This window comes from Lynx rufus, unplaced genomic scaffold, assembly GCF_022079265.1.
Source record: "Lynx rufus isolate CCGP_SWC_20201006 ecotype Redwood Valley unplaced genomic scaffold, mLynRuf1.p SCAF_7, whole genome shotgun sequence".
Taxonomy (NCBI): domain Eukaryota; kingdom Metazoa; phylum Chordata; class Mammalia; order Carnivora; family Felidae; genus Lynx; species Lynx rufus.
In genome coordinates, this window is record NW_025814889.1 from 141,211,777 (window position 1) to 141,280,481 (window position 68,705).

At 57.7% G+C, this 68,705-nt stretch overlaps 3 protein-coding genes across 8 annotated transcripts; 2 read left to right on the forward strand and 1 right to left on the reverse strand.

The window, feature by feature from the left end:
• The first annotated feature begins 4,739 nt into the window (after window positions 1-4,739).
• ZBED4 (zinc finger BED-type containing 4) lies at window positions 4,740-34,436 on the forward strand. 2 transcript variants are annotated; one of them, XM_047065288.1, is made up of 3 exons: window positions 4,740-4,883; window positions 14,154-14,252; window positions 29,277-34,436. In XM_047065288.1, exon 3 carries the CDS (start codon window positions 29,624-29,626, stop codon window positions 33,125-33,127), a length of 3,504 nt encoding a protein of 1,167 aa, XP_046921244.1. In that variant the 5' UTR covers window positions 4,740-4,883; window positions 14,154-14,252; window positions 29,277-29,623; the 3' UTR covers window positions 33,128-34,436. The 2 variants fall into 2 exon arrangements, with proteins under 2 accessions (XP_046921244.1, XP_046921246.1); XM_047065290.1 differs by lacking the exon at window positions 14,154-14,252.
• A 12,235-nt stretch (window positions 34,437-46,671) lies between these two features.
• Window positions 46,672-53,626, reverse strand: ALG12 (ALG12 alpha-1,6-mannosyltransferase). The gene is given in 11 exon segments (XM_047066152.1): window positions 46,672-47,239; window positions 47,365-47,440; window positions 47,539-47,708; window positions 48,695-48,771; window positions 48,773-48,889; window positions 48,891-48,920; window positions 49,448-49,551; window positions 49,881-50,075; window positions 50,736-50,909; window positions 52,172-52,304; window positions 52,375-53,626. Coding segments are annotated over 11 exon segments (1,482 nt in total). The 5' UTR covers window positions 52,543-53,626; the 3' UTR covers window positions 46,672-47,001.
• A 2,755-nt stretch (window positions 53,627-56,381) lies between these two features.
• On the forward strand, window positions 56,382-65,441 carry CRELD2 (cysteine rich with EGF like domains 2). 5 transcript variants are annotated; one of them, XM_047066468.1, is made up of 10 exons: window positions 56,382-56,615; window positions 57,132-57,214; window positions 57,752-57,862; window positions 58,405-58,496; window positions 59,402-59,578; window positions 60,398-60,493; window positions 61,919-62,002; window positions 63,323-63,418; window positions 64,003-64,149; window positions 64,679-65,441. In XM_047066468.1, the coding sequence occupies exons 1-10, from the start codon at window positions 56,484-56,486 to the stop codon at window positions 64,702-64,704; spliced, it is 1,044 nt and encodes a 347-aa protein (XP_046922424.1). In that variant the 5' UTR covers window positions 56,382-56,483; the 3' UTR covers window positions 64,705-65,441. The 5 variants fall into 5 exon arrangements, with proteins under 5 accessions (XP_046922424.1, XP_046922423.1, XP_046922420.1 ...); XM_047066467.1 differs by having other exon boundaries at window positions 65,166-65,441; XM_047066464.1 differs by having other exon boundaries at window positions 64,003-65,441.
• Window positions 65,442-68,705: the final 3,264 nt, after the last annotated feature.

The window sequence follows — 68,705 nt, forward strand, 5'->3', positions numbered from 1 at the left end:
GACACAGCTGGGCTGATTTCACATGGAAATAGGTGTTTCGTTAAGTGAAATCAGATTAGAGAAGAATACATAGAGCAAAATCTTTTTTGTTCTTTTGATCTGCAAGCTTGTATGAAAACCCTGGGCAAGGGGCACCTGGGGGGCTCAGTTAGTTAAGTGCCTGCCTTCGGCTCAGGTCCCGATCTCGCGGTTTGTGGGCTCGGGCCCCGCGTCGGGCTCTGTGCTGACAGCTCGGAGCCTGGAGCCTGCTTCGGATTCTGTCTCCCTCTCTCTTTCTGCCCCTCCCCTGCTCATGCCCTGTCTCTCTCTCTCTCTCAAAAATAAACATTAAAAAAAAAAAAAAAAAAAAAAACCTGGGCAAGATACACATCGAATTGCTTTCGAGATTACCCTTTTGGGGTGGGATTGTAGACAGTTCTCACTTTTTATTTTCGTGTTAGCTGGATTATTTATACCTGTTATGGTTACATTTGCTAGAGGAAATACGGTATACCCAGATAAACTTCAAATTTCAAATAAGTAACTTTTTAGTGTGAAGATGTCCCACACAACATGTGTACTTTTATTTGCTACATCCGGCAACCCTAGAAATGGCCATAAACTGCAAAGCCATTTCCACCTCGGAAGATAAAACGGAGCCAGCTGCCGCAGGCTGGTGTCCTCCTGAGCGAAGGCCGGGGCCAGCGCGGGCGTCCGCCCGAGTCCCTGCACCACTCGGGGTCTGCCCCCACCGGCGCATCCCTTCCGAATTCTTCTCTAGGACGCCTCTTGGGTTCCCTCGGCTCCCTCCAGCAGCAGCCACAGCTGCTCCCCCGGGGTTATGTCACCATCCAGTCTGGCTTTACCGCCTCTCCTCCTCCCTGGACCCTTGCCCACTCCAACCTTGGAAGACCCTCAAGCCCCTTCCTGATCTGGCCTCTTCCTGCTCGGCTTACTGGTTCCTGTAAGGAACCACAGGAGCGGGTTCCTGGCCCAGGGCCCTGGTGCTTGATGCCCTGTGTGCTCCCTAGGACCCCATCCCAGCCACAAGGCCCCTCCAGGTAGGCGCTGCTGTAAGCTTCCGGCTTTCACTCCATTTCCCCTGAGCTCATCACTGCTGCTGGTGCCCCATCTGCAGCTCCTGTCTGCCTGGGTCCCTTGCCAATTCTGGCATTTCTCTCCTTAGGCCCCTGCGGGGTCTGCTGGAGATGCCACGGTTCACCCCCTGGACCATCACCTCAGCACCTCCCCGCACCATGGGCGACCTGACACGGTCATCCCCAGTTCTCCTCCACTCCCCTCTTCTACACCTCAGGAAGGGGCCAAACCCCAATGGAGCCTCCCAGGGCTTATTCCCAGCTGCTTCCTCGTCCTCACTTTCCCAGCCAGCCCGGTGCCTCCCCCTTTGGGCCCCTACCTGAACAGGACCCGTCCACCCTCGGAGCAGAGGGGCAGGTCCGGAGGCGTGGGGGTTCCAGCGGGCACAACTCCTACCCTCCTGCTTCACACCGTCCTCATGCCCCTCACTACATCACCTGAGAGGTGGGGAAAGGGAAACCCCGAGGTCTCAGCGGCAGGGCTGTGGCTGGGGGCTGGGGGCCGGGCGGTGGCCCCGGGCACACTGGGTCGCCTGTCCTGATGTCAGCTATAGGCAGGCAGTGTTCACGGCACACCTACTCTGTGCCAGGGGCCTCTGCACCTTCCTGTTTCTGGCCGCATCACGACATCAACGTCACCAAGGCAAGAGCCATCTGGCACAGCTCCGAGGTTTCAGGGCTGCACGGCAGGCTTTCCGGAAGCTCATCTACCCCCAAAAAGGAAGGTCACTCCAGGCCAAGAGTCCCCGGAGGCAAACTGTGGGGACACCCTCACACATCTACATCAGTAGTCTGGAGTTCTCTTGCCTCTGACAGCGAAGGGAAGATGAAAACACTTCACAGGTGGTGGCCGCAGGGGCGCTTCCTCTTGCTGGTCCCAGGGGCCCTGCAGCCTCCGTTCCAGCCCCCACCCCAGGAGGCCTGAGAGGTCCCGGGGAGAGCAGCAATGGAGACACCCGGATGCGGGTATCGCGGTATCCAGACGGGGAGTACTGAGAGCACGTCGACTCCGGAGTACAGAGCTTTGGGGTTCAGCTGCTGTCACTGTCCAACTGCACCCCGGCGGCCGCAGCTCCCCCTCCCAGGCCAGGCTTGGCGTCCACCTGCCGCCACCGCTCACCTCTCGACCCTGCCCCGGCCTTGCACAGGGTGGAAAGTGCTCATCAGAGATTTACTAAATGGATGGACACGGCCGTTCAATGCAGTCACCGTGCATCCCGACGCACTGGGACAGTTCCAGTTTGTGCTGGTGCCGGCTTCGCCACTAGAAGTAGCACTCCACTTCGTGCCCAGAGTGTCCCGTTCAGGCATTAAGTTACACGGCCGCCATGTGGACTCAATCATTCCTACGAAGGGTCAGCGCGGGCCACACCTGGTTGACCTGTAGGAGGGAGGACGAGTCGCTGCCGTTCTGCTAGCGAACCTTTCACGTCCCCACCTAGCTTGGTTCCTGGCAGTCGTGGGGACTCAGTCCACATCTTCTGCCACGACTTAGGACGTGCTTGGTCTCCTCGTGCTGGGTGGCACACGTCAGTGCACACGGCAAACAAGGCCCTCCGCTCTCGGAGCATTGATTGTAGTCAGGGAGGCCGGCCACGAAGCTGGGAGAGGGGGTGAGGGGAGGGACGTGCCTCACAGAGTGGTCAGAGAGAGCTTCCCCGGTACAGTGACATGTGGGCAAAGACCTGAAGAGGTGAGGGGTGAGGCAGCCACAATTGAGGAAAAGCTTTCCGGTTGGAGGGAACAGCCAGAGCCAAGGCCCTGAGGTGGGGCACAGAGGACAGGGTGGCTGGAGTCGGGTCAGCGAGGGAGGGCAGTGCGGGCCTGGTCACCTCGACTGTAAGAACTCTGGCTTTGGGGGAAACAGAGAGCCCCCTGAGGGTGTCAGTAGACAGGTGAGCACAGCAGGGATGAGGCAGGAGGCTGTTCATTCCTCCAGAGCAGGAGTCCACAACTTCTGCAAAGGGCTAGATAGCAGGTATTCATAGCTGTTGCGGTCACGTGTCTCTTTCGACTCCTGAACTTGGCCTGTGCCTTGGGAAAGCTGCTGTAGGCAGGACGTGAGTGGGCGGGCTTGGTCCCGTTCCAGTACAACTCCATCAGGACACTGACGTTTGAATCTCCTGTAGTTTTCACGTCATGAAATATCACTCTTATTTTGATTTTCCCCCAGCCATTGAAAAGTGAGAAAATATTCTTAGCTCCGAGGCCATAAAAACAAAACAAAACAAACAAACCAGACGGCTGGCTGGATTTGGACGGTGGCCATAATACGTATGCTGCCCCCTGAGCTGCATGACAAGGGTCCACCAGGACTCTGTGCCAGGCAGCATTCTAGAAAGTGGGACCCATCAGCGAGAACAGAAGAAAACAGTCGCTGCCATTGGGATTTGGTAGCAGACAAGCGCGTTACAGCGGGTCTGTGAAGGTCCCAGGGCCAGTCGGCCTCGCTCAGTCACGGAAGTCAAGCCCCCACCCGCCGAGGCTGGAGAGGAAGGAACGGCCCAAGAGGGCGCAGCCCGGGAGGAGAGGGTCGTGGAGGCGTGCCGGGCGCTGGGCGGGAGCGGGCACAGCCTACTCACCTAATCGTTCAGACTTTGTAAAGTGCACGCTTGTCTCACGTTCGCACAACACAAGGTAAATTCAGTGTGCACCATCTGTGTGGCCCGCACACAAGTCTGTATTCGGCAACTGCACATTACACGTCCAGAGGCGTACACACCCCGAAGCCCGCCCGCGTTCCCGCGCGCTCAGCACCTGCTGGCGCCGGGCCTTCCCCCGAGGGGCTGCTCAGGACGAGGTCGCCGGGGCGCCGGGCGCTGCACAGAGGGTCTTTCCCCGGCCCCCCGCAGGGCTTAAGTTTTAATCCCCGTGCTGCAGTGAGCGAGGCCGCGCATGGAAGCACCTTATCGTCTTAGAATTAAGGGCTTAGACGCACGGCGCACGAAGCCGCGGCAGCCCTCGCAGCACCGTGCACGAAGGAGGACACTCGGCGCGGCTTCAGGGTAAGCCGGGCTCCCGGCGCGGCCGTCCCGCGACCGTGGGCCCCGCGGGAAGGTCGGCCCCGCGTCCGCCGCAGGTGGGAGGGAGGGGTCCCCGCCCCGAGGCTCCGCGGCTCCGCTGCAGGACGGGCTAGGCGCGGGGCCACCGCGAGCGGGCCGCCGCCAACAGGCGACCCAGGAATGCGGCGCAGGCCGCCAGACCCGCCACCGCCCGCAGACGTTCCAGCCGCCCACCCGCCAGCCGACCCGGGGGCGGGGCCGGGACGCCCAAACTGCGCCTGCGCCGTCGCCCAGTCGGGCCCGGGGACCGGGCCGGCGCGACAGGACTGCGCCTGCGCCGTTGGCTCAGCCGGGCCCGGGCACAAGGCCGGCGTGCGGAATCGGCGCCTCAGAGGCCGGTCCGCAGCAGCCCGGGGGCGGGGCCGGCGCGCGGGGACTGCGCCTGCGTGGCAGGCCCGCTCCGGCCTGGGGGCGGGGCCGCGCCTGCGTGGTCGTTCCGGCCGGGCGCGGGGGCGGAGACCGCGCCTGCGCGGTCGGCTCGGGCTCGCCCCGACAGTCGCGCCTGGGTTCCCTGGTGCCGCCCGCCCGCCCGGCCCCGCCCCCGGCCCCGCCCCGCGCCGCGCGGGGCTCTGGGAGGGGCGCAGCGTCCGGCGGCGTCGCGGGCGGCGGGCGGGCGGCGGCGGCGGCGGCGGGAGGGGCCGGCGGGGGCAGACAAAGCCGCGGCTAATGAATGGGAGCGTCCGCCCGCGCCGGCCGTCGTCCGCAGCCGGGCGGGAGCCGCGCCGCCCCGAGCCCAGCGCCCGCGGTGAGTGCGCGGCGGGCGGCCGAAGCGGGCTGTGCCTCGGCCGCGAGCTCGCGCCCCGGGCCCGGCCGTCCCGGTGCGCCGTCGGAGGTCGGGGTCCGGGACGGGGACGGGGGCAGGGGGCGAGGGTCGAAGTGGGGTCGGGGTCGGGCTGCGGGGCTGGGGGGCCGGGGGCGCCGCGACATTGTCTGCGCCGGGCCGGGGGCGGCTTTGGGGGCGCGGCCTGCGGTGGCCTGGACCCCGCCCGCGCCCCCGACTCGGCCGCGGTGCCCGGAGGGCTGGGGTCGACGCCGACCCCGCCCCCCGCCCCCGGGACCCCCGGCCCCGGCCCCGCGATCCCGGCCCGCGCCCTGCGCCCCCCGGCCCCCCGGCTGACAGCTGGCTTGTGGCGGGCCGCGCCGGTTGCGCCCGAGACGCGTCTTCCGGACGGCAGGATTTTGTTGACAAAATATCTCAAGTGGTAGAAAGTTGGTGCGGCCGGGACGGGGTGCGGAGCCCCGAGGTGCGGGGCCGGGGGCCGGGGGTCCTGGGCGCGTCTTCTCCCAGCGCTTGGCCCCCATCACCACAGCGAGTTGCCCTACAAATCGCATTTGGGTTTTTTTCTCGGTGTGGCTCGTCTTCAGGGGTATTTCCAGGAAGAGACGGCCCGTCGTCCTAGTGTCTTAGGAGGCGCATGCTTGCGGGGCCCTCGGTCGTCGTGCCTCTGGGCACCGCCGCTCAGATTTAATCAGTAAGGTAGGAATCAAATGGCAAAGCGTAATTTCACACGGGTTTCAATTGTGGTTGTCGGTCTGGACCCGGACCCGGGCATTTGTGTCTCTGTCCCGCAGCGCCTGCAGCGCGGGGGCTCCCCCAGCCCAGCCCTGGCGACCCCCTGGCGCCCTCCGCGGGTTTGGGGTGACATTCGGGGACCCCGCGCGCCTCTCTGGAAGAGGTCTCCGCCAGGCATCAGGACCAGCTTCTGTTGGCATTCTTCTTTTTGTAAAAAAGGGAAGTTATTTGTTTTGAAGTTAACTCTGACTAAATCGAGTGCATGGTTTAAAAAAAAAAATGCTTTTCAGGCTTTAACGAGGCCAGTTCGTTAGGGCAAGGGCATCCTGGTGGCTTTTTATTAGAAATATTAATGTTTTGTCTGTATTGTGGTGATAAAATTGGGAGGCTTGGAAGGAGTTGGTCGGAGTTTTTAAAAAAGTGCTTCGACTAAGTCAGATTTCACTTAGGAATTAATTTTGGTCACTCACCAGTTTCCTTTTGAAGGAAAGTGCTCACAGGAGCTGAACTCTATCTCCTCGGAGGGCTTCCTGTGGGCTGTTGGCGCCCATCCCTGTGCTCACCTCCCTGACCCTTGCTCGGGGCATATCTGCTTAATGTTTTCTCGCTGAAAGACCTAGCACGGGGTAAGAGAAATTCTGGGCGTCCTCAGAAGTTCCACGGGACCCGGCCAGCCTCCTGTGTCAGAAGGGAGCTTGGACTCAGTCTACCTGACACGTAGTCTCCTTGACAGCTACCCCTTCCTGATACCGTTCTGGCTGTTCCTGGTATTTTGGGTGTGAAGACATTGTTCTCTAATGTCCCTACATGCAAGTAAGGAGGTTTGTGCAAAACACAGGCTGCGGAAAGGACGTCCTAACAGCTCGGAGGGAGATTTAAAGTAAGTTATTGGAGCAGTTGATTGAATCCCATTCCGCTGTGGTGCAGCGGCACGCAGGGTTCGCGGAGCAGAGGCAGCGCGAGGACCTGCCATCCAGACCCTGTCCCCATGGCGCAGAGTCTGGAGACGGAGCGGCAGGGGAGGGGGGGTCCGGGAGCGGGGGTGGCCAGGGCAGGCCTCTCTGCACCTCGTGTCGCGGTTTTCCTCGCCTGGCGCCAGCTCCTGTGGTCTCCAGACTGCGGTCTGACTCCCTCGCGGCGATGATCGCGTGGTGAGGGGAGGGAAGCAGGTGCGTGACGCCGGGCGTGGCGCGGACCTGGTGCCGGGGGCCTCGGACCGGTGGCGAGCGGCCCCTTGGACTCCTCCTCACCAGCATTCTCTGCACACAACACACCGTTTCGAGGCTGGACTGCCTTTCTTCTAATTACTGTTTGGTGTTGAAGACACTATTTGAATCTCAGGGCTTGAGGACAGAAGCAGTCGGAGCCCGTGGCTCTCACTTACCTTCTGTGTTTTACTGAGTTTAGCTGCGCGGAAATGTCACAGTGCGCCGCCGGCCCGACCGTCCTGCGGCCTCGGGGTCTGGACTCCACAGGGTTCCGGTCCTCTCCCCTTCCAGGGGCTCCCCCTTGGTACAGCCCTGTCTTTCCTGCCCTTCTCCCTCACCCCACTTTCCGTCGCCCGGATTTTTCTTCATTCTGAGATAGCTCACATCACTTCCTTGCCGGTTATTTGACAACGAGCTGTGGGCAGTTCAAATTCTGGAAGCGTTGCTGGGAGAAAAATAAAGCCTTTCCTTCTCGTGCTCCGTGTTTCTGAGGCAGGGGTTCCTGAGAGAGACAGGTGCTTGACTAGGAGGTATGCTGGCCTCTCACGCTGTACCTAGCAGGGTTCTACCTGCGGGGGGCAGTAGTGGTTTTGAAAAGGAGACCTGAGCGGTGACGCTGGGCATAGACTTACACCAGAGAAGGAGGCCCGGCCAGGAAAATACAGGCAGGTGCAGGCAGAGGTGAGGGCAGTTTCTGCTTGAGAAGTACGTTCCAGGAAGACCCCTTCTTGGACGGAGTCCGAACCCAGGGGTCTGGGGGCTACAGACGGAGACCCCAAGGAAGAAGGGGCGGTGTGGTGGAGAGGCTGACCCGTCTGCTTGAGCCCAAGTCCCGCGGGTCCCGCCCGGTGTGCGGCAGGCTGCGCCCCTCGTGGGCACCTGCTGTGTGAAGGCCTGTCCGCAGCCGCACGCGGCCCTTCCCCAGCGGTCCGAGTGCCCTGGAAACCGCTGCTCCTGGGCTGGGGAGCAGGGTGAGGGGGCTGTGCCCTGCTGGCCCACCCGAGTGCCCTCCATGCGATGGCTCCTCCGTCTGGGTGGCCGCGCACGCGCTCTGTCCTGCTTCAGCGCCCCCACAGAGGTGAAGCGTGAGGGGCTGCGTTTTATCCACGGCCACCGCAAACTGACCGTCGCCTCGGGGTCTGCTCGCTTGCTCTCCGCTCGGGGGAGCGGCGTCGGGAGCAGGGAGCTCTTCCCGGATGCCTCCGGTCTCCCTGTCACAGAGGCCGTGTTCCACATCCTGTAGGTAAAAGGACGCTTTCAGGACTCTTAGCAGCTTCCAGCCACAGTAGCAGCTTCAGCCTATCCCTCGCGGGACCGCCCTGGACCCCACGGGAAGGGGGAGGCAGCGAGCGAGGGTGCTGGTGTTGGGTAAAGGGGTCCCACGAGACGAGTGAGCGGAACCGACCAAGGAGCCCTGGTCTGCGACCCAGAACGTTTCAGGGACAGCACGGGGACCGGCTGACCTTAGCACAGTCTGTTTGCTTGCTTTGGAATGTGCTTTGTTTCCAAGGTAGCCTTATCGCCGTGTCTGACCGCGTCTCACGGGAAGGGCTCTGGTTCTGGGTTTCTGATGTTAACCCTTAGCAGCTGTCCGTGCTCTCGGATCTGTCCCCCAGATCCGTGGAGCTGGTACTGGATTATCCTTTTCCTTTGTGTGAGCACAGCGGCCCTGGTGGCACTTCCGGCTTTGAGGCGCGTGGTGCTGTGTCCAGCCCTAGAAGGCGTCGGTTACGGTTACTCCCGCTCGGGGTGTGTAAAGTGACTCGCCCACGTACACCTGGTCCCGGTTTATGACCTTGTGGGAAGACGGTCGTGTCCAGTGTGAACCGGGCGGGCTGTCGCTGTGGCTCATTGATTCCCTGGGCGCTGGACGGCTCACGGAGAGCTGGGTGCAAATATGCTTCAGTGTTTTCAAGGTTACGTGTGGAGTTTCTGACAGCGCTTGGCGGCGTGTCGCCATCACCGCCACCTTCGGCCCGTCTGGCGCTGGCCGCACTCCTGCAAAGGAAATTGCGTGTTTTCCAGCGCTTCACCCCTAAATGCCCTTTTCTCCAAAGAAGAGGCAAAAGGAGACTCTTCTGTGTGACCAGCAGCACCATCGCTGATCACGTCTAGAACGTGGAATAGTGGTCTCTTCGCACCCGTGGGCCGGCCGCTCTGAAACCAGTAGCTGATTTCTCCAAACCAGAGTCTACTCTGTGTCATTGCATTGGCTGTCACATCTCTTTAGTGTCTATTCTTCTGGAATAATACCCCCCACACCCCAGTTGTTTTCCTTGACATTGACTCTTTGAAGAGACTAGGACGGTCGTCTTGTGAGTGCCTCGTGTTCAGGATCTGTTTTGCACTGTGTCATTTAACTTGGCTCCCCGTGTGCTGTGATCTGGCGGGAAGAGGGTGGGAGTCGGGCGGCACGTTCTCCCAAGGGGGATGCCGCCTGCCGCGCCGTTCTCGGAGGCCGTCCTGACACCGAGGCCGGCTTCCTTATGTTGTGTATTTTATCCGTGTCCCTCTCACCCGGGCATCCTGGGAAGAGGGGACAGACGCCGGGCCCTCTCCCTTTATCACCGCTCGTCAGGGGGGCAGACGGTCATACCTTCACCGTGGCAAACGCTTTTGTTTTTCCTTTTTCTGTTTTGAGTATCAGTGCAGACTGATGGATTTTTATTTACTCATTGCATCAGAGGCTATTAACGTCTTCTGTGTTCGGTGTTCACGCGGTGATAGCTGAGCAGCTGTGAGCCCCCGCGATGTGGCGCCTGCCCCTCACTCGGCATCTTTGTGAGAGCACCTCTCTGGCCCTTTCCTTCCCTCTCCCGACCTGCCATCAGCCACTGCTCCAAAGTGCTTTGCTCCTTGTTAGTGCAGAAAAGTGTTTAGAAGCCGAGACCTGGGTGTTGGATGTGTTCACTGTGTTTGTGCATGATTGCTGCTCTAAGCACCTGTCTCGTGGACAGAACTATGAAACGTTTTTTAAAACATTGTAAGATCATCCTGAGTTTTTCAGTACAGATTTGAAATTATTTTAAAGTTTTACTTAATTTCTTTGATTTATATACATACATTTTTTTTTTTTAATTAGAGCGTGCGTGCACAGGCTTGTGGGGTGGGGAGGGGCAGATGGAGAGAGAGAGAGAGAGAGAGAGAGAGAATGAGAATCCCAAGCAGACTCCATGCGCAGCCTGGGGCCCAGTGCGAGGCTCAGTCCCACAACCTGGGATCGTGACCTGAGGCGAAATTAAGAGTTGGACACTCGGGGCGCCTGGGTGGCGCAGTCGGTTAAGCGTCCGACTTCAGCCAGGTCACGATCTCGCGGTCCGTGAGTTCGAGCCCCGCGTCGGGCTCTGGGCTGACGGCTCAGAGCCTGGAGCCTGTTTCCAATTCTGTGTCTCCCTCTCTCTCTGCCCCTCCCCCGTTCATGCTCTGTCTCTCTCTGTCCCAAAAATAAATAAACGTTGAAAAAAAAAAATTTTTTTAAAAAAAGAGTTGGACACTCAACCGACTGAGCTACCCAGGCGCCACAAAAATCTTGATTCTTAATATCATTGGCATAATTACTTGTTTTATGGACAAGTATACATAAAATAGGGTGTGATGTTACGATACTGGGTTACTACTGACACTACTTAGCCGAGTTTAAGGTGCTTTCGCGTTTGTTTAAGATTTTAGTTTTAAGTAATCTCTATACCCAATGTGGGGCTAGAACTCACAACCCTGAGATCAAGAGTCCCGTGTTCTTCCAGCTGAGCCAGCCAGGCGCCCATAAGGTGCTTTTGTTTTTGAGGGTTTTCCTTTTGTTCTTAGTACGTATTAGTAATAAAACAGTGCGTTTTAAAACAAGCCTTCTTTTGTCTGTCATTATGTTGCTCGTTTGATACAAAAAATTCGGTTTGTTTGTTTCAGATGAGGAATTTTCAGATTTTATTTTTACGTTCAAAATAATTACACGGCTCAAAAGTCAAAATCCTGTGGAAGATATCAGAAATTTCACCCCGTCCCTGTTTCCTCTACTGTTTACAGGCAGTCATCTTTGTGTCTGCTTTATCCCGCAAAGCCAAGCATGTACACGTCTGTGTATAGCTCCCGGCTGGTCTTTCATAAAAGGTAGCAGGTACTCTTACACTGTGTGTGTGCCTCGCCGTTGTATTCAGCACCTGTGAATGTGTCCGTCCTCCCCGACGGGTGTTTGAGTGGTGGTCCGGCCTCGGTAGGACGCTACAGTCACCAGCCTTGGCAGATGTTATTTGGTATTGGATGAGGGCCGTCTTTGGGGTCTGGTCCTGGCGGTGGGATTGCTGTGTCCAAGGATGTCACTGTAGCAGCGGTTCCCAGATTCCCCTCCAAGCGTGTGGTCCCCTGAAGGCTTGCCACAGCCTCGCAGACGGAGGGTGTGTCCGGCACCCAGTCTTTGCCGGTCCGACCCAGTGAGACCTGGCCACATCGAAACTGTGAGAAATGAAAAATACTAAAATGGCTGTTTGGCGCCCAGAGTGTCTGAGATCAGTAAACAGACGGCTGTGTTAGCAAGTGGCCCGGGGTGACAGCCGGGCAGCTCTGCCCCCCCCCCCCCCCCCCCCCCCGGCACTGACTCTGCTCTGGACTTCTGCGCCGTGGAGTTGGAAGGTGGTTTCTTTCGTCCCGTCGATAAAAGAACAGCAACTTCTCTGAGTCCGGGCACGTCCATACATCTTACTTTTTCTAGCCTGTGGAAAGGAACCTCTGAAGCTACCTTTTACTTTTTGGTATTTTTGTCTTTGAACCTAAGAAACGTACCGTAAGTTGAAGGAACTTTGGTTTTGGGGTGCATTCTTTCTCTCTCCCCCCGCCCTTCCATTGCTCTGGAAGTTGAGATTGCTGTCGCACCTTCCGAGGGGGCCATCACTTCCTTAATTGCTCAATGTTCAGTCAGCATCAGGTAGCCCCAGGGGCTGCAGAGACCTGGGACGGCCTCCTATCCCGGGGGCCCGGGGGCCCGGGGGCCCCGGGCTGCAAGCGGCGGCAGCCAACCGTGGACAGGGTGATGAAGTTTGTTCTAGAAGGATTCTGGGTTTGACACATTGTCATTGGTCACCCTGTTTCTGTTTGCTGGAGAGTAGGATCAGAACCATCCAGAGAAATCCTCTCCAGGGGTGGGTGGCAAAAACCTACTGGTCCTTTTTATCTATGCAGACTGATCAAAACTGCCACAGTAGCATAATCCTTTTGTGGTTTGAAAACCAAAGATAACACGCTTCTTTTTTCCCCTTTAATTTGTACCAAAATAGTAGGAAAAGCTGATTTTCTTTAGTAGTAAGCTGCTAGATCAGATGACAGTGGTTTTCTTAAATTAGCAATATCGTTGCTACTTCTGATTATGAAATAATATGCCCAAAATTAGTCAAGCAACAGAGGACTGTATAAAATAGAAAGTGAAAGCCTTTCATGATGACTGCAGTTAAGTTGCGTATCCCCTTGTAGACGTGTGTCTGTGTGGGCGCCCACTTGCACCCGGCACGGTCCTGGCCGACCTCCCGTGCGCCAGGAAGGCAGCCGTGGTGGGCACTGGGGGGCGGCTGCCGGGGCTGTGTGGGTGATTTCCAGAGTGTAAGTCTTGGGTCGTGAAGCATAAGACACGCGGACAAGTGCTCATCTCTGTGAATCGTCACCAGCTCGAGAGACGGACGCCACCCCCGTGCTCCCCAGTCCCAAAGTCCCTTGTTTTCCCAGCCTGTGCCACTGTCGTTCATATACGGGGGTCATGCGGTGCGTGTTCTGCTCACTGTCGTGGTTGCTGGGTATTATGACAGTTTCTTCGTTGTGGCTGTGGGCTATCCCACGCACGGATCTATCACAACATGTTATCTGCGGTCGGGAGCCACTTACACCTCTGTGATTACTGCCACGAACGTTTTTGGATTTGTCCTTTGTTGCAGGTCTCCAGGCATCTTGTGGGCGTGACCCTGTGACTGGTCACACGATAGCGTGGGGGGCTGCAGTGTATTCCAGGGTGGCTGGGCTTGCGTGTCCTAGTCCGGCCCCTGGCACTGTCGGCTCAGTGTGTGTGTGTGTGTATGTGTGTGTGTGTGTGTGTGTGGCCGCTTTACAGGGTGTATGGTGTTCTGGATTTCATTTGTATTTCCTTGATTTTTAAGTTTCTTAATTTTAATGTGGCCTGGTTTGTCCATCTTCCCTTGGTAGTTCTGTTTTGCTCTAAGTCAAGGTCGTAAGAATGTTTTTCCATCTTACGTTCTTTATTGTTTTGCCTTTAGCGTGACCGTCGATTTGGGGGATGGCATGAACTAGGGTCAGGTGTCATTTTTTCCACGCGGAGATCTAATTGTCGTGGCCCCATGTATTTAAAAGATCCTCCTTGGGGCGCCTGGGTGGCGCAGTTGGTTAAGCGTCCGACTTCAGCCAGGTCACGATCTCGCGGTCCGTGAGTTCGAGCCCCGCGTCGGGCTCTGGGCTGATGGCTCAGAGCCTGGAGCCTGCTTCCGATTCTGTGTCTCCCTCTCTCTCTGCGCCTCCCCTGTTCGTGCTCTGTCTCTCTCTGTCCCAAAAATAAATAAACGTTGAAAAAAAAAATTTTAAAAAAAAAGATCCTCCTTGCTCGCTGCTCTCCAGCGCCTCCAGCGTCAAAAGTCTGCTGTGTGCAGACCCTGTGCGTGGGCCTGTCCCCAGGCTCTCCAGTCTCTGCCAGTCTGTTGGCCCCTGGAACCAACACCACAGCACCCTCGTCAACATAGTTTCATACGGTTTGGGTTTTTAAGCCTTTTTAAAGTTTAGCGCAGACGCAGAAACCAGGAAGTAAGTGTGTGGTTTGATGGGTTGTTATAAGGTGGACACTTTTGTGACCATCACTTGGGTCAAGAAACGGACTTCTGCTGGCTCCCCAGACCCCTCATGCGTGTCTCCCCCACTGCCCCCCGCCGTCCTGACGGAAGTAACTGCCAGCCTGGACTTTATGGCAAGTCCGTCCTTGCTTTTCTTCGTAGTTTTGTGACCGAATCACGTACCTCCAAGTCCTAGTTAAGTTCTGCCTGTTGACTTAGATGGCATTTCAGTATTATCTGGAGCTCGCCCCCCACCTCCCGTGGAAGTTTTTTGTGGTTGGCTTGTGGTTCTCACAGTCTGGATTTCGCCGATGGCGGTCCTCCCGTGTAGCGTCATCTCTCCCTGGTTTCCCGGAAAGGGGTAGTTGGATATAGAGGTTTGATCAGATTCGGGTTTGACTCGGCAAGGCTCCTTCACAGGGGTGTTGTGGTCCATCAGGAGACACCTAACGTGCAATGTCTTTCTTTTTCGATGTTGGCAGCCAACGACGCACAGACGACATGCGTTAATTCCAGACAAGTTACAAAACGGTGATGCTCCTGCTGAGTTACCGCAGCTGCGTGCGTGAGCCGGACTTCCAGTAAGAGAAACCTGTCATCGCCATTTGGTTATCTAGGGCTCGGGTTCACATAGGACACCCGAGATAAGTGCTTGATTCTTCTCTGCCAGGTTTCAAAATAATCAATCTTCTGTCTTCCTCCAAAGGTGACCAGTTGAAGATTTTATTGTTGACTTACTTATTTTTTATTTTTGAGAGAGCATGCAAATTGGGTAGGTACAGAGAGAGAGAGAGAGAGAGACAGAGAATCCCAAGCAGGCTCTGCGCTGTCATTACAGAGCCCGATGTGGGGCTTGAACTCATAAACCATGAGATCATGACCTGAGCTGAAGTCAGATGCTTAACCGACTGAGCCACCCAGGCGTCCCATGAACTCAGATTTAAGCATATTAAATGCGTTTTAAAGATCTTATTTTTGGGGCGCCTGGGTGGCTCAGTCAGTTAAAGCGTCCGACTTCAGCTCAGGTCATGATCTCGCGGCCTGTGTGTTTGAGCCCCGCGTCGGGCTCTGGGCTGATGGCTCAGAGCCTGGAGCCTCCTTCCGATTCTGTGTCTCCCCCTCTCTCTGCCCCTCCCCCGTTCATGCTCTGTCTCTCTCTGTCTTAAAAATAAATAAACGTTAAAAATAAATAAATAAATAAATAAATAAATAAATAAATAAATAAATGAAAATAAAGATTTTATTTTTAAGGAATCTCTACACCCAACATGGGGCTTGAACTCAGGTGCCCCAATAACAGTTTTTACGTGTCCTTTGCAATTGAAAGTCAGTTTGACTGGGGCGCCTGGTGGCTCAGTTGGTCGAGCGTCCGACTTCGGCTCAGGTCATGATCTCACGGTTCATGAGTTTGAGCCCCACGTCGGGCTCTGTGCTGACAGCTGGGAGCCTGGAGCCTGCTTCGGATTCTGTGTCTCCCTCTCTCTGCCCCTCCCCCTCCCACACATTCTCTCTCTCTCTCTCTCTCTCTCTCAAAAATAAATATAAACATTAAAAGATTTTTTTAAAAAGTCAGTTTGACTGGATATAAAGTCCTCGGCTCACATTTTCTTCCTTTGAATATCTTAAATATGTTATTCTCTTCTAGCATAAAACATTGTTGTCAGATGCATGATAATTTTACTTTCTTTCCAATATAAGTGACTCTGTTTTTGGCCGGAATGGAATTCTCTTTTAGTGTTAATTGTTGGGCATGGATTCTCATCCACACGGCTTGCTCTGTCAATATGTAGGTTCACAAGTTTTACTTCAGGAAAGGTTTTTAAGTTTTCAGTGTTCTGTTCCCTTGCTTTGTCCCCTCCGACTTTGCAGGGAGGAGAGGGGCTCTCATTACGTGTGTGTTGTTGGATCTTCTCATCAGCCTTTCAGTCCGTTTCTCTAGTCTTTTTTAGTCCTTCTTTTTTTTTCCGTTAAAAAAAATTATTTTTCTTTGCTGTTTGTCTTAAGTGATCATTTGTGGAGTTTACTTGTTCTGATGGTGCTTCTAGCTTAGTTTTTATTCTTTTTTTCTTTTTAATGTTTGTTTATTTTTGAGAGAGAAAGTATGTAGGCAAGTGGGGGAGGAGCAGAGAGAGAGAGGGAGAGGGAATCCCAAGCAGGTTCCATGCTGTCAGCATAGCTCGAACCCACGAGCCGTGGGATCATGACCTGAGCTGAAGTCAAGAGTGGGACACTCAACCGACTGAGCCACCCAGGCACCCCTCTTCTTTTCTAATACAGGTATTTAAAGCTATAAATTTCTCTCTGAGCCCTTCAACATCCAAATTTTGGTGTGTTACTTTCATTTGGATGAAAATACTTTCTAATTTCCCTTGTAATTTCTTTCTGACACTCGGATCATTTAGAAATGTGCTTTTATTTCCGAATATTTATTGATTTCTCAAATTCCCTTCTGTTGTTGTTTTATAACCTAACTGCATTGTGGGTGAAGGACACTTGCATAATTTTAGCCCTTTGAAGTGTAACCCGTGTTTTCTGACCACGTGGGTCATGTTGGGCAGGTGTGTCGAGGGCCGTGCTCCCCTACTGGCTTTCCACGTGGCTGTTCTCGCTGACTTGCCTTCAAGTGTGCTGGTTCCTCTAGTGAATGTGTCCGTTGTCCTGCAGTTCAACATCCCGTAATTCCTGCTTAGTTCTCTTTTATGATTTTTCTCTGTATGTTGACGTTTATTTGATAAGATGTTACATGTTTTATACATTGTCTGTGTACATTGTTTCCTTTAATTCAGCTCACACATTTATAATGCCCAGTTTAAGGTCTTTGTCTAGCGGGGTGCCTAGGTGGCCCAGTCAGTTAAGCATTCGACTTTGGCTCAGGTCAGGATATCGCAGATCGTGAGTTTGAGCCCCATGTTGGAACCTGGAGCCTGCTTCAGATTCTGTGTCTCCCTCCCTCTCTGCCTCTCCTCCCCCCTCACATTCCGTCTCTCCATATCTCTCAGAAAAAGCATTTTAAAAAAGTCTTTGTCTAGTAAGTCTAACATCCGGGTCCTCTCAGGGACAGTTTCTTTTGACTGTTTTCCTCTGTGTATGGCCCATGCTTTCCTGCTTCTTTGCATGTTTTGTAATACTTTTGATTTTGTTGAAAACGACATCAGAGCCTCCTCCCTCTCGTGTTTGTTTTTGTGGCTGGAGGTTTGTTTTGTTTTAATCTATTTCTTCCATGGCTTTCCCGAACTAATTCTAGAAAGTCTGTGTTCTTTGTAGCGTTTGGCCACTGCTATCTCTGCTTGGTGAGCCTAGTGGTCGGTTGAGGGTTGGTCCGAGACTTCCTCCCCCCGACCCCCCACCCCTGGTCCGAGACCTCCTTAAACGCCTCGAGCCGGTGTGTCTGCCATCCCTGCCGGGGGCTGTGTGTGTGTGTCTGTCCCGGAGCACTCTGTCGTCACCTTCACCCCCTACTTGCGGCCAGAGGGCAGGGGTTGGGGTGGCCGCTCACATCTTTCCTGGGCTCACGCACCGTTCTGCACATGCGTGTCCTCTGCATCCCTGGGAGTTGGCCGGAGTTTTTCAAAGCTCCCTGTAGACCTCTTGGTCCCCGGATCTTCCCTTTACACCTGTGACCAGGCGCTTGCTGGCCCCAGCTGGCCCTGCGGCCTTGGCAGCTGCTTTCAACGGACTCCCCGGGGAAGGGGTTTTTGTCACAAAGCGAGCTCTGAACCGGCTCACGTGACAGCCGTGCCCTGTGAATGGGGCTTTTCGAGGGACCCGTGACGGAGGTCAGGTAGCGGTCGAGCTGCCGAGTGGGACTCTGCAGGGCCGGTGCTTCCATGGCTCCCGCGGGGAAGGAGGGTGGCAGTTCCGACGCCACAAGTTGTGTCCTGAGCCTCCGGTCACGCCCTGGAGCGCTGGCTGGTCTGACGCGGACGACGCGGATTCCGGAGGCCCTCGTCCTGACGCTCTGGAGCAGCGGCTGGCTTTCGGAGGCCCCTTCTCGACCCTTTGCTGCTTTTCTCCCCAAGCTGCTCCATTTAGTCCGTTCCCGGCAGTTTCACGCAGCTCTCTGCCCCGGAAGGAAGTTTTTGGCTGCTTGTTCCGCTCCAGCCTCTTAGGACCTCACCTCGGACCGCCGACACACGTCAGCTTTGTCGCGGGGCGGGAAACGCCGTCCTCCAGACGTCCGGGGAATACCTGCGGCTGCTTTGGGATTGCCATCGTGTCAGACCCCGGGCGGCTCCGTCCCGTGCAGGTCTGCTACCTCGTACACGTAGGCCTCGTACACGTTTTTGGTTTTTCTCTGTGCTTCTATTTTGGAGTGAAGGAAATTGCTTGTTGGTTTTGCCTCGTTGGTGACGTCCTCCTCGAGATCTTGGTTTTGCTGTTCTAGTTCTGTGCTGTGTTATCGACAGAAACAAGTGAACCTAATTGTGTTTCAGAGGAATCAAATAACTACGTTTAAGAGGGAAGACCGACCCAAGAACTCTTGGACCCAGTGCTGAACCCACAAGCCCAGACACAAACGTTTATAAATCACCGTCTCGACTTCAAATGCTTGTTTTTCCTCGGTGGTCCGCGTTAGTATTCTGAAACTACTTTCTGGATGTTGTAGGATTGAGCAAATGGGTAAATCTTTAAGGATAGCGGGAGCCAGAAAAAGAAGCCACAGATGCAGAAAGGGGGAGGCTAGAAGGATCTGTGGTGTTGGGTTGAGGTGGGAGCTATCAGGGTGAACTACAGTTTTTATTCACGATGCACATGCGCGTAGGTTTGCGGGTGTCTTGATGGCTTTAGTTAATTCCATTGATCGGTTTCGAGAAGCACGGGTCCCCAGGTGTGAGGGGCGTACCGAGCACCCACCACTGTTTTTATTATTCTTGTCGTCATCTCCGCGTCACTGAGCTTCTCTGTGGGGCTGCGTTATTCCTGCCTGAAGGAACCCCGTCCGCCTTTCCTTCAGTACAGGCACATTCGGCGTTTGCCTTGTCTGACGGGGTTTCTATTTTAGATCAGTTTCTGCAGGAATATTTTTGCTGAGTGTTGAATTCTGGTTTGGCCTTTTTTCAGAACTTTGAAGGTACCATTCCTTTGTCTCCTGGTTCACATTGCTTCTCTTGAAAAGTCGGCAGTCCGTCTAATTGGGTTTTTTTTTTTCCTTCTTAAAATAATTGTTATGGAAGTGAGAGATTAGGACGCGCCGTCACCCAGCTGCAGCCGCTGCTCGCTCGTGGCCATTCGTTTAGCTGTATCCCCCCCTCAGTTATTTTGAAGCAAAAACCAGAAACCCTATTTTACCTGGACGTGTTTCAGTAAGTGTCTTGAAAAGATAGCATTCTTTCAAAAGTTGTATCTGCAATACCTTTATCACAGCTTTAAAACTAACAGTAATCTCTATATCGCATATCTGGTATCCAAATTTCCCACATTGTCTAAAAAATATTTTTATATAGATTTGCTAGTTCAGGTCAGGATTCAAGTGGAATTTGTTTGTTAAGGAAACTGGGTTGTTTCCTGAAGAATTTCCTGTAATCTGGGTTTTGCTGATTTCATCACTCTGGTATTTTTGTTTTGTTTTTTAAACTTTTTAAGTTTATTTATTTATTTTGAGAGAGACAGAGACAGCACGAGTGGGGGAGGGTCAGAGAGAGAGGGAGACACAGGGAGAGAGGGAGCCGAAGCAGGCTCCAGGCTCTGAGCTGTCGGCACAGAGCCCAACGCGGGGCTCGAACCCACGAGCCATGAGATCTTGACCTGAGCCGAAGTCGGATGCTTAACCAACTGAGTCACCCAGGCGCCCCACAAATTTAATTTTTTTTTTTTCAACGTTTATTTATTTTTGGGACAGAGAGAGACAGAGCATGAACAGGGGAGGGGCAGAGAGAGAGGGAGACACAGAATCGGAAACAGGCTCCAGGCTCTGAGCCATCAGCCCAGAGCCCGACGCGGGGCTCGAACTCACGGACCGCGAGATCGTGACCTGGCTGAAGTCGGACGCTCAACCGACTGCGCCACCCAGGCGCCCCACAAATTTAATTTCTTAAAGGCTATTCGGGTCATCTCTCTATTGAGTTTCGGTAATGTGTCTTTCCAGGAGTTTGTCGGTTTCCTAGAAGTTGCTGATTTTATGGTCACACAGTTGCTTGTGTATTCCCTTATCATCCTGACCATCTGCGAGGTCTAAGATGGTACCCCTCTTTCGTTCCTGGTGGTGGTGATGTCTGTCTTTGTCTGTGTAGAAGTTTGTCAATTTTATTGATTTTCCAAAGAACCAGTGTTTGGTTTCATTGATTTCATGTCTTTTCTCTATTGTTTTCTTCTCTCTCTGCTTCCTTTGGGGTTAAATTTGCTTTACTGTCCTTGTGATTTTTGTCTTTGACCCTTGGCTTAATATAGAAGGGTTATTGATTTGAACATATTTTGGATTTTTCTAGATATCATTCTGTTGTTGGTTTCTCGTTCAGTCCCCCTCTTATCGGAGACCTTTCACATTTACGGAGGTTTGCTTTATTGTCCTGGAACAGTTGATCTTGATGAATGTTCTGTGTGTACCTGTAAATAACATGTGTTCTGTTTTTGTTGGTTGGACATTCAATAAATGTCACTCGGGGCATGTGATATAGTGTCCGTAAAACTCCTGTTATCTTTACTGACTGCTCGTTGAGCTGTTGCATTAGACGTGTTGAAATCTCTGTAATTGTGACTCACTCTAGTCTCCCTTTAGTTCTGTCCGGCGTGCACGTCTGATGAGCTGGCCCTCTGTCACTTTACGTAGCATCCCTGTTGTCCCTGGCACGTCCCTCTCAGTCTCCATCGGAGGCTAATGTGGCCACTGCAGCTTTCTGTGGATCAGTATCAGTGTGGTATGCCTTTTCCATCTTTGGCTCCTAACCTGTTTGTGTCTTTATGTTTAAAGTGTGTTTCTTGTTGGGGCGCCTGGGTGGCTCAGTCGGTTAAGCATCCGACTTCAGCCTAGATCACGATCTCATGGTTCGAGCCCCGCATCAGGCTCTGTGCTGACAGCTCAGAGCCTGGAGCCTGCTTTGGATTCTGTGTCTCCCTCTCTCTCTCTGCCCCTCACCTGCTCATGCTGTCTCTCTCTCTCAAAAGTATAAACATTAAAAAAGAAAAAAAGTGTGTTTCTTGTAGGCAGAGTTAGTCTTGCTTTTTATCCAATCTGGCAGCCCCTGCCTTTTAGAAAGCATCTTTTTATCTGTGTGTCTAGGGAGGCTCTCCGGTTTCTCCTTTACTCTTACTCTGAGGTCACAGAATACTTCACTTCTGGCCACCAAATGTGTGGGTGCTTTTCCCCGCAGTGACCAGTTCTCCAGCCCCCACGGGGTGTCCTACAGCTGAACTCCGTTCTGACACCGTCTGCCCGGAGTCAGCGTCCCATCCCCCAGGGAGCGGCTCAGTCCCACAAGACTGCCCCCCTCTTCAGACGCCATTCCCAACTGGCAGGTTCCGGGTTGCCCACAACTTCTGTCCGACTCGGCTCCAGATGACGTTCCCGTGAGCCCCTTCTGGGGTTTGATAACCTGCTCGAGCAGCTCACAGAACTCAGGGGAACGCTTACGCCATTCATCCGTTAATTACGTAGGCAAGGGTTAGATGAACAGCAGACCAGTGGATGGAGAGGTGCAGGGTGTGTGCGGGGAGGGTCCCACGCACAGGAGCTTCTGTCCTTGTGGACTTGGGGCGCGTCACCCTCCCGGCACACGGACGTGCTCACCAACCGACAAGTTCCCTGGAGCCCACACTTTGGGGATTTTTATGGAGGTTTTATCACATCGGCGTGATCAGTTATTAACTGGATCCCCCAGCCCGTCCCCCTCTCTGGAGAATGGGGAGCAGGGGCGAAAATCCCAGCTTCTAATCATGGCGTGGTCTTTCTGGTGACCAGTGCCCACCCGGGAGCCCACCCAGAGTCGCCTCATTAGAACAGAAGACACTCTGGAGCGCCTGGGTGGCTCGGTCGGTTAAGCGTCCGACTTCGGCCTAGGTCACAATCTCGCGATTCGTGAGTTCGAGCCCCGCGTCAGGCTTGGTGCCGACAGCTCGGAGCCTGGAGCTGCTTCGGATCCTGTGTCTCCCTCTCTCTCTGCCCCTCCCTTGCTTGCTTGCTCTCGCTCTCACTCGCGCGCTCTCTCTCTCTCCTCTCTTTCAAAAATAAATAAATGTTAAAAAAAATTAAAAAAAAAATTAGGGGTGCCTGGGTGGCTCAGTCGGTTAAGCTTCCGACTTCGGCTCAGGTCATGATCTCACAGTTCATGAATTCGAGCCCTGCATCGGGCTTGGTGCCGACAGCTCGGAGCCTGGAGCTGCTTCGGATCCTGTGTCTCCCTCTCTCTCTGCCCCTCCCCCACTCATGCTCCGCCTCTCAAAAATAAACAAACGTTTAAAAGAATTAAAAATAAATAGACATTTAAAAAAAAGAAAAAACACCCAGCCTAGTAAAAGCTCAGGCAAATACTTCACAAAGAAACAAACGGCAGAAAAAGCCACGTAAGAGACTCAGCATTGTCAGGCTTTGAGGAACATCACTTCGATTTCTGCGCATGTTAACACTTTTTCTTTATCTCTTTCTTACTATTGTGTTTTAGTGCTAGCCCTCCTGGTGGGTACAAAGTGATCTCTCCCCGTGTGTTTGGTTTGTACTTCCGTAACGATTAATGGTGTGGAGCATCTTTGTGTATCTTCCTTGGAGAAAGTCTAGTCCGGCCCTCTGCCCATTTTTGAATTGGGTCATTGTTGAGTTGTAGGAGTTGTTTGTTTCTCCTGGGTATTAAGTCCTTCCCAAATACGTGATTTGCACATATTTTCTCTCATTCTGCATTTTTTCACCCAATAATCTCATTTAATACACAAAGTTGTTTGATTTTTTTTAAGTTTATTTTGTGAGCGAGAGCGTGAGCAGGGGAAGAGCAGAGAGAGAGGGAGAGAGAGAGAATCCCAAGCAGGCTGTGCTCAGCATGGAGCCTGATGTGGGGCTCGATCCCATGACTTCGAGATCACGACCTGAGGTGATACAAGAGTTGGATGCTCAACTGACTGAGCCACCCAGGTGCCCCTGATGCACAAATTTTAAATTTCTCAGTTTTTTTCTTTTTGTTTCATCCTGTTTTATTTTTTTTTTTAATTTTTTTTTAACATTTATTTATTTTTGAGACAGAGACAGAGCATGAACAGGGGAGGGTCAGAGAGACGGAGACACAGAATCAGAAGCAGGCTCCAGGTTCTGAGCCGTCAGCCCAGAGCCCGACGCGGGGCTTGAACTCACGGAGCACGAGATCACAACCTGAGCCGAAGTCGGACATTTAACCAACTGAGCCACCCAGACGCCCCCATCCTGTTTTATTTTTATCACTGTGTCTTCATAATTATTGATCTTTCGTTGTGTTTAAATTGCTGTTAACCCCATCTGGTATATTTTTCATTTCAAATACTGTATTTTCGTCTCCAGGAATTTCATTTATAGTTTCCCCTTATCACATTTATCATTTTGTTTACCTCAGATGATATATTCATAATACCTGTTTTAACGTTCTTCTAATTTTATCATCTACGTCATAGCTGGGTCTCTGTCTACTGATGGTTGTCTCCGGTTAGGGGTCACGTTCCGCTTTCTCGTGCATCTGGTAATTTTTGTTTGATGTCGGCCATTTTGAACACTCATCTCCTTTATTGGGCGCGGGACATCATACATTCCTTTCGGTGCCGCTGAGGCTTGTTTTGGGGTACGACTACGTTAGCTGCAGTGTGCCCCTCTTTGGCTTGTTCGGGCGGCCTTTCTTCTCAGCCTCCTGCTGGGTTTCTTGCTGTTTCCTCTTGGGAGCCCAGGCGGTCCTTCCATCAGCTTTTCCCACTGATCCTCCAAGAACGGTTTCCTTAAATTGACGCAGATCCATCAGCCCAGGACGACAAGGGAACCCTGTACGGATCTCCCGGGCTCTGTGTGCAGGTTCCGGCCAGACTACGCAGGGGGAGCACCGGGGCCGCGTCGGGTCCCACTCCCTGCACGGTAGGCTGTGCTCAAGGCAGCGAGCTTGACCGTCGCTCTCCGCGTCCTGGATCGCCGTCCCGTGCTTCCAATTTCCCTCTCGTCCCACGTCTGGAAAACATCGTTTTGGGTGTTTTATCTGGTGCGCTAGTTGTCGAATGTGAGCGGGTAAGCCCCCCTCCTTCGTGGCCGGAAGCAGAACTCCCTGTAGGTCCTCCAGTTCCATTCTTCTTCAAAATACATATAACCTGTAAAGTGTGTGTTAATCGGCTGTTTGTGTTACATTTATCATACACCACGTTCTTACAGTAAGGTGAGCTAGAGAAAGGAAAATGTTAAGAAAATCCTAAGGAAGAGAAAATACACTTACAGCGCTGTACTGTGGTTACTGGGAAGCAAATCTGTGTATAAGTAGTCCTCAAACCCATGTTGTTCAGGGTCACTGTGTTTTTCCGGTCAACTGTAGGCTATTTGTAGTTGTTTTGGGGGAGTCAGAAGTTACATGCAGATTTTTGACTGGGGCTCGGCCCCCCGCACCTGCCTGTGTTGTACAAGAGTAAATTATTATTTTATTTATTCCTGGTTCTTTATATTTCCATATAAATTGTCAGCTCTGCTTATCAGCTATGGCAAAAAAAGAAGAAATTGGGGGATTTTGATTGGAATTGTACTGAATTTATAGGTCAGTTCAGGAAACACTGATGTCCTACCAATGTTGGATTTTCCACATCGTGAACTCCGTCTATTTAGTATTGTTTCAGCGTTCAGCCTACGGTCTTACACACATTTTCACGTTATCTGTACACATTTTATATTTTTGTATGTTAAATGTAGAATTTAAAAACTTTTTTCTTTCAATTATTTCTCTATACAAAAACAATTGCTTTGTATCTCATAATTTTCTAAATGACTTATTATTTTGAGTAGATTCCTTACGATTTTACCCACACAAACATGTTTAATATGAATGAAGACAGTTTTACATCTACGTTTTCAGTTCGTACGTCTTTTGTTTCTTCTGTTTGACTCACCACCCCGGCTCCTGCTGCCAGTGTGGTGCCAACTGGACGCAAGGAGAACAAACACCCTTGTCCTGCGCTGATCTTGGGGGGATGGCGCTCCGCCTTTGTCAGTAGCATGCGTGATATTGGCCCTAGGCTGTTTTTGTATGTCCTTTATCAGGTTGATAAAGTTTTCTTTTGGTTTTCATTTGCTGAGAATTTTTATCATGAATGGGTGTGGAATTAAAAAAAGGTTTTTTTAACATTTATTCACCTTTGAGAGACAGAGAGTGAATAGGGGAGGGGCAGAGAGAGAGAGACACACACACACACACACACACACACACACACACACACAGAATCCGAAGCAGGCTCCAGGCTCCGAGCTGTCAGCACAGAGCCCGACGCGGGGCCTGAACCCACGAACCGTGAGACCATGACCTGAGCTGAAGTCAGACACTTAACCGACTGAGCCACCCAGGCGCCCTTGGGTGTTGAATTATATCCAGTGTTTTTTCTGCATCTACTGAAATGATGGTATGGGTTTTGTTCATTTTCCTTACTGTGGTGAATCGTATTGACTTATTTTCAAATGTTAAATGAACTTTGTAGTCCTGGATTAGCCCTGTTTAGTCCTGGTGTGTGACACGTTGTTACTACTGAATCTGATTTGTTAAAATTTTAAAAGGAATTTTCATTTACTTTTATGAGAGTTGTTGGTCTTTAATTTTAAAGTCTTTTTATTTAAGGGGGCGCCTGGGTGGCTTAGTCAGTTAAACATCCAGTTCTTGATCATGCACTTGGGTCATGATCTCGGGGTTCGTGGGTTCAAGCCCCACGTCAGCCTCTGCGCTGACAGCATGGAGCCTGCTTGGGATTCTCTCTCTCTCTCTCTCTCTCTCTGCCCCTCCCCTGCACTTATGCTCTCTCTCAAAAATAAACATTACAAAATATCTTTTTCATTATGGAAAATTCGAGCATACCCACAAGTAGAGAGAACCGTAAAGCGCCCCCAGCGACCGCCACCCTGTGCCTGCTCCATGATCGTCCATACGCGGTCAGTCTCGTTCCATCTGTAGCTTCTGCCCGCCCCCACCCCAAACTGGATTATTCTGAGGCAAAACCCCAGCAGCGTATCGCTTCATCTGTCAATACTTGAACATAAAAGACCAAATACCATTTTCACTCTCCACATAAATACTTTCTTAATAGATTCAGAGGCTCACTCAGTGTTCAGGTTTCTCCAGTCATCTTCATAATTTTTTAGATTTATGTTTTTTGGATTCCAGCTAGTCTCACCGCATGACGTCTCTCTCCCACCCTCTTTGTTCTTCGCTTTCATCAACGTGTCAGTTTGGATCAAGATTCAGATAATTGCTCCGCTCGGTCTGTGTGGTGTGTTTTATGCTTGCATGTATTTCCACATCTGTCCGTCGTTCTGGACACTGTCAGGAGCCCATCAGATGCCACCTCTCCGTCCCCACCTGCTTCTCAACCGTGTGACTAGCCGGCACGCCGTGTCTCCCGTCTGCTCCCGTGGCAGCGCTGCCTTCTTGGGAACTTCTTTGGATCCGTCTTCAGTTGATTATTTTTTCCTTCAGCTGCTTTTAATCACCCGTTTCCCTTTATTTTGATTCTATAGTTACGCATTTATAATATCTTTCTATTGAGATGTCATTCACACACCCCAGGGTAAACCTTTCTGCGGTATATTGGTAAGGTTGCAACTGATCCCAGAATTTGTAATCGCCCCGGAGGAAGCCCCCAGCCCATCAGCAGTATTGCCGTTGTGCTCCCGCACCCCCTGGCCTCCTTTCCCCTCCTCTGTCTCTCTCTGAACATTTCATATGAATTCGGGCACACGGTGTGCCGTCTTCTACGTCTGGTTCCTGTAGCTCGATGACCTCGAGGTTCGTCGAGGTTCGTCTGTGTCGTGGTGAGCACGGTCTTGCCATTAGAGGAATACGTCACGTTTTTCATCTACTCATGGGTGTGGGGGGGGGGGGTCGTGTCCGCTTTTTGTCTGATGCCGTCCACGTACAGGTTTTTGAGTGAACACACATCTTCACTTCTCGGTATTTACACAGAAGCGGGATTGCTGGGTCACGGGCGACTTTACGTTTGAGACGCTGCCGGAGTGGTTTTCGAAGAGGCCACACCGCCTTCATCCCCACCGGTGGTGGATGAGTGTTTTTCCACATCTGTGTCCGTGCTTGTCACTGGCTGTCTTTTTGATTTCAGCCGTCCTGGTGGGTGTCTCATTGGTGTTTTGATTTTATATATACTCGTAATTCTAATTCTTAAAAAGTCTCCTCCAAATCTGGGTTTTCGTTTTTATAGCGTCATACTTTTTGCTCATTTTTCTTCGTTCTCTGTGTTTTCTGTGTAATTATACGTGTGAACCGTGTAATTACATACGGTGTCCTGGAAATGCACTTTGTGTAGTTCTCTTGCACTCTTTGCCGACTCCCACCCCCGGTGGCCTGCTCCTATGTGCTTACTGATACTGATTCACAGGCTTATTTTTTATTCTGACCATTTGGCCGAACTTTGTGGAGTTCGTTCTTTGGGATGCTTTCTGAAAAACCTGTGTTTGCTTCTGGTGAGAATAGCCGTTTTGAAAAGCGTGCACAGTGCCTCAGGGCGACCGTCACCCTGCTCTGCCCGGCAGGCTCACGTGAGCAGGTCTTGCGGCATCACCTTCGACCGTGCTTCCCTCTCTCAGAAGCGCGCTGGTCCGGAACGCCTTCTGGGCCGGCGTCGCCGCTGTGGCTCCTGCACTCGGCAATGGCTCGCCTGCTCGGTGTGGCCGCCGGTGGGCACTGCCCGTGGACAGCCTCGGTCTGCATGGCAGGGCCCGGCTCAGCCCCCGCTCAGGCGTCCGTGTCTGTGTGCCCGGCCACACGTTGACGGGTGAGGTGGAGGGGCCGGGCAGCTGGCCGAGGCAGGGGCACGGGCAGGGGTACAGACCGGGTGGCTCTCAGCACTCACATCCCACCAGCACCACCGCCCGTGGCCAGAGGCCCCGGCAGGAGGGCCGTCCGCCCCTGCGGGGAGTGGCTGGCTGGCGCTGGCTCCGGCAGACCCGAGATGGCCAGCTGGCCCTGGCCGGGCCTGAGCTGGAGCCCCAGGGCCCAGGCTGTCCTGCAGCTGCTGTGACGAGGACGAAGTGTTCCTCACCATGTGTTGGGACGCAGGCCCCGCCGGCTGGCACCTCATCACATGGTCAGCCCTGGGCACCCGGTGCCCTTTGGCGGCCTCATCCAGGCCGTGCTGGCCCCGGGTGGGCCGGGTGGGCCCGTGGTGGCCGAGGACGCTGTGTCTGCACAGACGCTGGAGGCCACGGAGTAAGTCTGGGGCCAGACAGTAACCGCGTCCCCTCCCCGGGCCGCTTGGATGCCGAGGCAGCACCTGGGCCAGACCCCAGCCCAGCAGGCCCGGGCAGCCAGCAAGTGACCCCACGGGGCTGGCGCGCGAGCGCTGCTCTGGGCTTGGCACGGCCTCCCAGCCAGGCAGGGCCCCAGCGCCCCGGGCGGCTCGGGTTTGGCCGAGTGTCGCTGAGGGGGCCTGTCCTCCCTGACCCGGGGCCTCCGTGGCCACCCCGTGTGACACACACCCCTCTCTTCCCGCAGGTTGTTCGCTTCGCGCTTCCTTGATTTCTCCTTGTTGGTTTTTATCTGGGGGCTGGCTGAGCCGAAGCGTCAGAAATCTGCCTTTTGTCTTCCCGTGGGCCATTCTGGTTTTGATTTATGTATAGTTTTAAGTTTTTGTGCAGGTTGTATTTATAATAAACCCCTTCTTGTTGTAGCAAAAAAAGTAAGCTTCTTGTACTTTGCCGGGGTCCACTCTTCAACGGTAAGCGCGCTGGTGCTGGTATTTGTGCCCCTTCCTGTACTTTCCCATTAGCTGCTCCCTCCCCCACGTGAGCCCCACGTGAGCCCCACGTGTCCACTCTGTCCCTGTGTGCTGACCCCACCTCCTGTGCCCACCCATCCTGCCCACGCGCCTGCCTTCGCGGTTGCAGACCGGCTCCTGACGTCTGCGCAGCGTTCGGGTTCCCAGGGGCCGATCCCACCCCCCGCCTGGTGCCCGGCGCCCAGCCCGGTGCCCGTGCGGCACCGCGGCTCTCGGGGTGGACGCTGCTCGGCCCTCGTGGACTTGGCTCCCCTGTTAGATGCTGGGAGTCCCCGCTCTCTCTGTTCTGTTCGGTGTTGAGTCTGTGACCTGATGACCTGCCAGGTTAGCAGGGTCCAGTCCCTGCTCTGCGTATTGGCTCTTACGGCAGGGCGGGAAGAGGGAGGGTCTCCGGCGGCTCCTCGTACCGGGGACCCAGCGGCCTTTTATGCCATCTTAGCGTGTTTTCAGTCCTGCAACCCTTTATGAATAGGCACTTGGAATTTAAATTCATGTCTTTATCTTGTGCTTATTTTGCAGTTTTAGGGTATTTTCCTCGTATAAGTGGATTGTAAAACGTCAAGGAACAAGTTTTTTAATGTTAATTCACCATCATAGAATCTTTTCTTTGCGCGTTGCTGATCTGTTCACAACAGCAGTATAGATTTGAAATGTATGATTCAGGTCAGAGCTGACCTTCGTTTCGTCTTCTTTGATAGATCATGCACAAGGGTCATCGTGCTGTCAGGATGACGGCGCTCCGGTCTCCGAGACAGGACGCGGGTCTGCGCTGCGTCAGCTGGTGTCTGTGCCGAGCGGCGGGCCGTGCTGGGGCCCCTGGCAGGCGGTGCGCCGCGCCCTGAGATGACACGGCACGCTCACCGGTCACAGGCCCTCTTCTCCAGTCAGACTGACGATCGGCCACACTCATGCGCGTCCGGGAAGACGGCATCGTCTTGAAAAAGCTGAAGGCGACGTACGTCTGGGGGTGCGGATGAGCCTTTGGCTCAGGTTTGCGCCCACCTGAGGTAACGCGACGAGGCAGCCAGAGTAGTTATGGTCAGTCATGGAGAATAACCAGGAGCCTCGTCCCAAAGGGGATGGCCAGTTTGTTTCTGCTAAAAGAAATTTTAAAATAGAAGGGGAAGATGTTCGACTCCCGAATCACGGTCTGGAAGGAGTGGAGTTTAAAAGCGAGCAGGACAGGAAGCGGGCCGACGGCGGCGGGGAGCGGGCGGAGGCCGGGGAGGCGGGCGGGGGCCGCGAGCCCCCCGGCCAGCGCCTCCCCGCCGACCAGGAGGAGGAGTACGGGTCCCTGTTCTCCCAGTACAGCGGCACGCTGTACGACGTGGCCATGGAGGCCGTGACGCAGAGCCTGCTCTCCGGCCGGGGCGCGAGCTCCCGGAAGAAGTCTCCGGCCTGGAAGCATTTCTTCATCTCCCCCCGGGACAGCACGAAGGCCATCTGCACGTACTGCATGAAGGAGTTCAGCCGCGGGAAGAACGAGAAGGACTTGAGCACCAGCTGCCTCATGAGGCACGTGAGGAGGGCGCACCCCACGGTGCTCGTCCCGGAGAACGGCGGCGTGCCGGCCCCGCCCTCCCTCTCGCCGCCTCCGCTGCGGCTGCCGCCGGCGCCCGCCGACACCGGGGACCCGGGCGCCGTGCTCTCGCCCGCCAAGCTCGCCCCCAGACTGGCGCCCCAGGTCCCTTCCCGCGACGACGTGGCGGAGGAGTCCGCGGTCTCCCCCGAGGAAGTGCCCTCCGACGCGCCCGCCTCCGAGAAGGTGGGCAGGGAGGAGGCCCCGGGGGGGCCGCCGCCCCTCCCCACCCTCCACTGCGAGGAGACCTCGGACAACGGCCCGGAGAGAAACCCCCCGCTCCCGAAGAGCGCGTCCGGGTCCCGGCGGCGGTCTGCCGTGTGGAAGCACTTCTACCTGTCGCCGCTGGACAACTCCAAGGCCGTGTGCATCCACTGCATGAACGAGTTCAGCAGAGGGAAGAACGGGAAGGACCTGGGCACCAGCTGCCTCATCAGGCACATGTGGCGGGCGCACCGCTCCATCGTGCTGCAGGAGAACGGGGGCGGCCCGGGCATCCCGCCCCCGTACGCCGCGCCCCCCACCCTGCTGCCCGCCCTGCCGCCCCCAGAGGGGGGCCCGGGCTCCGTGTCGTCCTCGCCCGGGACGCTGGCCCAGGAGTCCCCCTCCGCGTCCCCCGACCGGCCGGCCGAGGACTTGCAGGGGCGTCTGAACCCCGGGGACGCGCTCCCGGAGGACGCGTCGGCCCTGTCCTCTGACGACGTGGGCGAGGCCTTGCTGGCGTCCTCCCCCGAGAAGCCGCAGGGAGACGGGCTGAGCCCCGGCCTGTTGGAGTCCGGCGCCGTGTTCCAGCAGAACAAGAAGGTCATGAAGAGGCTGAAGTCGGAGGTTTGGCATCACTTCTCGCTGGCGCCCACGGACAGCCTCAAGGCGGTGTGCCGACACTGCACCTGTGTCATCAGCCGGGGCAAGAGGGGCGACGTGGGCACCAGCTGTCTGATGAGGCACCTCTACCGACGCCACCCCGAGGTCGTGGGGAGCCAGAAGGGCCTGCTGGGTGCGGGTTTGGCAGATTCTCCGTACGCGACCTTGGCCTCCGCGGAGGGTTCCTCCTCCAAGTTGACGGACCTGCCAGCGACGGTTACCAAACACAATCAAGTTATGTTTCCCATTCACAGCAAAAAGACCTCCAAGCTATGGAATCACTTCTCCGTCTGCTCCGCAGACCCCACGAAAGTCGTGTGCTTGCACTGCGGCCGCACGATAAGCAGGGGGAAGAAGCCCACCAACCTGGGCACCAGCTGCCTCCTGCGGCACCTGCAGAGGTTCCACGGCAGCGCGCTGAAGGCGGACGCGCCCAGGGCCGCGCGGCCCTCCTCACCCGGCCTCCGCGGGCCCCTGGGCGCAGAGCTGTCGGGAGCTTCTTCCTTGGAGGACACCGCCGAGAAGTTCTATGATTCCCACCCAGTTGCCAAAAAAATCACAAGTCTCATAGCCGAAATGATTGCACTTGACCTCCAGCCATATTCTTTTGTAGACAATGTTGGCTTTAACAGGCTGCTCGAATACTTGAAACCTCAGTACTCCCTGCCCTCGCCCTCCTACTTCTCCAGGACCGCCATCCCAGGCATGTACGATAATGTGAAGCAGATAGTTATGTCCCACCTGAAGGAGGCGGAGAGCGGCGTGGTCCACTTCACGTCTGGAATATGGATGAGTAACCAGACCCGCGAGTACCTGACGCTCACCGCGCACTGGGTCACCTTCGCGTCGTCGGCCCGGCCGTACCGTGAGGACCGCCACTGCTCGGCCCTGCTGGACGTGTCGCAGGTCGACTGTGACTACGGCGGCAACGGCATCAGGAAGCAGCTCGAGTGCTGGTGGGAGGCCTGGGTGACGTCCCCCGGCCTTCAGGTCGGGATCACGGTCACCGACAACCCGAGCATAGGGAAGACGCTGAGCGAAGGGGAGCGAGCGAGCGTGCAGTGCTTCAGCCACACGGTCGACCTCGTGGTCGGCGAGGCCATCAAGAGCCAGCGGATGGTCCAGAATCTGCTCAGCATCGCGCGGAAGATATGTGAGCGGGTCCATCGGTCGCCCAAAGCGAAGGAGAAGCTGGCGGAGCTGCAGAAGGAGTACGCGCTGCCCCAGCGCCACCTCATTCAGGACGTCCCGTCCAGGTGGAACACGTCCTTCCACATGCTCGAGCGGCTCATCGAGCAGAAGCGGGCGATCAACGAGATGTCCGTCGAGTGCAACTTCAGAGAGCTGATCAGCTGCGACCAGTGGGAGGTCATGCAGTCCGTGTGCCACGCGCTGAAGCCCTTCGACGCCGCGAGCCGGGAGATGAGCGCGCACGCGTCCACGCTCGGCCAGGTCATCCCCATGATCCACATCCTCAACAGGAAGATCGAGATGCTCTTCGAGGAGACCATGGGCATCGACACCATGCTCAAGTCTCTGAAGGAAGCCATGGTGAGCCGGCTGGCCGCCACGCTCCACGACCCCAGGTACGTCTTTGCCACGCTGCTGGACCCCCGCTACAAGGCCTCCCTGTTCTCGGAAGAGGAGGCCACGCAGTACAAGCAGGATCTAATCAGGGAACTGGAGGAGCTCAACTCTACCTCAGAGGATGCGCCCGTCTCCAACGGGTGCCACCCAGGCTCCCCCTCCAGAGACTCGGTTGGGGAGGAAGACCTGTGGTCGCTCGTGGCCAAGATGACCAGGAAGGGCCCCAAGGAGAAGACGAAGGTGCCCGAGGACATGGTGCTTGCGTATCTGGAGGAGGAGGTGCTCGAACACAGCTGTGACCCCCTCACCTACTGGAGCCTGAAGAGGTCGGCCTGGCCAGGCCTCTCCGCTCTGGCCGTCAGGTTTCTGGGCTGCCCCCCGAGCATCGTCCCTTCCGAAAGGCTGTTCGGCACACCCACCGAGAACGGAGGCTTTGGCCAGTCCAGGCTCACGATGGAACACTTCGAAAAACTCATCTTTTTGAAAGTGAATCTTCCCTTAATATACTTTCAGTATTGAAACTCACCGCGGAGCCACCGAACGGAAAATACTGTTGGTTATTAGGCACCAGCTGTTTGTCCCCGGGTGGTGGCGCGCTCGGGGGGTGGGGGTGGGGGCGCGTGGGACGCCGCGGCCGGCACCCTGAGGTGGCACGAGCCTCACCGTCCAGCTTCACTGTAATGTCTCCGTGTGCCTTACTCCCAGCACCGCAGGCCGGGTGTCACCGCGGGCTCTCGGCCCGCTACAGAGAGCCTGTCTTGCCGATCATGAAATACGATGACTAGGGTTTCATTCATAACTGTAAAGTTTTTTAAAAGTTGGGGGTTAGTAATTTGTTTTACTAGACTGGCAGAGAAGATGTAAACGATTTTATCCTGTAGGCTTTTTATTCAATTATGTAAAAACCACAAATCAGGTACTGTATTTTAGTTAAAAAATTGCTTTAATTCAACAAAACAGCTTTTGTGGCTGTTTAATGAAATCTGTAAATAGGAGGTGGAGTTCAAGCCATCCTGGCTGAGCAGTTTTTAACTGCAGGCTCTATAAAGTATGTCGAGGAGTACAGAGAATATTCTGGAACATACCTGTTTACTGCAACAGAGGTGTGGCATTTGAAGACAAAATTAAGTTTAGATGTGTCCCGCGATGTTGGTTGTGTAGTGATGTGGTAAAGAGAGGGTTCCGGTTCATGCTTTTCATTCAGGTTTTACACGGTCGGCTCGCTCAGAGATGCCCCGACCGCTGATCACGAGCCCCCGGACGCCTGCCGTGGACCACGCGCAGTGGCCAGTTCACGGCGGTCCTGTCGGGGACGCCCCGAGCCTCGGACCTGGTGTCGCGACACCACGAAGCTATCCTTTGAAATTTGTGCACTGACCCCGCTGACCCCACTTTGATCAAATTATGTATAAAATTCTTTTTAGAAGAGATGGCTTATTAACAGGGAAGAAGATTGTTATATCGCAGTTGTAAGAATAGCCTTAGGTGTTTAGATTTTTTTATATATAATAGGGAAGAGTCAGCCATCACGGGGGCGTTTCAGAATCCCAAGGACATCAGAATGAAGCGTCAGTTGTCAGATTGTTTGAACAATGATACGTCTTCAGAGTTTTTGCTGCAACGTCCAGAAAAGGGTTCATTTTCCTATGTCAAACCAATTAAATGTTCTGGATGAAGCAAGTCACTTGTTTGCCTGTGACCTTTTAGAAAAATTGTTTTGTTAAAAACCTGTACCTGTTATTAATCTGGATTTGCATTGACTATGTTTTAGTGTATTTATAAACGGCGAACTCAGTTTCTGAAATTAAACTTTTTATTTGCAATTTTCTGCTGGAGGACACTGGCTTTTTATTCTTAGGGTGACAGAAGGGTCCTGCTCTGTGGGGAACCACACTCGTGCAGCCTTTGACATTGGTTCCATCCTGGCCCCAGACGCCGGAGGCCGGCGGGGGTGGGGGCGGTGGAGACACAGTTCTCACGGTGGCGTTTCTGATAACGGGAACCACCTGGCGAGACCTCCGGGTCTTGTGTCCACAGCGAGCCCTGTTACGCATTTGGCGCGCGGGAGAAGAACCTGGCGGGCAGCACGCGGTCGCCTCCGCTGTGTAGCCTGAGCACGCGTGCACGCCCGTCCCACGCGTCTCTGCCGTGTGGCGGTGCACACGTCTCCCGATGGCAGCTTCTGTGCCAATGTCCAAGGAGCGCCAACCAAGGACACAGCAGGGGACCGCGCTGCCATGGTTTCCGCAAGAACTCCCACGGGTGTTGAGAGCGATGCCGTATGGAAGGCTTTCACCAGTCTTCCTCACCCGGGGTCTAACCAAGCTCCACCAAGTGAGTCCCGGAGGCTAGGACGGATGCTACCAGGTTCAGTTGGAGCCCCCGGCTCTCCCCGCAGGAGTTCTCGCGCCCCCCACTTGGGACACGGAGAGCAGCGCGCGGCTGCTAGTGAGTTCTGGGCGTGGGGGTGGGGGGTGGCCGGGGGGGCTGGGTCGGGGCCAGGGCAGGCGCCCTGTGCTCATCTGCCTGCAGGCGGGCGTCTGGGACAGGTGTCGGCGCACTTTCCTCCTCCCCTGTTCGCGCTTCCACGATTGACTCCGGTCTCCGCATGTGGGAGGGTCCGCCCAAGGACCATGGACCCCGTCGTCCCCGGCCCCCGCTGGGACAGCCTCCCAGTTTGGTGAGCAGGGCTGCACCCCGGAGGCGCTTGGAGCCCAGCCGTCCTGGCTGCGGGGCTGCCCGAGGGCAGGAGGGGGCGACCCGCTGACCTGCTTTTAAGGTTCTGTCCTGAGAGGGAACATCGTGAGAATCGGGGGACACTGAGCATCGTGGGTTGTGCCCCCAAATCAAGGGAGCACAGCGTACCTGCAGGATGTAACCGGTCCGCTCTGGGACCGAGGGGCCAAGGCCGGCTGCTGGCACGGGGCGGTGCTTAAAGGGGTCGTGGTCCCTGCTCCTCGGAGCCCGCCGGCGGTCTGTGCTGTTTCTCAGGGAGGTTTTCTTGGAGCGCAGCCCGGCCGTCCACCCCGGCCCTGAGCTGCGATGGCAGAGCCGCTGGCCCATAGAGCGCGGCGTCCACAGGACAGACTTGTTCTCCTGCTTCTCAGCGGGTCTGCCTTTCTGTCCAGCCCTTAACTCACGTGGGCCGGGCTGCTGTTGTCCGGTGAGGCCGAGTGACCGTGTGCACGGGGGGCGTTCAGAGGGGCTGCGGACAGCGCGGGCTCATCCCGGGAGACGGAGCTCGGCCCCCCGGGTGCCGGCCACACGGAGGTTCACCACCTCGTGAGCACGTGTGCTCGTCCTGCACCAGGGCCGCCAGGTGTTTATGGAACTGGGTGCCGCGGGCACTGTGGGAACAGCAGACCGTGTGTGTTCCTGAGCTGCTGACGGTCCTGCAGGAAGGAACGGCCCACGTTGACAGCAGCGAGCGAGGGGGACGTGGCGAGACTCTTCAGGAAAGTGGGTCTGTCCTCCCGTGTTCCCGCCTTTGCTCTCCACGCAAACCCAGATCGTGAGCTGTGTATTTCAGATGCTGCTCGATTTCTCCAGTCACTCGTAAGAGAAAGCCCTTATGAAATGAGCTCGGGATCTCATTTCAGTGAGTAAATGTATGTTAAACAAACCCTGGGCCTTCTTTAAAGTTACGATTCCCTTCTCCTCCACTTCTGGCTTTGAGGCAGCAGCTGGTGGCAGACCAGGGCTCCCTGAGAACCAGCCAGGCCGGAGGAAGCAGGGCTTTCAAAAGGGCTTTTTGAGAACTGCAGAGGGCAGGCACCCAGGATCTGCGGGAAGAGTCCAGCTCAAATGTGGGTCCTGCAGCCACAGCGTCCCCACGGGAGCTGGGGGGCCAGCGGGAGGCCAGCCTGCACGTAGCGGGCTCGACTGCACCAAGGTAACCTTTCCGCCCAGAGGGACGTTTCTGTTTCTTTCGGTGAAAGGATCCAGAGCTTCTGTGACTTTACGTAATTCATTCGGACTCTTGCTGAGAAAATGTAAGAGTCACGGGTGATCCAATCCAGTTTTCAGACTCGGACTTTGTGATTAATCCAGTTGGGAAAGTTGACGGAAGGGTAGGGATCGCCACCAGCGAGTGACAGTCCGTCAACACAGGGACGTCTTAAACTGAAACGGGACGGGTCAGGGACCCAGTGGGTGCCGGAGGAAGCGCAGCGGAGGCCGTCGAGGGTGGGGACGCCCGGGGCTGTGCCCGGCTGACCCAGACCTCAGCCGTCCGCGTCAGGTGCCTTGAGCCCCAAGCAGGATAAACTAAAACCAAACATCACAGCTGAGTGCCGGGAACCAAAGACAAAGAGGAAATCTGAAAAGCAGAGAAAAAAGGCACCTTCACGTTCAGAGAGACTTCTAACAGAAGCCGCGGGGGCTGTCGCTGTGGAGCGCGTCTGCCAAGGGTCCTCAGGAGTAACGGCCAGCCCAGTTCATGCTCCTGGAAAGGGGCCTCGAGATGAGACAGGATTCGGGCGCCGAGACAAAACAAGCCTGAGAGAATCTGTCACCACCAGCCCTTCCCTGAGATGCCCCAAAGGGAGCCCTCCAGACAGAGGGCAGAAGGGAGAACGTTTCCGGGTAAAAAGTGGGGAGATCGAAATGACTCCGAAACAGGAACATCTTTCCAGGGTTGAAATACAGCCAGACTTAAAAGCTTGTCACACAGGCAGCAGCAGGGAAGGGACCGTGTGGGGCCCTTGCGGCCCCAGAGGCGGTAAAGGTAGGAACCCGAACTCTAAAGACTCAGATGCACGTACTCTCAAAGACAGACACTAAAGGCCATAAAAATGTTGAAGAAACTGACCAGGAGAAAAATGGATTAGCAAATACTTCAGGGGCACCTGGGAGGCTCGGTCCATTGAGTGTCCAACTCTTGGTTTTGGCTCAGGTCATGATCCCAGGGTCGTGGGATCGAGCCCCATGTTGGGCTCAGTGCAGAGCCTGCTTGGGATTCTCTTTCTCTCTCAAATAAAGTTAAAAAAAAAAAAAGATTTAGCAATCACTTTAATCCAAAAGAAGGAAAGGAAGGAACAGGTGAGATGGCAAGAAGCAAACAGTAAACAGGGGCGGGTTCGGCCCAGAACAGGGGAGTTTGGCCGCTAGGGAAGAGCCCGTCAGGTCGTGCTGGGTTGTGCACAGCAGTCAGCGGGCTCCAGGCAGGAAGCGCTTCCAGAGAGCTGCACGTTCGGGGGACGACACCGTCCTCGGACCCCCAAACCCCAGAACACGGCCGGCATGAGCCGTGGGCTTCAGTGTGGAAACGGGTCCCGCCCCCTCCCCCCCTACCTGTGCTGCCTCAGTTTCCACCCCTCACCCAGGCCGGGCACTCGCAGTGCCGCGTGGCCCCCAGGGGACGAGGACGGTGCAGAGGAGGAGCGAGGGGTCGGCCTCCACCCTGCACAGAGGCACTGCTGGGCCCGGCTGGTCAAGGAGAAGCGGAGGTGGGAGAGGTGGAGGGAGAGGTGGGGTGAAGGCCGAGGGCGTCGAGGAGGGAGGCGAGCGTCCACACGCACGAGTGTCGCGGCCCCGTCTTCCTGTCGCTGTCAAAGATCCGGCTCCTCCCGTGGGCCCATCTCTGGGCCGTCGCGCCCAGGCTCCGATGGCGCGGCCTCCCGGCGGCACGGCCGTCCCCCCCTCCGTGCTTCGGGGCTGACACGTCGCGCTGTCGTGGCGCCTCATCCTCGCTTGCATACTTTGTGACGTAGGTTGGGCTTGTACCCGGGAATTTTTCCCGTGACGTTTTCAGTTGGCGCTGGGGTTTTACAGTTCAGTAAGCACTCTGTCACGGTCACCAATTCAGAACCGTGAAAGGAGTTTCTTGTATCTATAAACCTACTGAATTTTAACCTCGGGAAATGAGTCGCTGAGCGACAGCTGGGTGGGGGCCGGGGCGAGGTGGGTGCGGGGACACAGCCCCCTGCCGTGGGCACTGCCGGGCCCCACTGCTGGCGGGCTGGCCCTGGCGCCCGTGCCGGCCCCTCCAGGAACACGCTTGTCCCGCACAGGCCACCCCACCACTGTTGGCGGGCCCGGGTCTCGAGCACAGGCTTCTGGGGCCACGGGGCCCCGGGCCTGGACCTCCAGTTGTCCTCCCTCCATTTCCGAACGGCTGCCACAGACCCAGGCATCGTGCCTTCGTGCTCGCGTCCCGAGCGGGGACACCTAGGCTGCCGCTCCCCTCGAGACTCAGACGTGGTCTCCGGGGTTGAAAGCTTCTCCAGAGACCGACTGTCCTGCACGCCCCGGTCGGCTTCTGTCCACTCTGCCGGTCTCTTCCCATTTGTCCCCCTGCCCCCGGCACCGTGGCCTGATCTCCAGAGTGCCACGCCTCCCCCTCAGCTTTTCAATTTTCCGTGGTACTTTATGCTCTAAAAGTTCTAAATTGATGGCCAAGTTCCACGAAAGATCCCAACAGTATTTTGATTGTTTAATTGAATTTACAGATCAATTTGGGGCACATAATTGTGTCATAGGTATACTTCAGACGACGTCTTTTTTGTACTGTTTACTTCTGATCTCTTTAGAAACGGAGTGGGGCCCTTTAGGAAACAAAACAGAGGAACAGAAGGGAAGGCAAGCAAAAGTAATATAAAAACAGGGAGGGGGACAAAACATAAGAGACTCTTAAATACAGAGAACAAACTTAGGGTTGCTGGAGAGGTTGGGAGTGGAGGGATGGGCCAGACGGGCAAGGGACATTAAGGAGGACATGGGTTGGGATGAGCACTGGGTGTTATATGTAGGGGATGAATCCCTGGATTCTACTCCTGAAGTCATTTTTACATAAACTACCTTGGATGTAAATGAAAAATAAACAAGTTAATTCATTAATTTTTTTGAAAAAGAAACGGCTTGGGGCCTCTCCCAGCGTTGCCAGACGGCTCGCGAGGACCGACCCCGCCGTGGGGGCGGCGCGGGCCTTGGCGGCTCCCTCACCCCTCTGTGGCAGGCGGTCTTGCTGGGCCATCCCTAACGGCTTCTGGAGTTTTCAGGAAGGGAAGTGGAAGAGCTGCAGGTTCTGTCCCCACGGCAGCATTTGCCAATAACCATCGTAACCGTGGGGTCAAACGCCCCGCCACTGGGCACCAGGGCTTGGCGTCCCCACGCGTGCCTGATGCAGCAGCAACTAAAGTCCACGTGGGAGGTCCTCGCGCCAAAACGATTTAGCCTGAGTTTACTCAAACCCTTAGACCTCATCTCCAGCCCACAAGGAGCACAGGGAGTCCAACGCCGGGAGGACGCCGTCGACAGGACGTCCGGACACCCGTTTCTGAAGCTGGCGTCGGAGCGAGAGGCGCCCGCGGAGACAGCGGCGTGGGCGCCAGGACGGCAGCGGCAGAAGCTGTGTGCGGTGGCTCTTCTGGAGCTGAGGAGAGCATCGAAGGTTTGCGCTTCCCAGCGAAGACGTGCACAGTTGTGTTCGTTCTGCTCAGCGTCTGCTCTGAGCACAGGAGCAGCCCCCCACCCACACCCGGCCCCCGGCAGGCAGCTGCACGCCTGTTCCCGGAGCGGCTCGCACACGGCTTGTGGGAGCCGGGCTGGGAAACGGGCCCCGGCCTCCAGGTACCAGAGGCCCGCGCTCCGAAGGCTGGTTACTCCTGATGAGGGAGGTGCAGACAGAGACACGGAGGCAGGTGGCCATGCGGCGGGCCCCTTCTCCCGAAGCGACCTGCGGGGCAGTTAGAGGAGGCAGACACGAAAGACGTGCAGTTAAAGGCAACCACACGTGTGGGAGAGTCAGAATGTGACCCTGCTGTTCCAGGTAAAGGCTCTGAAAGGACATGAGAAGGCACTAAGTTTACCCCTGAGGCTGCTCCTTGGCCCCTAGACAGCCTACAACCATCAAAACATTTAAAAATAACCAAAAACAGCAAACCCTGGGTAAGGGGAACTCTGAGTTCAGAGTTACGGCACCAGTGGGCTAAAATGTCCCTGCACGAGGCACAGAGACAGGAGAAGATCACTGCCCGAAGGGGAAATAAGTCCACAGCAGCTGTTTGTGAAGACCTGATGGCGGACCTGCTGGACAAAGACTTAATGGCCGAAGATCCTCACAGAGCTACGTGTGGATGTGGAGAAAGCCAGGAAGGTGACACGGGAACAAGATGGAATAAACAATACCGGACCTAAAAAGAAAGCAAAAGGAGATTAGGGGCTGGCAAGCGCCATGACTGCAGCGCCCTGTCACCGGGACAGACTCAGGCAGAAGAAAGAATGTGTGAACTTGAAGACAGGGCAGTGGGGTTTAGCGAGTGTGAGAAACGGAAGGAAATGAGACCGGGGCAGCGAACAAAGCCTGGGGACCCATGGGACACAGTCAAGACAGCCGCCGTGCGCATCGTGGGGGTCCTGGAAAGAGAGAGACATTGGAAAACAGAATGGCGGAAAACTTCCCAAATGTGATGGAAAACACGAATATGAACATCCAAGAAGCGTGGTGAACTCCCCGTGCAGTGAACTGAAGGAGATGCACGTGGAGACACATTACATGACCGAACTGTCACAGACACGAGTCCTGGAGCAGCGAGCCTCCTCACACATGAGATCCTCCACAGGCTCGCCAGCAGACCTCCCCCAGAATCTTTGCGGGACAGAAGGCACCGGGCCGCTGCCATCAAAGTGCCACAAGAAACCACTGCCCGTCGAGAATCCTGCATCCGGCAAAACTGCCCTTCCAGACCGAGGGAGAAATGAAGATGTTCTCGGCACCCAGACGCCGAGGCAGCACGTGAACAGCACACCTCCTCCGGGGGTCACGCCGGCGAAGAGAAGGACACGAGCTGGAGCTGGAAGCTGCACGAAGAAGCACAGTCACAAAAGGGAAGCACACGGGCACCCGTTGTAACGGTGCTTTGTAACTCCTCTGTTTTCTTTTTTCTGTTTTATGTCCAAAGTAAGCAGAAGAAATAAGAATCAGAGAAGAAATTCATGAAATTGAAAACAGGAAATCAATAGAGAAAAACAATGAAACCAAAAGCTGGTTCTTTAAAGAGATTAATGAAATTGATAAGCCTGTAGCCAGGCTAACTAAGAAAAGAGAGAGAAAGGACGCTAATTACTAATAATACAAATGGAAGAGGAGACATCATTACAGATCCATGGACTTAAAAGGATAATAAAGGAAGAGTATGAACAACTATGCACACAAATTTGATAACCTAGGTGAAATTAACCAATTTCTTGAAAGACACAGTCTGCCAAAAGTCACACAAGAAATAGACAATCTGAATAGGCCTATATCTATTAAATAAATTGAATCAACAATTAATGACCTGAAACAGGAAGCACCAAGCCCAGATTAGTTTACTGTTGAATTCTACCAAACATTTAAGGAGAAATGATACCAATTCTCTACAATCTCTTCCAGGAGACAGAAACAGAGAGAATTCCTCCTACTTCATTTATGAAGCCAGAATTTCCCTAAAACCGAAACCAGGGAGAGACACCGTAAGAAAACTACAGACCAAAATCACTCATGAGCATAGATGCAGGGATCTTAAAAAAATATATTAAATCCAACAATGTATTAACAGAATTATATACACCACGACCAAATGGGATTTACCCCGGGTGTGCAAGGTTTGTTGAACATTTGAAAATCAAGAATGTATTCCATCAGATCAACAGGCAAAATGAGAAAAATTACATGATCGTAATAGATGCAGGAAAAGCATTTGACAAATCCTATAGCCATTCATGACCAAAGCTCTCAGTAACCTAGGGATAAAGGGGAACTTCCTCAACTTGATAAAGAACGTCTACAAAAAGCCTACAGCTATCATTACACGTAATGGTGAAAAACTCAGAAGTTTCCCTTACACTCCAAGGATGTCCTCTCTCACCAATCCTTTTCAACACTGAACTGGAAGTGCTAGCTATTGCGACAAGACAAGAAAATGAAATAAAAGGTATACAGATTGGTACGGAAGAAATAAAATGGTCTTTGTTCACAGTGACATGATCATCGAAGTAGAAAGTCTAAAAGAATTGACGAGAAGACTTCTGGAATAAAGCAATTATAGTAAGGTTGCAGGTTGCATGGTTAATATACAAAAGTTAATAGCTTTCCTATATACTGCCAATGAACAAGTGGAATTTGAAATTAAAAACATAATACCATTTACGTTAATTAGCGCTCAAAAAAGTGAAATATTTGGGCATAAATCTAACAAAATATATACGACATTTATATGAAGAAAAGAACAAAATTCTGATGAGCAAAATCAAGTAAACAATTGGGGAGGCATTCTATGTTCATAGATAAGACTCAATATTGTCAAGATGTCAGTCTTTCCAACTTGATCTATAGATTTAATGCAATTTCGATCAAATCTCAGCAAGTTATTTTGTGGATATTGATAAAAATTCTGAAGTTTACATGGAGAAGCAAAAGACCCAGAATGGCCAACAGAATATTGAAGGACAACAAAGTTGGAAGAGTGACACTACCTCACTTCAAGCCTTATATAAAGCTACAGTTAATCAGAACAACGTGGTATTGACAAAATAATATACAAATTGATGAGTGGAACAAAATAGCCTAGAAACAGATCTCCATAAATCCAGTCAACTGATCTTTGATGAAGAAGCAAAGGCAATACAATGGAGTAGAGATGGGCTCTTCAACTAATAGTACTGGAACCACTGGACATCCACTCACACACTGATACACACTCATACACACACACACACACACACACACACACAAAAGAATATAGACACAGACCTACACCCTTCATAAACACAACGCAAAATTTATCACATACCTAAATGTAAATGCAAAACTATAAAATTCCTAGAAGGTAACATAGGAGAAAGCCTGGACGACCTTGAGTGTGGAGAGGAGTCTTCAGATACAACCCCAAAGGCATGATCCGTGAAAGAGAGAATTGATAGCTAGACTTTGTTAAAATTAAAATTCTCTGTTCCGTGATGGACAATGTCAAGAGGACGAGAAGACACGCAGACTGGGAGAACCCCTGTGCAAAAGACACATCTGATAAAAGGCTGTTATTCAAAATGTACAAAGAACCCTTAGAACTCAACAATAAGGAAAGAGTTCAGTTGGAAAATAGGCTTAAAGACATTAACGGACACCAGAGATGTACAGACGGCACGTAAGCATCACATCATGTGCATCCGGCAAATGCACATTAAAACGAGGGACACCACACATGTCAGAATGGCCCAAATCCGGAGCACACACAACACCAGTGCTGGGAGGATGTGAAGCACTCCTTGCTGGCGGGATGCAAAATGGTGCGGCCACTGTGGAAGGCAGTTTGGCGGCTTCTTGCAAAACCAAACATTCTCTTACTTTATAGTACTCCTGCTTCCTGGTACTTCCACGAAGGAGTTGGAATCATGGGTCCTCAAAGCAGCTGCACCCAGATGTTTATAGCAGCTTTATTCATAGTTGCCCAAACTTGAAATGTGCATGTTCGGTGTGTGACTTCAAATCTCTGAGGCAATGATGGGCCTTCAGTAAGCGGACAGCCGCTTGGAGAAAGATAAAATAAGGCCTACCTTCACACAAACAAAAGTGAGCTCCAAACGGACCCGAAGTCTACATGCAGAAGAGACACTAAGCAAACGTGGACAGAAAACACGGCGGAACTGACTGTGGGAAAAGCTTCCCAACCAGGACTCGGCACAAAGCGAGCAATAAACCTGCAAACAGGAAACCGGAAACTTCCACACGGGAAGGTACTTCCCACTCAGAGTGGAAAGAAAAGTGACAGATGGAGGCTGTGCAGCATATACTGGAGATAAAGGGCAATCACCCAAGCGTGTGCACATAATGTGAGAGGAATATGCCCCGAGTCCACTGGGAAATGGACAAAACATATGAACAGACAACTTATAAACACAGATGGTTCCCAAACCCACGAAGACATTCGCCTTCACGCGTGAAGAAATGAAGCAAAGGGGCGTCTGGGGGGGCTCAGTCAGCTAAGCGTCCGACTCTTGATTTCGGCTCAGGTCACGATCTCACGGTTCATAGGTTCAAGCCCCGCATCAGGCTCTGTCTGCGCTAACAGCGCGGAGCCTGCTTGGGAATCTCTCTCTCCCCCTCTGCCTGCCCGTCCCCCCCTTGCTCTCTCTCTGCCTCAAATAAACATTAAAAAGGAAAAAAAGGATGAAGCAAAGTCCAGAGGCACCATTGCCCCACCACCAGACCAGCGAGGGGAGAAGGGCAGGGCAACGTGGCAACACCCGGCCAACTGTATCCACGCTTCCCCGTGACCTCGCATTCCCACTTGCAGGAATTCGCCATAAAGACGCACCTCGAACGGCATGAAAATGCACGCGCACGAGGTTATTCAAACAGCTCTGTTGGGACTCATGAAGTCCTGGCAACCACAGAAATGCCAGCATGCGGGAGGCTGGCTGAGTCGGCCACGGTTCAGCCACACGATGAAGCACGACGTGGCTCCAAGAGGGAGTCGTCCCCGAGTAGAAGAAGAGTGCTTTCCAGGAGAAGAAACAACGTGCAGTCAGCACACAGGCATCTTCACAAAAAGGACAAACCAGAAAACTGACGCTAGTTGCAAAAACGTGGAGGAGGGACAGGAGGGAGCCACGTCCCTGAGCGTGCCTTTGTGAAGAGTCCAGACTTCTGGAAGCGCGATCACGTTCTACCAATAAGGAGGATGGGAAGTCAGATCCCGAGACTGAAAGCAAACGGAAAGACGAGAGCCCAATCATATTTTAAATGAAAACCACCACAGTAAAGCAGGAGGGTTCGTCCGAGGCCCGTGCACACACGGTATTTGACCACGAACCTGAAGTCACTGGGGACAGAATTCTCACCGTGGAGGGCAGATGTAGATACAGACAAGGCAGGCAAACGAGCCCACGGAGGTGGAACTGGAGGTGTCGGCATGGCGCCGTGGTCTCTCAAAAGCGCACATAGGTGTGTGCGCGTGGGTGTGCCCGTCCTCCCTCGCTGTCCACAGACACGGCCTAAAAACAGACATCTTGAAAGCAACACGCAGGTTTTGCACCCAGGCCTCCGTCTCCACGACCATTCCCCAAGAGGAGGCAGGGCCCCTCGGACAGATGGCTGATTTCTGGGCTGGGACAGAGGGACCCGAGAGCCTTGTGCCGGAAAGTAGGGAAGCAATGACACGTCACAACATGACAGCTCCCCGTGCGACCCCGGCACAGCGTGAGGCCCGGCAGCGATCCACGGATGCATGCTGATAACCGATGACAAATATCTGAGCCCTGACCAATTATAAATGAGTGATAAATGCCGGTAATACGTACATAATAAACGCTGGGACAATTAGACAAAAGGGGAAAGGCGGGAGCTGGCTCGCATAGAGTGTTGGGCGCCAGCCGGAGGCGCTCGGAGGTGCTGCAGAGGCCAGCCTCCTCAGGGATCATCGGACGACATCGAGTCGGGGAGAGGCTGGAGCAGGTGCGCCCAGCGGACATGTCTGTATCCACACTGCCTGTCGGCTGCGGTGGAGACCCAGCGGCTACAGGGGGGGAGAGGCCGTCACCTCCCTCCTAGGACACGCGGAGGTAGGTGCCCCATGCCAAGAGCTACTCTCTCGAGTGGCTCGGAAAAGGTAGCCTTTCTTTATGCACGTGAGCACGTGTGTGTGTGTGGCACGAGTGTATGTGGTAGGGTGCACGTGACGTGTGCGCACGTGCGGCATGAGCACACGGTGTGCGCGTGCGTGCAGTATGAGTACATGTGGTGTGTGTGTGCGTGGTGTGTGTACACATGTGGTACGAGTGTGGTATGAGTGACGCGGATGAAGTGTGAGCACGCATGGTGTGATGTGTGCCTGTGCGTGGTAGGAGTGCACGTGGTGAGTGTGCACGGTACGTGTGTGCACGTGGCGTGAGCACACGCGGTGTGTGCGTGTGTGTGCAGCGCACCCATTTCCCTGCATCGTCTTCGGCGTCTGGTGGCGTCAGATGCATTTTGGGTCCTTAATAAGTTCTCGGGCGATGAAGCGTAAAGATGCCGAAGTTACCACATAAAACGCAACCTACGCGGAGGCAGTCTCTAGAAATACCACGTATCGTTAAATCTCTAATAAGGAAACATTCAAATTTTTATTCTCCATTCTCTTTAAATTCCCACAATTTCACGTGAGCTGCCACACCACGGCGCGCCTGTGCCCACGAAGGATTCTCCCTGCGGCTCGGGGCGTGGGCGGGGGACGCGGTCCAGCGGTGCTGCCTCGACACCAAGTCTCACACGAGCTCCCCCGAAGGGGCGCTTTTTCAGGTGCTCCGAGAGGCCCCGGGGTGAGGCCCGCAGTCCCCGCTGGCCGTGCTCGGTCTGGGCTGGCCGTGGAGGACCCCGGCCCGTTCCCTGAGGCGTACGTCCGGGGCATGTCCCCGGTTCGGCTCTTCGTATCGTCTCATTTGCCAGGATGCCGGCGGAGCCTCTCGAGGAGCACCAGCTTTGTCTGCAGGTTGACGTCAAATGGAGGCAGTCGGGTCAGGTTCAGACTCACCCCGGTGGTGCCGGCGATGCTGGCCAGGACCCGGTGCGTGTCCCTGTAGAGGGCCAGCTGCGCAGGGGCCGCCTCCACGAGGAGGTGCGTGTAGGCCAGCATACGCCCCGACCCAGGCTGCACATCTTCCTTTTTCTCGTACCTGTGAGGGAAGAGCGTGACCGTGCACCTGTGGCCCCACGCCAGTGCCCGGATGCCCCCAGGGAGCCCCCACGCGGCCTCTGCGAGGAGCGCCACCGCCCGCAGTCACAACTGGCGGGAACGTACCTCCAGGCGCTGTTGACTTCTAGAAACCGAGACACACCGGTCTGTGCGGCGGCCACGTCGATGTGCACGGCGACGTCTGTGGACAACCACGCGTGTTCAGTCAGCATGGCGAGCTGGGGTCCCCCGCCCCCCCGCCAGAGCCGCAGCTGGCCCGGCTCGGCCCCAAGCACCCACCTGTCCCGGGGGCCACCAGCTCGTGCAGCCGCTGCATCGCGACGCCGCCAGGATAGTTGAAGTGGGACACGTACAGGGCCGTGGCCGAGTACATGGCGTTCACCACCAGGTGTCCTACCACAAGGGCGGAACCCGCTTTATACAGCCAAGACTTCCTGTAGTTGTTCAGCCTGGAAAGAGCGCGTTTCACAGAAAGGCTTGCTCTCCCCCAGCAACACCAGCCGGTGGAGTCTGCGGCCTCATTTCAAGAACTGAACCCCCTTCCCGCACGGTCACGGACTCCTGACGGTCTGTCCGTGGTTCGCCCCAGCTTCGCTAACTTGAGACGCCCAGATTTTCCATGAACGGAGTCCTCCTCCCTCCCGTCCCAGCCCTCGAGGGTGGAATCCGCCCGCTGCTCTGAGCAGCTCCCCCTGTGGCCTCGGGCCGGGTGCACGTCCCTCCAGCACCACGCCCGCCACTGAACCCAGGTGGAGCCCGAGGCTGAGGCTCACGGCCCGGAGCAGAGCGGGGCACAAGGCGCTTCCTGCCCCTCACGGGCGTTGGTTCTTTGGGAGCACGGCCTACTCCTGGCCCCCGGCTCCTGCAGGGGCCGTGCGGCGGGGGCCTCCTCTCCCGGCCACACCCTCTGCGCCCTCAGCCCGGCCGGCCGAGCGGCCCGCGTCACTCCTGTTCCTACCATGGCAGTGACCGCCTTGCTCCAGGGAAGGGCAGCCCCGCTCGGCCAACCTGCCTTATCCCGGACGCCCTCCTCGGGGCACCTTCGTTCTGTCGCCGGGCCATCCCCCTCCCTCGGAAACCCCCCCACACCACCTTGTGCCCCACGCCCGTGGGTTCGAGCGCTTCCCTGACCCTTCCCCTGTCATCCGCTCTGCCGCTCTCTGCTCGGTGGGGCCTGGCCCTTCAGCGAAGTCAGCCCTGGAGACCATCCGCCCGCCGAAGCCCGCTCGGCCACCCCGTGCAGGGGCCACTCCGGGCACGTCCTCCCCCAAGTGACCGAGACCGAGCGCGGAGACCAGCCCGACTGACCACAGCCCCACCGACACGGTGGGTGGGGAGGCCAGCCCGTCCCAACCCCGGGGCCCTCCTCCTTCAACACCTCCCCACGTGACAGCGGGCGCGTGCGGCGCGGGAAGCGGGGCGGCGGGACGCTCACAGGCAGGCGCAGCCCCTGGCGGCCACGATGTTGAGCACAGGGAAGGAGTAGATGATGAACCGCAGCTCCTTGTGCGGGCAGCAGCGAGTACAGGGCCACGAAGCCCAGCGAGGGCAGCAGCAGCGCCAGGGCCCGCCTGTCCGCGGCGCCAGCGGCAACGAACAGCAGGCTGCAGCCCAGGCCGCGGGGCAGGGTCCGAGTAGAAATACCACAGCAGCGGCGAGGTCTGCGGGGGCAGGGTCAAGGAGCCACACGCCAGCGAGCCACGGCCGACAGGCCGCTCCTGCCCGCGGCACCTGGGACCCCCCTCCCCCGCCACCTGTCCCCTCCCCCTGGCTGCAGAACAGCTCGTGCCGGTGGGACGGGTGCGCCGGGGACTCGCGCGCTGTACTTCCCGCCCGTGTGTACGCTGTCCGGTTCCGCAGCAAAACGCTACGGGCTCCCGCTAAAGACCGTCCCGAAGGCTAAAGGGGAAATTGCGCCCAACAGCAGGGCGGTGTCTCGGCAGGTGCGGCTGCCTGGGTGAGGCCGGGGGGGGGGGGGGGGGGGGGGGAGGAGGAGGAGGGGGAGGGAGGGGAGGGGAGAAGGGGGAGGGGGGAGGGAGGGGAGGGGAGAAGGGGGGAGGGAGGGGAGGGGAAGGGGAGGGGAGGGGGAGGGAGGGGAGGGAGGGGGAGGGAGGAGGCTGAGGGGGGAGGGGGGACGACCGCCCCGCCCCACCCTGCAGGCTGCCCCGCAGACACAAGGGAAGGATACTCCCCAGTTGGAACTTTTGTTCAGGATGGTGTTGTACCAAAGCACCTTTCCCTCCGGCCACACGAGACTTCGCCAAAAACAGGAGTCCACGGCGACGGTCAGTCTGGTAAGATAAAGGAGTCCCTCAGGAAAGAACACGGCCACCTGAGCCACTCGGACGTCGCCGCTGCGGCGTGAACAGCAGCCCCAGAGCCCCAGGTGGCAGGTCAACGTCCCGTGAAGCAGCCGCGTCGGCCACGAGCCCCCTGCTCCGGAGGGGGACGGCGCGTCGGGACCTCGGCTCCCCCGACGGGGGCCAGCCGCCCCTCCCGGCCAGGACGAGGGCGGCCCGCGGATGGAGGGGCTAACACGTTTTATCTCTGCTGGACATGAAGGCCAGCTCTCCCCAGAGCCCCGCTTTCAGTCACAGCAGCCCACGGCGGCGCCCACTCACCTAAGCAGAGAGCCCCGGCCGGCAGGGCGCAGCGCAAGGCCCGCGCCACCGTCACCCTCCGCGAGCGCAGCAGCAGCAGCAGCACGAGGCCCAGGAACAGGCTCAGCTCCGCCCGGAAACACAGGATGGCGAACGCCGAGAGCCGGATGAAGCGGGCCCACTTCAGCTGCAGCCAGGCCGTGAGGGCGGGCAGGACTGCAGACACGGGGTGCCCGAAGCAGGCCGACTTGCTTCCTCCCGGCGAAAGCCACGCAGAACGCGCCAGAGGACGGCACACGCCGCTCAGACCCAGATCTGCTGACACGGCCGGCCACGGCTCCTGCGCCACGGCGCCACCACACAGCCTGCGGCCGCTTCTCAGGCCCGACGGCACCTGGCCCCCGCGTGCCCTGAAACCCCCCCAGGCTCCACGCGCCCAGCACCTCCCCTCCTCTCCTGCGCACCCGGGCCTGCGGCGTGTCCCGCTGGCCCCCCGCGGGGTTCATTCGGGACGGGCACCCTGCCTGCCACCTTCCCCGGGCACGCGGACGTCCGGGCCACGCCCTACCCCGATCGGCACAGACCCCCCCCCCCCGCAAACCCACGCCATCCACGGCCCCCCCTCCTACCCACACTTGGCCTCCCCCCCCCCCCCGTCTGCCTGGGTCACCCCCAGGACGCTCGGACAGAGCTGTCCACAGGCCAGGGAGACCCTCGCAGGCGGCCCCGGCCCACGTGCGGGGAAGCGTGCCTCCATCCGGCACCAAGAAGAGGCCCCCCCTTCCCCTCGCCGGGCATTTCTGACCCTGACCCTCGCCGGGCCGGTACGCCCCACCCCGTGGTGCCCAGCGAGAGTGCGGCTCGGCAAGCGCCTACCCACGGACAGGGCCAGCACGTTGGGGAGCGTCCGGGTGCAGTAGAACATCAGGTGGAACTGTGTGGCCGTCACCCAGCAGAACATGGTGGCCACCGTGGCCCCAAACTGCCGCCTCACTTCTTTTTGTAAAGTCCAGAGTCCCGAGATCACGCCGAGTCCCAGGACGGCTCTGACTAAACAAAGAGGACACCGTGAGTGACCCACAGCGTGCAGGATGCCGGCAAAGCAGGTCTCCGCCAGTGCCGCTCGCGGTGCAAGTTGACGACCCAAGTAGCAGTGAGACCACCTCGAAGGAGGGGACCCTGAAGCTTTGCCGGGACCATGCGGCCCGGGGAGGGGGCTCGGGGGGACACGGCCACCGGGCGTCTGCAGGACCGTGTGACAGGCGTGGCATCATCAGCACAGCCCACGCCACAGGGACAGGACGTGTCCAGGGCCACCCTTCCCCAGGCGGGGAGGACTGTCCGGGGCTCCCCGACACCCCCGAACCAGCACAGCCTGTGCAGCCGCCCCCCGTGGCGGCGGATTTCCATTTCCTAATCTGTTCTCTCAGGAAGCAGGCCTGCTTCTGCCCCGGGGATCTGTGTCTTTAACGTCCTGCCCGTGAGGGCGACAAACCGGCTGGAGAGCGTGTCTGACTTAGCGGGGGAGATCCAAACATCTGGGTGCAGCCACAATAAAAATTCACCGAAATGGGGCGCCTGGGTGGCTCAGTCGGTGGAGCGTCCGACTTCAGCTCAGTCACGATCTCACAGGTTGTGGGTTCGAGCCCCGCGTCGGGCTCCGTGCTGACAGCTCAGACCCTGGAGCCTGCTTCTGATTCTGTGTCTCCCTCTCTCTCTGCCCTCCCCAACTTGCGCTCTCCGTCTAAAAAAATTTTTCTTAAAATAAATTTTTAAAAATTCACCAAAATGGAAAACTGGGGACTATCGACCCAAAAATGACATTTCAGAGAGAGAGACACAGAATGTTCTGAATTTGGTTTTTAAAAATACGATGGGCACACAGCCCCAGAACGCTCTGCACAAAGCCCTGTGGACGGTGGCCTCCAGGTGGGGGAAGTGAGGCCTCCAGTGCAGGCGCCGTACCGCCTGGGGTGGACGGCTCTCCAGGTGTGGCCGCCGGCCCCTCTGCCGCCACCTCCGAGGTGCATCTCGCCTGCTTCCCCTCCGGCCGCCGCGGCCGGGGCAGGGCCGGCTGGCACCCTCACCTCATGGTCTCGGGAACAGGTGGACAGGTGCCCAGTTACCTGTCCCGGGTCACGGCCCAGAAAGGGCTGACTTCGGGCCTCCACCCGAGCTCTGGACCACCGCACGAAGCAGCCTGGGTTCTGACGGAAGGACGACGGCCCAGAAGGAGGGGGGCCTCCGCCCGGCCGACCGAAGCCCTGACTTCGCACGGCTCCTCACCTGTCCTCGTCCAGACTCCCCCTTACCTACTAGCTGAGAATAGAACTTGGGCGCTTGCAGCAGGGACAGCACACAGACCGCGGGGCTGGACAGCACCGCCACGGCCAGCGGCCCGAGGAACGTCCTGGGGACCACGCCGGGGAACTCGAGGTGGTCATACTGCAGGGAGAAGGGGGGCGTCAGCGGACGTGTCGCAGGGGTGCCGCACGGCCCGTGACGCGGCGCTCACCTTGTCCACGTCCAGCCGGTGGTAGAGCAGGTCGTGCACGGCCTGCAGACTAAAGCTCTCCTCCACTTTGGAGTAGGGGCAGGTGAAGAGGTGGATGGCGCCCACGGCCGCCAGCAGCCCCAGCAGCCAGCGCTGCCGGCCCGGGCCCGACGGCCTCTTCCCCGCCATGGCGATGTCCCGCTTCACGTGCCTTCAGCGACCGTCGACGCTGCTGCCCTGTGAGCACTGGGACGAAACGAACATGCAGATCGCTGAGTTTCCACAGTCACACGTGAGTTAACGCCCGGGGGATCCAGGTGAACGGGGAGTGTGAGCTCTTTGAACTACTGCTGTAACTTCTGTAGGTCAGAAGGCCTCCAACTAGAGAATTCAAGGAAAAATCACGCCTGAGCGCCTCTCACGTTTTTTTAAAAGCAAGCTTCACACCGAGCGCGGAGCCCCACGTGGGGCGTGAGCTCGTGACCCTGACTGAGATCGAGAGTCGGACACAGCCTGAGCCACCCAGGCGCCCCTTCCACACTTTAACCGGCTGGCTCAGGCTTCAAGCTGTGTATTTTTCCAGGAAGACTTTATTTGCAGAACTGAGTCAGTCCTCCACGTGGCCGGGCCCCGGGCGGACCCAGCCTCTGGAGGGCAGCGGGACGGCCCCTGCGGTTGAGAGGCTCAACTCTGGCGGGACAGTAGGGCCCCACGGTACGGGCTGAGAGACCCCGGGACAGGCAGCTGTAGGGTGGGAGGGATGCGTCTGGGGGATGACAGAGGGGCAGCCACAGGAGGGCAGGAGGCGGCACACAGGGCCAGGACAGCCCACGAAGCCCCCGCAGTCCAGGTACAACCGGACAGGAGCTGTGGACGCCTGCCCGCCGGAAGCCGTGTGGAGCCCCTGAGAGGCACCACGCCGGTCACGAACGTGAACGTGCAGATGACAAAGAGCATGAGTGTGTCCCTGAGGTGTTCAGACAGCTGTGTCTGCAGTGGGATCCCCGAATCACCCAAACACAGCAGGACGATTTGGGGAAGAGCCTACAGCACAAAGCTTCCCGGGAGACACCTAGACTGTCCCGCGTGTGCGGGGGGCAGATGGCACATTCTTCTTCGTGTTTCTGGCTACTGTTAAAACAGGTTTGATTTTATTTGATCAGAACCAGAAAGGCCAGAAGAGAAAGGACAGAGTGCTTCCTGTTTGCTAAAACTACTTTTTTTCTTATTTATTTTTTCATTTGAGAGAGAGAGAGAAAGAGGGAGAACACGTGTGCACACACGCATGCAGGGTAGGGGCAGAGGGAGAGAATCCCAAGCAGGCTCCACACCAAACGTGGAGCCCAACGCGGGGCTCGATCTCAGGAACCGTGAGCAGAAACTGTCAACGCTTAACCGACTGAGCTACCCAGGTCCCCCTGAAACTACCTTGTGATTAGAGAGAGATTTTGGAAGTCTGTAGTCTCCAGGAGCGCCTGGGTGGCTCGGTCGATTAAGGGTCTGACTTCAGCTCAGCTCATGATCTCACGATTCGTGGGTTTGAGCTCTGAGCTGTCAGCACAGAGCCCGGACCCTGCTTCGGATTCTATGTCTCCCTCTCTGCCCTTCCCCTGCTCACTCTCTGTCTCTGTCTCTCAAAATAAATAAACAATTAAAAAAAAAAAAAAAAGAAGTCTGTAGTCTCCAAAGATGGCAACTGGGGGGGAATCAACAAGGGAAGGACAATCCGTGGAATGGAAGGAGCAGGAATCCTGCCTGATGTGGCAATGCCGGCGGTGGTGAGGTGGGGCCAGGAAGGGGGGAAAGGGGCTTTAATAATTAAGAACGACCAAAGTAGCAATTCCCTTAAAAGTAACCTAACTTTTTCTCTTCCCAGATATAAAAACCAGGAATGAACAAGGGTGTTATAATTTGTCTCCTTCTTTCTTTAAACTTTTTTTAAATGTTTATTTTTAACAGAGAGAGACAGAGCATGAGCAGGGGAGGGGACAGAGAGAGAGAGAGGGAGACGCAGAATCCAGAGAAGACTCCAGGCTCTGAGCTGTCAGCACAGCGAGGCTCAAACCCACGAACCGAGAGATCATGACTTACGTTGAAGCCAGATGCACAACCGACTGAGCCACCCAGGCGCCCCAATTTGTCTCCCTCTTTCTAAAGTGTAAGCTCCTTGATGGGATTTCTCTGGTCCACCGCCCCCCCCCCCCCCCGCCCCCAGTACCCTCAGCAAGGATGGACTCTGGTCATCACAGGAGCCCACATGTGAATGAAACATGTGGCTGACTGTCTCCCTGCTGGGCTCATGTCCTGGGGGCAGGGCCTGCATGGCTGATTCACGGTTCTAGCAGCAGAGCCTGGCGCACAGTAGATGCTCAACAAACTACTTGGAGAAGAAATTCGGTAAAACTCTTCAACGTGGGTCTCATCACGCCAGCTTACGTTTTCATTAAAAGTACATTAGCGCTGGGGCGCCTGGGTGGCTCAGCCGGTTAAGCATCTGACTCTTGATTTCGGCTCAGGTCATGATCTCACGGCTCCTGAGTTCGAGGCCCGAGCCGGGCTCTGTCTGTGCTGACAGTGTGAGCCCGCTTGGGATTCTCTCTCTCTCTCTGCCCCTCCCCTGCTCATGCGCGCTCTCTCGCCACATTTAAAAAAAACAAAAAACCAGCATTAACGTTTTAATTTCCAGTAAAGCCAAGGAGACCACAGAATATTCACACACTATTCTCTGTTCCTCTTACTGGTATGGAAAAAAAAAAAAAAGGTTAAAGAAACAGAAAGCATTTACACACCAAGCTGTGCAAAGGGCTGCAGGAGAAATGCTGCCTGGCGGGAACCCGACTCCGGCTCACAGCGGTCCCAGGTCAGCTAAGAACCCGCCTGCCCCACAGACCCCCTGTGTGTGGGGCCCAGAGCACGCTCCCCTGCAGGGAACCCCACACTGTCCTCTCACAAGCTGTGAGGGGCACACGAGTGTGCGGGACTCCGGGCTCCCTCGCCACAGGGGCGTCTCAGCCCCAGGACTGTGTGTTCTCTGCTGAGGACCGACCACGGGCAGAAGCAGCAGGTGCGCCCCTGATCCCGGAGGACGCCAGCACTGCCGAGGCCGGGCCGGGACGCTGGCCGGGCCAGGACGGGCGGGTGGGCAGCGGGCACAGAAGCCGGGCGGAGGGCGTGAGCGCATGGCCGGCCGCGCGGGTCAGCCCGGGCGCGCACAGGTGGACAGGCCCGGCTCGTCTCCGCTGAGGAGGCGACCCGTGAAGGCCGTCCGGCCCCTGCCACTGCGGGCGCTGAGGGCTCCGCTCACCCTGGGCACACAAGCGGCCCGGTGCACCGCAGACCAGTAGCCACCCTGTGCGCGTCCTCCTCCGGCGCTTCGTCGCTGGCACCCAGATCGCGCTCGTCTCAGTTCTATTTCCACCTCGGTTCCCGAGCCAGCGGCCTCGGGCAGGCAGGGAAACGCGGGACCTGGGCCCCAGGCTCCCGGCGAGGAGCACCGGCGCAGAGGACGGAGGAGCGCGACGCGAGCGCCGGTTCGGGGTCCCCGCCGCCCGCACCGAGAACCTGCCGTCGCCCGCCGCCCGTCCCGAGAGCCCCGGCCGCGGTACCGCGCGCTGACCTCGCCTGCCGTCGGCGGCGTCCCTCGATGCGCGGCGCCCTAGGCAGCCCGCGGCCGGAAGCGGGGGTGGCGGAAGCGGAGGACGGACGCGAAGCCCTTGCCCAAACCTAACATGGCCACCAAAACCTCGCTACCACCGCAGCGGGACGCCCTCCCCGCCCGGAGTAAAGATGGCCGCCGCGGCCGGTGCGCGCGAGGGGCAGGCTCCGATTTCCACGCCCCCGTCCCCACCCCCTCCCCGCTGGACGCTGACCCGGGGTCTTCTTATTGGTCGCTTCTCGTGGCGAGCCCGGATTGGGCCACATGGGGACGGGGTGGGTCCCTCCGACCAATAGAGGCGCCAGGGCTGGCGCGGGGCGGGATCCCGCCCGGCACCGTCAAGTAGCCCCGGGAACTGCCGGCACCGCGGGGCGGTGGGCGGCCGCAGAGGCCGAGCGCTGCGCCGGTTCCCGCCGGACCTCGGCCAGTGCCCGCGCGGCCGCGTCCTGCGCAACGCTGCCCGCCTCGGCCCGCCATGCGCCCCCCTACCCCGGCCGCGCTGGGGCTGCTGCTGCTGCTGCTGCTGCTGCCGCCGCCGCCTGGTGAGACCGCCAAGAAGGCGACGCCCTGCAAGCGCTGCCGGGAGCTGGTGGACAAGTTCAACCAGGTGGGCCGGTCACCCCACGCAGACGCGGGGTCGGGGTCGGGACCGGCCTTGGGGGGCGGCGGGGCCGGGGTCGTCCCGCGATGGACCGGGGTCCTGGACCCAGGGTAAGCCTGCGGTGGATCGGGGTCGGCCCACAACGGTCGAGGGTCACCCCGAGATGGGCTGGAGTCACACCACCATGGACCTGAGGTCAGCCCACAACGGACGAGGATCAAGGATACAGGGTAACCCCTCCGTGGGCCGGGGTCACCCTGAGTGGGCCGGAGTCACTCCACCATGGACCTGAGGTCAGCCCACAAGGGACCAGGGTCAGGGACCCAGGGTAGCCCAGAGATGGGCCAGAGTCAGTCCTGACACGGACATCACCCTCGTGATGGACCCAGGATCACCCACGCGATGAATGGCGGCGACCTGTCAGGGGGCTTGGGGAGTCACCATGATGGACTAGGGTTGCTCTCACAACGGACGTGGGTGGGGGCAGCGGCACTGAGCCCCGTCTCCACCGTGTCCCCGCAGGGAATGGTGGACACCGCAAAGAAGAACTTTGGCGGCGGGAACACGGCTTGGGAGGAAAAGGCGCTATCCAAGTATGAATTCAGGTGGGTGCCACCACCCCTGCTCTGGGCAGCCCAGCTTCGGTACTTGACATGTTCCTGTGAACGTTGTCACCCGCGTTGATGACAAATACACGGAAGGGTCCCTCCCATAGCGTCACCTGTCTGCTGGCCCCTACGTGGCCTTTTGGCTTCCACACTTATCCCCGTATCCTGTCCGCACACAGTGGACTGGGTGGTCTCTTAATGATGCACCCTGGACGGTGAGTCCCCCCACGTGAAATGTCACTGGCTTCCCCTGCTGGTGGGGTTAGCCCTCTCTCCTCCACCCAGGACTCCAGCCCCTGCCCCCAACTTCAGGGGCTCCCCTCGTGGGCCCCACACCTGCCACACGACCACCTGTTCTCTGAGTTTCATTCATCACAGGGCACCCAGCCCACCTGATGTGTCTGCTGAGGGTCTTTTCCTACCGAAGTGCCACCGTCCTTCCCGCCTCGCGCCAAGTGGGGATGTCCTGTGGCATGGACACTGACACCTCGACTCGCCTTCTCACTCTGTGGTGCTGATGGGCTTGTGTTTCAGCGAGGTCCGGCTGCTGGAGATCATGGAGAGCCTGTGTGGCAGCAGTGACTTCGACTGTCACAGCATGCTGGAGGAGCATGAGGAACGCCTGGAGGCCTGGTGGCTGAGGCTGTGAGTGTCCCACACCCCCTGTGCCCCCCCACCCTGTTCCCCGGTCCTGCGCCCCCCCACACCCCCTGTGCCCCCCACACCCCTGCACCCCCCACCCTGTTCCCCAGCCCCAGGGCCCCCCCAATTCCCCCAGCCCTGCACCCCTACACCCAGTGCATCTCCCGCACCCCCCCCGCCCCGTTACCGGGCCCACCTCGCGTGCCCCAGCCTGGCTCTCCAGCCCCCCCACCCCAACCCTGCTCTCCCTGGGTGTTCGTGGAAACACACGAGTGGCTTCTTACTTTTTAATTTATAATTTTGAAATAATTTCAGACCTCCAAGAGTTTCCACACGCTCGTCTTCTCTCTTGTCCGCACGTTAGCATCTCTTATTACCTTAACACGATAATCCCGGTGAGGTCCGTAACTGGAGAAGTCCGTCCCGCCTGCACTGGTGTTTCCCTGACATTACGATACGCTGGAGCACACGTCGTCATAAACTATGATTTTGTGTTGAAGAAATCTGTCACGTGAGCTTTAACGAACGCGTTTTCGATTCCTCAGGAAGAAGGAGTATCCTGACTTATTTGAATGGTTTTGTGTGAAAACCCTGGAAGTTTGCTGTTCGCCAGGAACGTACGGGCCAGACTGCCTTGGTACGTTTTTCTCGGGGACTCTCAAGTGCCCCAGGTCATTGCCGGTGCCCGTGTGGTGATTCCCGGGCAGGCGGGAGCAGGGTCGGCAAAGGGACGGTCCACGCCACCTCCACCTGGCCCTGGGGCTGCTGTGTCGCTGCTGCCCTCACCCCAGGGACCTTCTCCTTTGGGCCGCACCGCTCTGAGCATCTGATCCCAACTGGGCTTCTAATTCAGTCTCTACAGACCTCCCGTAGTCCACCTGTGGGCCAGTTTTAACCCGCCCGCATGGGCGCTGCCCCGAGTGCAAGGAGGTGGCTCTGTGGCTTGCGTGGCCCCCGGCCCAGCTCTGCCCACAGAGGAGCAGAGACAAGTCTGGGGGGGGGGGGAGGGACAGTCACATCTGTCGGGATGGACGCATCGTGCCAGCCTTAAGCAGGGAAGCCACACTCTTACGTCAAGACATGGACTTCGAAACCGAAGCCACCAAAGTCACTCACCTTGATCAGCTGGGTCAAGTGGCACATTTTCCAAGTTCAGACTCTCTCCCTGGCCGCGGCCCCCTCCTGCCTACCTTTCCTCCCGTCCCGCTGCCACGGGGCTGCAGCGGGCCGATGTCACGGTCCCAAGCAGTCCTACTCGCTCCACGTGTGAGCATCCTTGTCCCCGGGTTTCAGGTGAGGCTGCCCGGAGCCCCCGGCTGGCTCCCGGGCAGTGACCCACATGCCCACAGGCCCCCCAGGTCGCATGCAGGCTCCTGTAAATCCCAACCCCAGGCGCTTGTTCTGGGGGTGAAGCGTGGCTTGGATTTTAGCGGGACTTCCAGAAAGCTATTTTGTGAGCGGGGGTGGGGGGCGTCCTCTGGGTGTGAGCCCAGCCCCCGCCCCGGGGCTGAGCTCTGAGCGGTGGGTCTGTGTCGCCCCCAGCGTGCCAGGGCGGGTCCCAGAGGCCCTGCAGCGGGAACGGGCACTGCAGCGGGGACGGCAGCAGGCAGGGGGACGGGTCCTGCCAGTGCCACCCTGGGTACCAGGGGGCCACGTGCACCGACTGCGTGGACGGCTACTTCAGCTCGCTGAGGAATGAGACGCACAGCATCTGCACAGGTACCGCAGCAGCGCGGGCGGCCAGGGCTTCAGCCCACGGTCCTCGGCGCGACAGACGCATCCCTTGGCTCTTACCCACATCCCGGGAGCCCGGGGGCCACGCAGGAGCCACGGGAAGGGAAGCAGGAGGATGGGCCGCCGTGCTCTTGCCTCCCAGCCCTAAACAGCCCCCGGGAGGGAAGTGAGTCCCGTTCTCCCGACGTCCTCCGGAGAAGGAGGGGAGGGTGGACGGTGTGTCTCAGCCATGCTCATCGGGCTCCTGGTGACCTGCTGCCTTTAGTGTCCCCTCGTGGGCTTGCCCTCCCTCTGCGGCTGTCGTCAGCGTGCGGTCACCGAGGCGGAGCGTCTGGAGTGAGCGAAGGCCACCCTGGGCCCCGGCCCGCGTCGCTGCAGGAGGTGGGGTGGGGGGGGGGGGCGCGCACGGGAACTGGGACACCTGAGGTCACGTGGCGGGACTCCCGGCCCCAGGTCCCCTTGAGAGGACACACCGTCTCGGCATCGAGTGCGGGGGGGCTCTCCTACCTGGGTCTTCAGAGGTGTCCTGGGCGCTCCGGGTGAGCGCTCAGGCCCTGAACTATTTCCCTGGAGTCAAGGAGAGAGCCCCCGTTTGTTTTCTCCGGTCACTTCCGGATCACGAATCGCAAGAGTGGTTTTTTCTGTCGTTGACTGAGAGCCGCTTTCGGGGGTTTCTTCCTTATTTGTTTCTGGGTTTTGTTTTCGTTCCACTGCAGGTAAATTTCTGAGATGATCTCTGTGTCGTGCTTGTTACTCAGAGCGGGATTTACGCTTACTGGCGGCCGTCCCGCCTCTGCTTTCCAGCCTGTGACGAGTCGTGTAAGATGTGCACGGGTCCCACCAACAGAGACTGCGGCCAGTGCCAAGCGGGCTGGGCGCGGGAGGACGGCGCCTGCGTGGGTGAGGCTGAGGCTGCGCGGGCTCCTGGGGCCTGGCCTTCCCTCCTCCCTCCCTCATCCCCCTCCTCCTTCCCTCCTCTCTCCGTCCTCCCCCTCCTCCCCCTCCCCCCTCCTCCTTCCCCCCTCCCCCTCCCCTCCTCTTTCCCCCCTCCCCCTCCTCCCCCCTCCCCCCCTCCTCCTTCCCCCCTCCCCCTCCCCCCTCCTCTTTCCCCCCTCCCCCTCCTCCCCCCTCCCCCCTCCTCCTTCCCCCCTCCCCCTCCTCCTTCTGCCCTCCCCCTCCCCCCTCCTCCCCCCTCCTCCCCCCCTCCCCCCTCCCCCTTCCTCCTTCCCCCTTCCCCCCTCCTCCTTCCCCCCTCCCCCTCCTCCTTCCCCCCTCCCCCCTCATCCTCCTCCTCATCCTCCTCCTCCCCCTCTTCCCCTCCTCCCCCTCTTCCTTCCCTCATCTCCCTCCTCCCCCTCCTCATCCTCCTCCCCCTCCTCTTTCCCTCCACCCCCTCCTCCTGTTTTCCTTCCTCCTCTCTTTCTCCCCTTCTTTCTCTCTTCTTCTTCCTCCATCTTTTCCATCCTCTTTTCTCTCCCTCTTTCTCCTCCTCCCCCTCCTACCCCCCGACTCCTCCCCTCTCCTCCTTCCCTCTTCTCTTCTTCTCTCTTCCTCTTCTCTCTCCTCCCCCTTCTCTTCTCCTCCAGCCCTCGTCCCCTTCCTCCCACTTCTCTCCCCCCTCCCTCCCTCCCTCCCTCCCTCTCCTTTCTCTAGGACCTGCTGGTGTGTGGCCACTGGCAGGGAAACTGAGGCACAGACCTCCCTTTGGCCTGGAGAGCCACACACAGGTGCTTCACAGCCACAGAGAGGAGGCATGCCTTCTGACACACACGCTCCAGAGCTGAGGCCCTGGGCCTTGGCTCTCCCCACCCATCCCCTCCCCACCCAGCCTGGTAGCCACTGCCCGCTTCGGCTGTATCCTTTTTCTGAGCTGCAGCGGGCCCCGGAGCACTGGCTCCAAACCCAGCCCTGCAGAAGGCCCCGGGGAGGGTCTGGCAGTGGCCAAGGGGCTCTTCCCCAGGTCTGGATGCCGGCAGGCAGGCGGGAGGAGGGGCGGGTCGAGGCCGGGGTGCCCTCCTCCCCTCGTACGTCAGCTTTGGTTTCGCCCCTCAGTTAGGGGCGTCAGGCTTGTACCTGACGCCTCCAGTGGGGAGGGAGGGGCCCCGACACTGACCTGGAGCTCGTCCGAGTCCACGGGGAAGCACAGAGTGCTCACGTGGTAGCCGTTGGTCCCTCACAGCAGCCCCTCCCCTGGGACCACTTAATGTCCCTGGTTGTCACCCCTGCACATGGGAGGCCACCTCCCTGTCCGGCCCCAGCCCCAGGTTGCATCATCACGAAGGTGGTCCGGGCTCGGCCCCTCACGGCTGTGCCGCTGCCTTCCAGACGTGGACGAGTGCGCGGCCGAGACGCCTCCGTGCGGCGACCAGCAGTACTGCGAGAACGTCAACGGCTCGTTCGTGTGCGAAGGTGCCTGGGCATGGGCTCCTCCGGGGCGGGCACGCACCTCCTGGGCCCTGGGCCCTGCCGATTCTCCCTTTTCAAACGTTCACGTGACTTTCTTATGTTCTACCTACTTTAAGTTCTTTTTAATGTTTGTTTATTTATTTTTGAGAAAGAAAGAGCACGAGTAGGGGAGGGGCAGAGAGAAGACGACACAGAATCGGAAACAGGCTCCAGGCTCTGAGCTGTCCGCACAGAGCCCGACATGGAGCTCGAACCCACGAACTGTGAGATCACGACCCGAGCCGAAGTCGGACGCTCGACCGACTGAGCCACCCAGGCGCCTCTCTACCTACTTTAGAAAGTTGAAGGTGACAGGCGCCTGGGTGGCTCAGTCACTTAAGCATCCAACTCTTGATTTCGGCTCAGGTTATGATCTCAGGGTGGTGAGACTGAGCCCCGCATCGGGCTCTGCACCGAGCGTGGAACCTGCTTGGGATTTGTTCTCCCTCTCTCTCTGCCCCTCCCCCACACGCACGTCCCTATGCACGGGCTCCCTCTCTCTCTCTCTCTCTCTCTCTCTCTCTCTCTCAAAAAAAAGGTTTAAGGTGGCAACCCAAGTGATAGGTATTTGTTACAGAAAATTCAAATGAGTTGAAAGTAATATTTAAAAGCCATCAATTCTACGGAGAGGGAGCTTCTGTTACTAGTCCTAATACGCTCCCCAGTGTCTCCTTGCCTTTTTCACTCAACAAGGCCGTGACCGTCTTCATCCGTCCTGTCACGCCGTGTACGTCACGTACACGCGTGTGTGCGATTGCAGAGCACGTCCTGACTCCGCCAGTTTCTTCGACAATCTGTATCGCTGGCTGTTTGAGTCAGACCAGTTCTCCCGCAGTTACGCACTTTGAATTCCTTGGTAGATAAAACTTTTCGTGTTGGTCACTGTTTTCTCGCACTGGTTCCAAACTGCTCTGGGGGTGTGCGTTGTAGGGCCACGCCGTCCCCGGGAGGCCGGGGGCCTCCCCACGTGCCGCGTGTGCCCCTCTCTGTGACGCGTGGGCCTCACCTGGGAAGGTTATTCGTACTGAGCTCCCAGCCGCCCGTCATGAGGAAGGCAGCCACCCCTGATACCGGCTCCAACAAGAGGGTGCACAGGGTGCCTGTCCGTGGGCTTCCCGTGCACGCTCACTGAGTCTCCGCCCTGCTGCCTGAAGCCCGTGCTTGGGGGTGGGGGTGCGGTGGGAGAGGCCGGAGCACCCGGGTTCCCACGTGGCGTGGCTCCAGACCCCGTGTGCCCACAGGACGGTGTCTGATGTTGTCACTGCCTTTCCCCCTTGTTTCTAGAATGTGATTCTACCTGTGTGGGCTGCACGGGGAAGGGTCCAGAACAGTGTAAAGAGTGCGTCCCGGGCTACACCAAGGAGAGCGGCCAGTGTGCAGGTCAGTGGGGTTGTGTCTGTGCTGGACTGGGATGGAGCGCTGCAGGGAGGCCACGATGTGACCGGTCCCGTGACGAGCTGGGGGGCGGGGGGCGCCGGCTCCGGCTCTTCTCCACAGACCCCGTTCCTCCAGCTTCAAGAGCGTGTGACGCGGGAGCAGCATACGCCTCCCCCCCCCCCCCCACCATGTGCGTGGTGCTGGTGATCCTGAGGTCTGGGGCTCCCGCACCCCACCCCCGTTTCCCCGTCAGCCAGGGGTGACCGGCCCCCGTGGTCCCCTCCACAGTTGGGGCCGGCTGGAACCCACTTGGAAAAGGGCAGCGAATCCACCGACCTCGCTGGGCGAGCTTACGCCGGGCCTCCCGCCGCCTCGCCTGCGCCGTGGTTCTCTGCTGTCCGGCCGCGCGTGGCCTGACCCCCGACGCCTCTGTTAAACTCCGCCCTCTTCCTCTCTTCTCCAACGAGATGTTTCCGATCTTCGGCTCTCTGTGCGCGAGCGAGTTATGAGAATCTTGTGATCACGACGTGTGTCTGCCGAACAGAGGAATCCGTTACAGTGGTTACAGTGGGATGTCTTTACCGCAGACGTAGACGAGTGCTCGCTGGCGGAAAAAGTGTGCGCGAGAGAAAGCGAGAACTGTTACAACACCCCTGGGAGCTACGTGTGCGTGTGTCCCGAGGGCTTCGAGGAGACGGAAACAGCCTGTGTGCAGACACAGACCGCCGCGGACGGTGAGTGGCCTGGCTGCGGAGCACGGGCAGGGACACTGGCCACCGGGCCACAGCTGCCGGCTCAGAAACACACGAAAAGTGGCCCCGGGAGGGTGATGGCTGGGCTTCCTGGAAGACAAGAGGGTGACGGTCCCCGTGGGGAGTCCCAGAGGTCACGCACAGACTGAGGTGTGGGCGGGAAGCAGAGTCGGTGACACCGGAATCAGCAGGCGGGCTGACGGCAGAGGAGCCACCGGACGGTCCCCACGTGGTGCGTGCGCCAGCTTCCCGGAGGCCTGAGGCCAGGACCCGCTCTGAGCCTGGGGGCAGGGACCCTGGCCTCCTCCGGCTTCCGGTGGCTGTGCGTCTTGGATCCCCGGGGCTTACGGCCCCATCCCTCCAGTCTCTGCCCCTGTCCACGTGGCCTTCCCGTGGCCTGTGCGTGTCCACGCTTCCCTCTCCCCGTATGGACACCGGTGACCGGAGAAGGACCTGCCCCAGTGACCTCACCTTACCTTGATCATCTGTAAAGAGCCCGTTTGCACACTAGGCCCAGTCGACAGCTCCTGGGGTTAGGAGGTCACCACGGCTCCCGGGGGATGTGGCTCTTCCCACGAGGCTCCTAGAAGTGCTGCGACAGCACGGAGTGGAAGGGACGGCGTCTTCCCCAACGAGTAGGTTGTGCCGCAGAATCCAGGAGCCCCCGGCCCCGAGCGGGGTAAAGCCCAGCGAGCGCACAGCCTCGTAGGACACCCCGAGCACCAAGGACAGGAGCGCACCAGACGCCAAAGGGAGCGAGGACACAGCAGAGGACGGGACAGCAGCCACACGCCACCTCTGCCTCGGCGTGGCCTCCCCGCCCACGCCCCTCACCATCATCCGGGCCCCCGTCCCGCCCAGCTGATTCCGGAGCACCTGGCCACCCCGTCGGGACATTTGTGCCCGCGCTCCGCCCCAGCCCCGTGAAAACCTTGCGGCCTCAGCCTCGGGGCCGTCGTGCGGGGATTTTACCAACTGATCTGTTTGTTTCCTGGCAGAAGTCCCAGAAGACCCGACGCAGCCGCCCGCGCGGGAAGATCTGTGACGTGGGTCCGGAGCCGGAAGCCGGACCTGCCCTTTAAGTTATTGAGACTGACGCCCGGGGAAGGCGGCCCCCACACCCGCGCTCCTCCACGGACGGTCCAGGGCGAGCTGCTCCCCCTCAAACACTTGTGCCCGTCTGGCATCTGGAAAAACCACAGTTCCTGCTTGTTCTTGAGCAGATTTGTATATTTTGCTACCGTTCTTTATAATAAAATTGACCATTGGAGGTAGTCAGGCACAGAACACGTGTGAGTTTGTCTCACTGAAAAGCACGAACGACTTGGGACGGAGTGAGCTCCGTCCGCCGTCGCTGTCCCCCCCGCTGGGGCTGGAAGGCACCCCTGACCGCCCCGCACGGAGAGGACACAGCCCTGCCCGCCCTGAGGCAGCCCGCTTTGGGCTTTCAGCACAACGGGATCGGGACAGCTGTGCCACCGACGGGCCCTCGGGCAGGGTACAGCCGGAGAGAAGCGTCCATCACAAGCCCCAGGGCCAGTTTCTCATCCTTGAATGAAGCAGCTGAGAGTGATACAGGCTGTGGCTCCGCGGGGAGGCCTCCCAGGGCCCCCTCCCCCCCACCAGTCGGCGCGGCCGCCCCAGGAACCCCCCACCCACGTGAACGCCCGGTTCCCCGAGCACCCTGCCTGCCCCACTGCTGTTACCCCCGCCCCACTGCCGTCCACACGGGGGGTCACCCTGGGAGGCGGCCTCCTGTCTCCCGCTGTCCTGGCACCGAGGACCTCGGCATCCTCGCGACATCTTGTGGTACCTGCTCTGCGGGCCCAAGGTGGGCACCCCAGTGGCCGCAGGGGACACCCCTGCCCCAAGTCTTGTCCCTGGTTCTCCCCGGGTCCCCGTGCCCCTCGGCTGGCCTCCCTTGCTCTGTTGCCGTGTCTGCGCTGGGGGACAGGGAGCATTCCCTCCCGGGCCAAGCGCCCCTGAAGTCCTAGAAGACAGGGCCGAGTTGACCGGGCAAGGCCAGCCTGCGGCTCTTGTCCAGGCCAGACCTGTTGGGGAGTTCACACGGGAGACAGCCCTGTCATCACGCTCTGGGGACCGGGCTGGGGGTCCAGGCAGTGGGAGCACGGTGGTGGGAGAGGTCACCACCAGACAGCTGATGGCCACATGAACTGGGAAGGGAGGACGCAGCCCTGTACTTGGGCGGCTTCCAGAGAACCCTGTGGGCTGGGGGCTTCGTGGAGGGAGGGAGGGAGGGCAAACCTGAGAGCCAGGGGCTGGCAGAGCCCCGCACGGGTGGGGGCAAGGACGGGGAGGCCCAGAAGGGAGGCCCCCGGTGGGTGAGGGGCTCCCTCCACAGCTCGAGCCCCAGCAGAGGGCCAGGCCAGAGCAGGTGGGCATGTGGGACCCAGGCCAGGCCCGAGTAGCCAAAGCCACAGGCCACAGGCTGGCGTGGAATCGACCCCAGTTTCCAGTTGGAACCCAGAGGCTCCTGAGTCTGCCTGGTGGGTCACCTGGGCAGCAGCCCACCCCTCCCAGGGCTCTGTGGACAGTGGCGCCCCCTCCCCGCCGCTGCACAGGTGACCTTGGTAGGTGTCTGAGGGGCTGTCTCCTGGCAGCGGGAAGGGCCAGGCCCTGCCGTTGTGGGTGCCAAGACATCCCTGCAGCTGGCTCCCCACGTTGGCCCCCCGACGTCTGTGGGGTCCTCTGTGGGGTCTGAACCCTGCCCTTTGCCCCACCGAGGCCCCGCCCTGGACCCCCACCATGGCACTCGGCCCGGGCCGCCGGGGAGGGATAGGGCCAGCGTAGGCGTCTCCGTGCCGACAGCAGCTGTGGCCACGGGCCGGGGGTGTGTGCCCCATTGACCCCCCTCTCGTTCTGCTCAGGGCGCCCAGCCCCTTCGCTGCCTCCCTCCCAGGGGGAGACTGGAAGCGCCAGGCTGACCTGGCTCCTGGAATCGCCGAGCGGGGTCCAGGTCAGGGCCTTCGTCCTGCTGGGGACACTGGGTCTGGCTCCTCTCTGCTCGGCTGTCACCCCTCAGAGTGGCCTCTTCCCCAAGTCACTTCCCTTCCCTGGCCGGGGTGGGGGGGGGTTGTCTGCTCTGAGGCTGAGGTCTGGAGCCACTGGTCAAGCCCCCCAGCCTCAGTCTCCTTGCCTGTGAACAGGAGCACGTCCCCAGACAAGGGACCTGGGGATGGAGGCGGAGGGCCCCACGCAGCCCCTCGTGTGTGTAGGGGGTGGACTGGGGCGAGGCGTGGGCGGGCAGGGCGGACTTGAGCCCAGCAGCACCTTGCCAGGCCCAGCGTGGGGCTCAGGTGCAGGCAGGAGCCAGGTGCCAAGGTGCAGGGACGCAGGGGCTGCGAGCCTGAACGTCAGGGTCCCAGCCGGGTCTCCGGGTGACTGTGGAACCCCCCATCCCCGGTGGCGACCCCTGCCGAGGCCCTGCGGACCCCCCTCCGGCCCCAGGTCGGCCGCCCGCCCGAAAGGATAGCGAATGGACAGCGGGGACCCCTCCCTCAGGCGGAGCCACCGCCGGGGTCGGCTGGGGGGGGGGCGCGGCCAGCAGGTGGCGCTGCAGGACCACCCCGGGCTCCCCTGCCGCGACTGGAGCCTGGGCCGGAGGTGGGTGACCCTGAGGAGGGCTGAGGTCCCAGGGCAGGACACTCTGTGGGCGCTACCCCCCCAGTCCCCTACGCCGACGGAGATCAAACCTGTGGAAGAAACAGGGAGAAAGGAAGCCAAGCAGGACGCAGCCACCGTGACCCCGCGCTGTGGCCTCGGCACCCGGCAGGGAGCCCAAACCGGATGACGCTCTGCTCCCTCTTCCCACCCTGGACGCCCCCTGCGGAGGGGCCTGCAGGGCAGCGACCCGGCCCACCCTTTGCCTCTGGGACACCTCCTCCGGCTTCAGGACCACCGTCGGGCAGCCTGCCTCCCCCGCTGGCCCCAGGCACGAGGGGCCTGGAGGACAGGTGTCCTCCTCTGGGGACACAGCACCGCATGCGGGTCCTGGCGTGGCTTCCAGCCCCGCAGGGCGTGGCCTGTATGTACCCTGTCAGGCCAGGAGCTTCCAGAAGTGTGGTGTGTGAGAGCCCCGTGGTCACGGCCCACCCTGCCCCGGGTCCCCCGGTCTGCTGTGTCGTTCCGTGGGGTCCTGCACCACCGGGGCAAACGTTTGGTAAGCCGGTGTTCTCCACTGGGGGCCCCGGGGACATGGGTCACAACTGGGTGAGGGGTGCTACTGGCTCAAGATGGGGGGGCAGGAAGCCGTTCAGCACCCTCAGTGCCCAGGATGCCCCCACGGAGAACGCCCCTGCCCCACCGCCCGCCTCGCTGGGGGGATGCCGACCTCAGGCCCGGGCCTCCGTCCCCGTGACGCTGACTAGGGGTAGCCGTGCCGGGCTCAGCCGCAGGACAGACACGTGAGGAGCCATCACCTCCACTGTCCTGGCCGTTCTGTCTGTACGCGGCCGTGCCACCCGATGACAACGGCTTGCCACCCAAGCTGAGGACAGGCTGGCCGCTGTCACGTGGCC

Coding starts and splice junctions, on each gene's coding strand:
- ZBED4 (XM_047065288.1), top strand. CDS start 29,624: ATGGAGAATAACCAGGAGCCTCGTCCCAAAGGGGATGGCCAGTTTGTT.
- CRELD2 (XM_047066464.1), top strand. CDS start 56,484: ATGCGCCCCCCTACCCCGGCCGCGCTGGGGCTGCTGCTGCTGCTGCTG. Junction 57,215..57,751: donor CTATCCAAGTATGAATTCAG/GTGGGTGCCACC, acceptor CTTGTGTTTCAG/CGAGGTCCGGCTGCTGGAGA. Junction 59,579..60,397: donor GACGCACAGCATCTGCACAG/GTACCGCAGCAG, acceptor TCTGCTTTCCAG/CCTGTGACGAGTCGTGTAAG.